Source organism: Opisthorchis viverrini (assembly GCF_000715545.1).
Source record: "Opisthorchis viverrini unplaced genomic scaffold opera_v5_254, whole genome shotgun sequence".
In the NCBI taxonomy this organism is placed as follows: Eukaryota; Metazoa; Platyhelminthes; class Trematoda; order Opisthorchiida; family Opisthorchiidae; genus Opisthorchis; species Opisthorchis viverrini.
The window spans coordinates 335833-407921 of NW_008751906.1; the positions used below are offsets into that span (position 1 = coordinate 335833).

Sequence of the window (72089 nt, forward strand, 5' to 3'; positions counted from 1 at the left end):
CATAGCTTCTCTGGTTCAGAATGGTGTGGCATTTGTGACAGATGTTTGGACCAGTCTAAGCATATGGGTTTTACTTACCACTACAGCAGTCTTGATTCTTTACCCGATTTCCGTTTACCCACCACTCTTTTGCACACGCGCTGCTGACAACTAACTCCTGCTGTACCAAAAAAGACGTCGAAAATTAAAGTTTTTCTTAGTTAGAAGACGGTTACGGACGCCTGTTACAAGTTTGCAATGCGTTGGTTCGTGCTCTGAAGAGTTTATAAGTCACGGTAAGTCAAACAAACCCTACGAAATACGGAACACCCAGTGCGCGGATTGAAACAGGTCTGCACGAGATGTCACACAAAGTTGTTTATTACTAGTAGCGCTGGGTTGGAAGTGAGAGATTTTGGAAAACATAATACATCTCGAAAAACGTATTTCTTTGGTCTCAAAAACAATCTGAGTTGTTTTCTTCCGGTGGCATATGGTTGAAGGCGAAAAACAACAGATTATACTATCTGTTGAGTACATCTTAATGGATTCACACATAATGCCATTTACTGAATTACCGACTTGGCAAAACGAAATGTTCGGGTGGGATGTAAGTGCATTTTACTCCAGTTTAAACTGTGAAACAGAATTTCTTTTGCTGTTAAACGGCTGCTCTGGGTACAGCATGCTCTCTGATGCAGAATTTGGACTGTAAACGACTAGATTCTGTTTTGACGAGAACGAAAAATCGTGATCCTTATGGTGAGCTGGGAACGGTTCATGTTCAAACGAAGATTTGTTCCAAGCCCATTCAGAGCAGTAATCACGCCAGCGATGTCCCTGTAGAGAGGTGGCGATGCTCGGAAAGTGGATAGAATCTCGGTTCTGTGTAAGGTTTTGAAGCTACCCTGAAGTGGACACCATTAATAAGCGAGCTATCTAAGTCCACGCTCAAGATACTGCTGAATGAACATTAACCAAGATAAAAGACCAAATAGAGTTAGTCGTTGTTCCTCTCTCGATGTGTTGCACAAATGACTAGGGAACTACTTCCACAGCTTCATATCTTTGTAGGCATAAGCTCTGGTTATTTTACAAACATGAAAATGGCCTGTGCAAAGTTGCCACAAGAGCTAAATGCATTTGCAATAGGTGGTACTCTGTCTAGCCCGCGCTTTTGAGTCCACGCCTTTCCTACTAAAATGTTATATCTGCTGCGTTCTAACTGCTGCACATATGTCCCGTTCAAGGGCATTTCTAGGACTTCGGGAGCACGTTCAGTAACAGGCCTTTTCGTTAGTGTATGGAACAAAATTGGCGGTGCTAAATGCGAACACGACTGCGTTATTCATGACATAGGGGAAACCTCATCAAGGCAACCACGAGATACTAGAGCAGGACAGAAAAAATATACTCATTTTAAGGGATTTAGAAGACACATATGTCACAGGACAATGATGTTGTAAACTCTATGTTGGTCAAGATCTCTCAGACATCTATTTTATATACGTCTGACTGCTAATAGTGGTGAAGGTTTATTTAAACTCTGGGGTGGGCTTCCAATGGCAGTTAAGTGTACGGAGGAAAAACAGTTTGCTTAAGAATGATGCCCGGCGCGATTTGCATTGTGTTCGTATCGTGAGTACGCTAATTCTTTGAGGTTTAACTACTACGGCTTAGAGGAATGTTGCGGACTCATCCTAGGGATCTAACACTTCTACGTAGTTGAGACACGGGGATATGTTCTATTTATCTTTGGGGTCAACAATGTTCTGCGTCTACTTTTCAAGCTACTTATGAGTAATCGAATTTTCACGGCGTTCCCCATCGGTAGCCATTTGCAACCGACACAATTCAGACTGGTGTCAGGGGAGTGGCCCTCCAAGAGAAGCATGTCCAATAAAGAGAAGGAGTCTTAACCGTTTTCTCCACTGCCAGTTTTTTGCCGCCTTTCTAAACTGAACAATTTCAGTCGTTGCTGTCGCTTGATGCGTTGTCACTACTGTCCAATTTCCATGTTGAGAGGTTGGTTCCCTGAAGAATGAGATCTTTCGCTGAATCGTACTCTGCTGGGGCCTGACCACATCGCAGACCACGCACGCACTTTGAACGTGCACTCTGCGAGTGTACGCATGGTATTTAATCACCCAGCCGGAAGCCAATGAGTTTTCAGATTGGCTGAAGTTAGGAATGGATCAATTAGAATGAAGGGAGAGAACTACATGAAACGAAAGGTTCATAAACAAACAATTAAGGAACTTGAAGCTGGGCCACAACGCAGAGGCGGCTGAAAAAGGACCAGTCAGACTCCCATCGGGGGACTTGTTAGAGCTAATGACGTTGGAGCTTGAAGATCCTCTTTACTGTCTACATAAGTGCACGTGCGAGGAGATGGACTACCCACCGAACCACGCACTGAGAACACCTCTCGAATGATGGGCACGTTAGCTACCACCTAATTTTGCGTACGCATATAACAGAGGGGATATACCATCTATGTTAGGTTGGCTCTAGTTACAGTGATGGAGAAACTTCGGACCCAGTTTGCAGAAGTTCTTAACATCTTTTGTCACCAAATCAATGACAGTTTGTTACCTATTCAAAGCGATTACTACTCCCACCTCGGTGGAAAAATGCAGTCATTTTCTCACAGGAAGGAATTACAACTAACTGTCAACCATGGATTCGGGGATAAATTATACGTTCCACACTGGTTTTATGCATTAAGCGGACGAAGGTGATCAGTTTCATCCTCCCAATCAAGTCTTACGCGCTGGAATAATTTGGCTGATTCTAATCCTGTGTACCTACTAAAGTACTTGACCTGCACGAACCTTTTAAACGTCCTTTAGTCAGTCATTCAGTGATTCACTTACTCTACCACTTCAACCAGCTGTGTGCATGGTAAACCCGACGTCTAAGTGATTCTGATCTATCTAGCATTAGCTTGCAAATGAACAATTTAACGAGGATATTGACCTACCATGGATGATTTTTACTACCACCTTAACTACGGATACTACTGGTGAACCATACGAGTAGTCTACAGCTAGTGTCCGAGTTCCGCTCCCGCATCCGATGGAAGGTAACGTTTACTGAGGGGATTGTGGAGCCACTTTGCAGTATTCATTTAAAATCCTGTAATAGCCCCATGAATACCCAGGAAAGTTTAAGAGGACGTGTGAGTGTTCACTTTTTAAAGAGACGTTTGACTTCCTGTCTAACGACTTGTAATTGCCTAGTGCATGTTTGCTAATAAACGACTTCACAGAAAAGGGTTTTCCTCCATTCATCCGGAACCCATTTCTGTTTGAATCCCGGAAAGATTACTAATTCGTGATCTATGCACGGTTAAGATTATCTAGTTAGTGTTGCCTACTAAAGAAATAATCAGACTGTCATAAGGGGACAGTCAGCGAGGCGTTCAGAAGTGATGAGATAGCGTGTTGTCATGGTAAGCTCTTGATAAAAAGGGTGGATATAGTTGGATCCAAGTTACGCCTTTCGATTGGGAAGCATATTTGAAGTTCGAAATCAGGCTACATGCGACACGGGCGTGTAGCAAGTATCTGCGACAAAGTTTTGCGATGTCTAGATGACTAGGGAAAAATCACCCGTCATTTTTGGCAGAACCCCAAAAAGTTGAGTGCTTATATGTTGATTGAAAAAGAACCTCCGTGGCCTATCCTAGGACCAGCTGCAAGTGTCCGTTAACGAAAGACACCTCCAGCAGACTGAGAGAGTGTTTTGTTTATTCAGTATAGTCAAACTGGGTTCAAAAGAGGTAAAGCTGGCCTTACGAATCAAAGGTTTGTACGGTTTGTGTGCATAGTGCTTGTGACCAAGCTCCCTGAGATGAAAGTAAATTACGACCACAACTGAGAGGATCCAAAAAGTATACCAGGTCTTCGGCGAGGCCACATGGACAAGCAACTCTTTGAAAACACTGCATGGAAGTCACTGGTATGAAATCACAAACGAATGTTATCGCCTTCACGCTGAAGTTATCTGCGAGTTCGGTAGCCATACTACTAAGTCCCGCCACATCGATATCAATGAACATGATGTTCAACCCATCCTTTGCCAGTTCACGAGCATATGCTTGACCGATTCCGGCAGCCGCTCCCGTAACAATGGCCCATTCACCCGCGTTCTTCAGCTGTTTCCGTTTGGAATAGAATTTCTTTGCAATGGTGAACATGAATAGCATCCGCACAGATGGATAAACTACTTTCCACCAGGCAATCGTTGCAGCCGATCAACAGAGTATTTAAGAATAGTACATCGTAACCGAAGAAATATATTACAATTGTGCGAAAGGTTTCGTCCGAAATCAGGTGACATACTCACTTAAATAACTTTATTGAAGTTGACTCCCAGGGTGCGATACGTCGGCTACAACAGGTGCTCAGTGGAGACTGCCATCAAACTCAGTCTCGGCAAGTTTATCAGGATCAAACAACATCCAGCACTTTTCCAGCAGACACCAGCCATCACGGTTCAACAACGACTTCCAAAATTTCATCACAGTATCACCAGTCTATAAGAAGGAAGAGAAGGAAGAGTGACGAGTGAATTCTCCATCTGGGAACTCTTCACTCAACGAGCCGATCAACACGCGATGTGGATTCAGTGAATGAAGAATGAGTAGCGCTGTATCCTGTCCAAATTTGAGTTAACCACACTCCTCGTCAGCCGCTCGAGGCCGAAATTCTACGCGCTCAAGCGACTGGGTGGAAGCTCGAAGGTTACAAACTAACCTAATTTTCGTGAGTTGCGTACTACTGATGATTTCCAACAGGGACGAAGCAACTGCAATTTGCGCCTTGGATTCTTAGCACAGATCTGCTTCCCTCAAAATTCTCTTACGCTACTAACAATCAATACTCCGTCCTTAGCCTTTTATGTAGAGCTTATCCCGGACTTGGGTACACACTTGGGTCACCCAATCGTATAAAAATCTCGTTTGCTTGCATGCTGATGGATGTTAAGGCGCTACGTGTACGATAGCCCCCCACAAGTCGCAACCAAACTTGTACTTCTCTAGAATGTAATGTGTTCTGTGTGACCATTGACAATGTATCCTCAAATACACCAGTGCAAACTTTGAATTTGTTAGTCACTCAATCAAAATGGAACGCCCAGAATGGATCACTCTATAAGTGAGACACTCTGCTTACCTATGCACAAACTTCTCGGGAATTTCGCCCAAGCAATATGGGATGCAGTGCCGAAAGACGGGATGATACCACCTGTCTGAAACTCAGTAAAATGTTCCGAAAGTAGCTTCACATCCCACAACAAAACCGCATTTTGTTGTCAAGGAATATGGTTCAAAGATTCTTGGTCGACATATGAGAGACCTCAACGAAAGGCAAACCTCAAATCCACTGTATTATTACAGGAGATATGAAAGCACCAAACAATAAAGTTACCGACCAAACTCATTGTAAATTTCTTGACTTCAACCTGATTGCTTCGCCTCAGTAACCCCGGTGAATTACTTCACCGGTGGACGAAGTTTTCCTCATTCCACTTGTCAATATAATTAACCTTATACGTGTACACAATAATCTATGAATCACAAATAACCAAAATCTCGCTTGTATTTCACCTGGTGAAAGCCGCTGTGGTTCCCAGGACCACCCAGTCGATACCCCATGGCGTACAATAGTGCCACGAGGACTAAACTGAAGCAAGGGGGTCTGTGGCCCCAGAAAATGAGGTAGCTGCTTTTTCTTACTCGAACCATTTCCTAAACCAATCAAGCTGCCATCCACATGCTCACTAGGACGAAACGACCAGGAACTTTGCGAAAACCACCACTGAAATCTCCCTCAGTAGTAGGGGACTGTTTTTGTACGAACCAATTCAAGCGGTATTCTGATAGATTTTGACACTATCTAGCACCGAAAATTACAATCATGTTGAGTGGAATTAAATCCATGTCTCATAACAGTACTCTTCCTACAACTGTGGAAAAGAAACACATGCTTTCTGTCACACGTCTTCATGTTCTCCACGTGGAGCTTTCCCGTGTAACCTCATGTGATCATACGCCCTAGCTGCATAGAAAAAAGTGTTCAGCCTAATTGGTTATATCGCTTTAATTACGCGATGTTATCGGTAACATGACTTTGGTACCACTGGGCATATACAAGCTGGTTTTGAAACGGCCAATTTTTACTAGATACGTGACGGATTAGCTCAGGTTCGTTGAATCAAAGAAATGAATGAGTATGGACATACAACTGAGGTTTTGGAATATAGTCGAGGTCCACTGGATAACATCGACTGCATATCTCCGAGATCTTGGGGTCGACTGCGGTGATGCATATTTTGGAATGTGGACATATCGAACAAGGTCAAAAATTCAAGCTGCAACTCTGTCGTTGGTTCTTTGGGAAGACACTAGCAAACATGTGGATATCAGGTCAGCAGATTTCTTTTTTAAGATGAGGCTTCACTTCTGTAAATGAAAACAGTCTGTGCCGGAAAACAGTTGTTTCTTCCTTACTGGGTATCATCAATGTTGTGCTTCTAAGGAATTCTCAGCGAGATTGAAACCCACCCGTTGTTGAGGTCCTTTCAACCATTGGCGGCTGTGTGATTAACTCGAACTTAGATCGGATGTAGCAGCACTCATCCTTCAGTCACGAAATCGACCTCAGGTGGTCTCATGTTGACTGATTTTCGAGTGGTGACCTCTTGGAAGACAGCTTCACTAGAAGTGTAAATTATTCTGCCTGCTGAATTATACGTTTGTTGGTAGTGTAAGCAGCTTTGGGAGTTTTTGGGGGAACATTTGGTCTGTAAGGAGCGAAATAAGAGAGATTAAAAGACAAACTGAACAAGTGTCGATTGACTTCCACCAGTGTGAGCTCAATATTACACGGGCTATTTGACTGGTCCAAGTGAGACAGTAGACTGCGGCTGGCGTCAGTGAGTCACACAGCTGACTGACGTTCATAAACTCTGAAGGGATACAGAATAGCCATAATTCCCGGTGATATAAGCAGGTTGTGTAAAGTGAGAAATCTTTCGCAAATCACTTTTCTCAATGCGTTTTCAGGTGCGCAGTAATAGGCAGAATTGGGTTGAGTGAAACACTAGGGGCCTCCATCAAGCTGCGCTGCCTAATGGCTGAGTCCCTCTGAGAAGATAGGTTTTTGAGAAATCTCATCACAGCAGGGATATGCTCCTGCAGAAAAATATATAAGGACACTCAACTAGTCAAAGATAATACGGAAATCAGAAGGCAAACATCTTATTCACCACCGAGATCCCTTAACGTGCTCAATGCCGATCAATGTCTCACGGTCTCGTTACAGCTGAACATGTGTACATTTGATTCTATGACCAGCTGTATACATTCTCCCCGTTAATATACATAATCACGTACTTGGTTTTCTTCCAATCTTATCTTAGTTTTGACGTATTAGTCTAGAGAACAAAACACGCAAGGGATACCTTGTTCGCCACCTTAATCTCTACCACGCCCTTCAGATAAAATTCCATTCATCAGACTTCTAGCAGTAATGAGCATCATTTCTGAAGTTGCGCTGTAGAGGGAGATACATTGCAAGTGCTTTGTGCCGGAAATCGGACCTCTGATCTTCGCATTGCCTACGCGCATAAACCGGAGTGAAAAAGTCAGCAAGGACACGGACAAATAATCTCATTTTTACATCCCTCTTTCAGGAGCTGTTTGATAACAGAAAACGATGGGTATTGTAACCGAATGTTTGAATTATCCGCGGATCTGATAACATTCTGGGGAATGTAAAATCTACCCACTATTAGGCGCCAACTCATGGGACGTCCAGATTATAGTGACCCATAGTGAAGCCGTCCATAGGAGTTCCACTGGTCTATAAACCGTCTACGGAAGCTTTTGTGGCCTTCAAATTAACATCTTGGTGAGTTGCTTTTGATCCTACACAAAGAATTGCTGCTGACTTGGTACTACATAATCCCACGCATGAGGGATTGTTAAAGAACAGTAAGCATTGAATTCATAAACTGGAATTTGCCTATGAGTTTTGGTCACCAGTGTTGGCATCCGCTACACTATTGAGTTGACCTTATCATTAAGAGAGTCCGAGACTCTTTAGAAGTGAATACTACTGACAGCACTATGCGACAGATCACTGGATGGTATTTAAAGCCGATTCAAAAGTGCACTAGTGCTTTCATTGGCTTTTCATTACGACAGCTAGCTTTCCGAACGACAGCCCGTTTGGCGCTAGGTGATAAAAATAAAAGTCGATCATCAATCATAAAACTGCTTTGTAACAGTGAGATTTACTAAGGCATCAATAATGAGTTCACATTTTAGTCTCCGTTGAAACTCAGTGAGAAGTGCTTGCTCAGTTGGAAAATTCATTTGATTCCACAACTTGTCAATAACAAGACGGTAGAACTGCATTTACGCCAATGGTGTTAGTGATATTGGTTGGAACATAGCAGTAAATTTGTACTCAGAGGTAGGATAAGTGCTAACAAAAAAATGCTGCTCAAAGCAGAATAAGAGAGATGCATAACACAAGTAGAAATCAAATAACTGAATCGGGAGTCTTTTAATCTTTGATATGGTTCATTTCCTTGTACACACCTTCGGATCTCCTGACTGCTAACGTGGGAAACAGTAACAAAATAAATCCTGCTAGTGCATGGGGAAGGTAACCATTGGTAACCTCCTCTACACCCAGCATGTCCAGTGCACTACGCACGTATGTATCTGGCGTTGGAACAAACAAACTTGGAGTCGATTTTCGCGAAAGTTTGGTGGTCACAAAGAGAGGACAAACTGCTTGTATCATGATGTTGGAATCTTTGACTTCTGGAATCAGAGATTTCACAAAATGCTGGATAAATGCCTTGGATGCGCTGTAAAGGGACAGATATGGGTAAGGCATGAGTCCGGTAAAAGAACTCAAATTGATGATCGCCGACCCATGTTTGTTCTGCTTCAATAGGCGGGGCAACACGATGCGAGTAAGGCTTGTCATTGAATGCATGTTACAATTTATCAAGTTCCGTATAAATTCAAAATCGATAAAGTCCGCATTGTCAAAACGTGCCAGACGTGGGTAACAGATCCCAACGTTGTTCACCAGACATGCGATGGAGGGTAGCTTGTCGACTTCTTTCTCCAAAATCCCATAAATATCATCCTGCAGTGAAACAAAAGAGATATTTTCACTGGCAGTATTTCTGTGTTGTAGACCTATACGTTTCCAAATTATTCGGTACGTTATGGAAGGATCGCTTTCTAAATTATTTGCCCTTCCTCGTTTCACAGATGAGACAACAAGCATGTAACTTGCAAAGAACGAAACTGCTATTCACTTTCGTGATGATGTTGATGAAACCAAATCCAGATGCTTCAAATACCACCCAAAATGACTAACTCAGGCGTAGTGCAGCGGCATGTTTTATTGAAATTCACTATACAGAAAGTAGAAAATCACAGTGTTGACGAGCTAAGTAATCTGAATGCAGTTTCGCTACCAGTCGCTGTGGACAAACGAACTAGTCTACCACACTGTGTCTGTTTGCTTCAAACGAACTCCACGTGCGATCATTCACTGGGATACGTCGGTAGTGAAGTTTTAGAAGGTGGACCTGAGGGGAACTAATAGAAGGAGCAGGCCCAGATCTCTGATATGTGTGCGATTATTTTCCTGTTCGCTAACGCAGGTGATACTTATAGAAGTCCATACAGATTTTTTTTGTAAAATACCAGCGAGAGAGGAATGTACGGGGGATGAAGTGAGGAGAATGATACGGATGAAGTCACTTTTTTCGCATGTCCGCTGAGTGTGATCTACTCTTTACCACTGTGCATTGCATTTATCCAATGGGCTGAAGTACTCATGCCGTTGGCTGTTTAGTTGTCATTTACGCTTCCCTAGTAGTACAAATATCGGAGACCAGTCACGGAATACGTCTCCCAAATCTGCAATATCTCTTCATTTCGGAAAGAATGGACCAGATTTCTATCTCACATAGAAGTCGAAGCACTTTCGTTCATGCACGGTGAGGAGATTTGGATTCTTTGATGTATATCATCGTCTGAAATTATAACCAACCTATGCTGAAAAGCGGAGAAGCACTGTTCTTGCTGGGGTTAATCAGCGGACCAATGGTTAGGGCGAATCGAAACCGTGTCAGTTAGGGTAGCTGCTGAGATGATGGATTATCGACCAGGCGCAGGAACTTACTGGCTAAAACAATGGTTAGTGGCAAATTTGCTTCAAACTTCAGTAAACTCTGCGCGCGGTCAACTTCGACTCATTTGTCCGAGGAATCTTTCGGAGAAGTCCATCGTTTGTTTCCCTGGAAAAGTGTAAGGTTGCTCCATTATTTAACATTTTCACCAAGCTATGCTTATTCTCGAAATAGGCTAATCTCAAAGTTCAGTTGCTGTTAACAGAGACTTAGCTGAATCCAAGATGAACCTCCTGTTTGTGCTATCCTTTGGCTGGACACACTGCAAAAAGATCGTATCTTGTTTCAGTTTGCACGGGATTTTAGATATCGCAGTGTACTTTGGGGACGTAACATGCTATTTTTAAGGTTGATGGAAACCCTCCTAAAGCCCACTAACGGTTCACTCCTCTCAAGACTCACCTAACAATCTTAGATTCCAAGTTGTCACCAGTCATACGTTTTATTTGAACACCAAATCACGGTGATATGCACATAGTTGCAAACCAAGCTGGTGTTACCAGAAAACAAACTGAATCTATCGTTTATGATATTTCGGAATTCACTTGGATATCCTATCAACATCAACTTAATTTGCAAGTGAATGCCTATGCTTCGCCATTTGACTTCGTGGTATTCAGGTAAATCATACGGACGACTACTACACCCACGAGATGAGCCCAAGAAAGGCGAAGCCGTTAAGGGGCTGTCCTGGAGTCTCCATCAAAAATGTAAGTAGCGTGTTTCGTCAAGAGTCCTCGTTTTCAATCAATTGGAAACCCCTCTTAAACGAGTTCTCGTTTTCATTTGGTTTCGGTTCTAGTAGATAGTAAACATGATTTTGTAGACCGTAAACAATTTTGCTCTGGTCCGTCATCCCTGTTGATGTTTGCGTAAATCTCTCCCCGCTCCAGAACGTTCACGTTTGTGCTTCGCAACTGCTGGTCTGTCACAAGATTATATATTTAGTGATGAAAAGTTCTTTTTTTGTGATTGATGTACAGGAATCGTGAACGTTGTCATTTCAAGGAAGCGATCCAATCGTGGTGTTTTATATTTCTACGAGTTTCGTGATGTGTTGTGATAACAGGACTTTTCTCTCAATGATTTACTCTTTAATGAGATCAGGTGATTGATTGATCTGAGGGGAGGGGTAATCATTCAGACTGTCAGGACATTGAAGTCAAAATACCGTGCATTGTGAAGCCTGGTACCACATAGTGTCAGTTCTGAACGTGCTGAATAAGCCAGTCTTATTACAGACTAAACACACTTGAAGTTTTGATAAACTTTTGACCAAGGTCTACGTGGTAAGCAATATTAAACATTTTCATTGGCTGTGTTAAATTTTCAAAACAGTGTTACTCTCTGTGAATACATGAAAAGTAAAGTAACATTTTGAGTCGGACCTCTCCACCGGAGGTTAATAACTTAAACAAAGGTCAATAAGCAAGTAGATGATTAACAATACGAGGGCTTACTCGTGTGAAATCACAAATGAATGTTATCGTCTTCACGCTGAAATTACCCGCGAGTTCGGTGGCCATACTACTCAATCCTGCCTCATCGATATCAATGAGCATGATGTTCAACCCATCTTTTGCCAGTTCACGAGCATATGCTTGACCGATTCCGGCAGCCGCTCCCGTAACAATGGCCCATTCACCTGCGTTCTTCAGTTGTTTCCGTTTGGAATAGAATTTCTTCGCAATGGTGAACATGAATAGCATTCTCATAAATGGATAAACTACTTTCCACGAGACAATCGTTGCAGCCGACCAGAAGAGAATTTTAGAGGGGGACATCCTGACCAAATAGTTCTGAAAGTGCAATAAACCAAGTACAGTTGTTGAAATAGCATTTTTAAGACTACCAAAGTTACTTAGTTCCCCTCATCGTGACTGACTTCACCTGAATTGCAGTCCCCTCTGCGTAGGCAGTTCGTTGTGTTCACTGTATTAAAGTCAGAATCTGATAGGCATGAAAACCATTCCGACAGTCTCCAGGTGCGGTAGAATAATGAGATGGTCCAAATAACCGTCGTTTGTTTACGTTTCTGCTTTGCGGATGTGTTACAAACGTCAAGATCTGAATTGGGGGGGCTCGGTTCGCACGGAGTGCCTTATTAGGTTTCTTGCTGACAATCTGTGAAGGACTTTCACACCTAATTATCCCCTACAGATCATGTGCAGCTTCTGCTGGGAAAGGGAATGTCTAATTTTTTCATCCTTTATCTCTCGCTTTGCTGGTAACATATTTCAAGTGCATTTTTTGGATTAAATAAAGGGGTATCGTTGGGTGAAGAACCCCAAGAAGAATATTATATCAGACGGAGAATCTATGTACAGACTTGCAACTCGACTGATTACCTGTTAAACTGCATAACTTAACCTGTCAGATGTGAAAGATTTTTCATTTCTAATGTTTAACCAAGATGAGGTTACCTTGAACGGATATGCTCCATTTGCTTTACGCTTTATCATCCTATCTCATTAGTAGATATATTTAATCTATTCTAGACGGTTTTTTAGTTCACAGTGGTTACAGCGACGAAAGGTAGTGATTTAATTGGAGAATTTCGTGACTGCAAACAGGGTCATTCATACAAGTTCATATAGGGATGAGAAACAGCCTGAGCAAATTAGCCCAAGGATTACATATGGAAAGCCTCTAGCTACACCTGGTGCGTTCCTACCCGGACGAACTACCTTGTTCAGCAGAGCTTTTCAGAACGTGACCACATCTTTGCTACCAACAAGTTTATGGGACTTTGTGGGACATTCGCTACTTTACACTCACCAATCCACAAGGAATATAGTTCCACAAAGCCTACTTTAGGCAGTGTGGGTCTACTATGAACTAAATTCTATCAAAGTTTACTCCAACAGCAGTCATTTATCTACAGGACATAATCTGCTCTGCCTTCCTACTGCACAAGAACACGGGTGAAAACACACGCGCATAGGCATTGCAGGACATGTTTGTGAACATACTGCAAATATTCAGCTAGATGAATCATTCAATCATGTTTTTCGAAGAACTTTCAAAAAGCCGTAGCAGCCGACAAGCTCGAAGTTATTCTGACCAATCATGCCTATTTTGGAATGAGTCATACACCAGTATCAAGAAGAAACTTTGGCGCATGTGGATGGTATGATGTAGAATAGGCTAAACTGTTTCATTTTGTCAGTTTCGTGGTATACTTTATCATGGTCAAGTAAGTATTTGCATAATGAGTTTTAGAGCGCAATACACAAAGCACCTTATAGACCAGAGTTTAGCCATGGATAGTATATCGGAGGAACGATAGGCGATGTGAGGTGATGTGTTGTCCTTGATGTTTGTGACCACTCAGAATTAATTTTCCTCTGTAAAGATGTCCATCTGAATCGTCTTGCGCATTTTCCTCAGACATCAGCCAGTGTTATGTTTTCCTTTACTGCACGCGGCCTGTAAATCAACGTTCGTGAGTGCGTCTATAACAAACTAGTCTTACGCCGTCCATTGTCAACCAATGAGCCAGTCTTACAGTCTGGGCTGAAGTTAAGCAAGTCATGCCACCCGTATTCGGTACTAAAACGTTGGGTAGACCAGATGCCAAGAATAGCATGTTTGGGTTGGGCCTAGGTGAAAGCTTCATGACTGCACTGAAAAATATTCAACAACAGCTGATGGAGCGTGTGCATTTGATACGCGGACATCAGATTATCTGCTTTGTCTGATAATGGAAGTTCTTTATGTGGCTACTGAAACGCAAAGTTGACATGTTCCAAAACTAACCGTCACAGCCACTCTATTTCGTGTAATAACCTTTCCAGAATAAAACATACTCAGGTACTTGGCACTCAGTCTCTTCTGGGTAGGTGACCTCTCTTCGGGGATATGATATAATGCTGAACTTCGGACGTCGCATGCTACTTTGAAATGAGAAGTCCACGTCACCTGATATGAATGAAAAGATATTCGAGGCAGACTCGAACCGCCGACTTCCGGCCTAACTAGAGGTACTCCCTCGACCGAGCCTCTATCCGTATCCAGGTCTCTTTCCGTTCGCCGTAAAAGTACTTGAACTTAGTATAGGTTGGCATTTTTCTAATCCCCTCTTTTTTACAGTATGTTATTTTTTGGCCTGTATAATAATGATAAATGCAGTTATTTTCTTCATTGCCACTCTATTTTACAGGATAATTGGCAATGTTTTATTCGCTTTAATTTTAACGTTTGTATGATATCCATATACTGAGAGCGTGAAGATGTTGTGAACAGTACTCAAAAAGTAGTAGAATCGGGGAGTAGTTATCCATCAATTCAATGTCAAAATACATTTTTCTGCTGATAGTACTAATTAAATTTTCATCAGCCGGGTGCCAACTGTGTTAAATTTCTTCGAAATTTTGACTTAGGTTACAAATTTGAATTTACATAAGAACCTGTGAGATACAGGATTTGGGTCCTATTGGAGAAAAAACGCTTTAAAATAGTTTACACTTGTAACCCATCGTTTATCTGTTTAGAGGTATCCATAGAGGTATCCACTAAATAAAATAAGGAACTAATGGGCAAAGTAGCGTCTGTCTCATCCACGTAGAAAACGAATGATAATGGTTGCAAGATGGAGGCATGGATACCGGCTTTTACGGCAGGCAAGTTTGTTGTGTCACCGTGAGCGAAGTTACCTCTACCCAATGAGTGAACACAGTTCAACCAAATAAGAGTTTAACTAGTCGTTACGGTAAGCAGTTCAAAATAATCAAAAACCACATGCACATGAAAATCGCAGTGCTTCCACGGTGGCACTTGTATTCTGGCTCTTGAACTGCATAGCAAACAGCCAGTCTGTATTCCGACACGCGAGTGATGCGTGTGTGTTTGATTGTGTTCTGTCCTTATAAAAGGACAGAGTTGGACATGAAAATGATGTGAAATCACCTGGTGTCGTTCAAAAGGTCATGGAACGGGAGTTGACATAGTGCCGTATTCATGTCACGATTTTGACGCGTGATTGTGAGACAGACAAAATGGAATGGGGGTAGTAGGTGCCGGTGTGAAATTGATTGGAGGAATAATTAACCAGAAGGGTAAGCGTCACAAATACTCCCCCCTTTAGAGAGGGATCATGTAGGCGCCGTCATCAATCCAGACAAGTCACGTCTTGTCTCGTGATGCACGTTGTGGGATGTGGAACAAAGCAAGGCACGAGGAAGACTGGAAGCGGATGCACTAATCGGATTGGGCAACCGCTACAAAGTCATAGTGCCAAAAAGCGTAGCCATCAATGTAAAATGCTATTCTATAAATTTTCCAGAGGTTTCAGACCAACAGTAGCCCTGGGCATCACATCGGCCCAATGAATAACCAGATTGGCGGTCTCAGTTCGGATATATGATTTTTATCCTTGGTTTGTGATCCTAATTTATAACGCAAAACCGAAGTCCATTATCAAATATCCTCCAAATGATGAAATTTTGAATTCTGGCGTTAGTGAAAATGTGTTGGTCTGGAGAATGCTTTTGCAAAGGATGTTTTATACTGTGAAGTTTTCTCGACTGCTTGTTTGAGTGCACATGCTTCGCACGCTGTTGCACCTCTCCTTAGAGAAAAATTAGCGATTAGCACCTAATAATGAACTCAGATGACTTGGTGGTCCGCTGTAAAAACGTACCAATCATTTAAAACCGCAGACCCCTGAAGCAATTTGCTAGTAATACGACCGTACAATGTGAAGATCGTCCAAACGAGAGTGATGGAAACACAGATTTTACGAATCCCACAACTGGATACAGATTTCAGGTGGGAAGTTCTGATAATCAGCACACCTATATCAGATACTGGGTCATCTTTCTAGCTCGTGGGTTATCAAATGTGAGCACACTAGCCTGATTAGGTGTGAGTTCAGTGCATCCAGCATTTGCCAGTGGAATAGTGTTGACCAGCTCGCTTACTATGCCAGATTTTCTGTCTCCAAATCCCGACACGGCTAAACACATGCACTACCGATAAGCTGTACCGAGAGTAAAACTCCAACTTGCTACTCTGATGTAGCCTTAGCCCAATGGTTGTGTCTGGTTCGGGAGACTGTCTAAACGAGAATGAGGTGAGTGCGAAAGATATTTTATTCTGCATGCACATAACTAGGACGAGTAAGCGTCTTGGAAAAAATCAAATGCCTTTCTTTGGGCAGCAATAACTGATAAACAACGTTTACTAGCAACGCACCATGTTACTTAAGAGTTACACTAACTGCTTCAGCCACAGCTTCAAGATAAACCCGAAAGAAAGCTAATGGGCGTGAACTCCATGATTTCAGTCACCAACTATTCATGAGGGTACAAAATATGCCACAAAATAATTCTAAGATAAACTAATTCTGTCAAGCCATTAAGAGAAAGTTATGCGAATGCCACATCAACATTGTAGAACTTCCTAGTCAGTGTGATTCAGAAAACTACGCTTTAAACTTACGAGATATCAACTCAGCCGTTTAAAGGTCCACCAACGTAAAACTGTACTAGTCAGTATTGAAGAGACAAGTATTAACCTGTACGTTCACATTCATATAGAAATATTTTTGACAGGAGCTGAAAGCGCAGACGCATAGCGATCGATACGAGTATACGGTGCTTGATTCGCACGCGGAATGCGTTAAATGTGACATGTGACGATGCGTGTATGTCTGTAAACGTCGATCGAACAACCAAGGTGAAGTGATAATTCAGATCAAAGAATCGGGATCCAAGGATCCCGTGGCTAGAAAATCCCTACCCGTTACACGTGACGGAAAGATCTTTGCTTTGAAAGAAATAAGGCACAATGGACACGACGTCAAAAAGCGTGGGAAAACTTTGTGATTGACCCTGATAGATTAGAACGATTTATCTTTCTGAATAAACGGACATTCTGAAAAGAACGCCGAAGCGATCAACATGGTAACTCACCTGTTTTACGGTATATTTCAGTACACTTCTGATAGCTGATGTCAAGATGTGCAAAGATGGCGAAGTTTCAAGGCAGATGAAGAACTTATCACTGAGACTTTTCCAGATTAGCACACCAGATCAGTGTTGAATGCCATTTAACATTCACACTGATCTAGTGTGAAGAGGAGTTACTGATTGGTTCCCCGTCTGTCTTAAAGCCTGGCCAATTTGGTGACCTGTTCACTTGGCCTGATGAGGCTTTTGTGTCAAAAGCGAAGCGTTGCCCAAATAAAAACTATCGATTGTTTACCAAGCTCTTCTGAAACGATGACTTCTCAATCGGTTCCAAACTTTTTCCAATTGATTGAGAATTCACGGCCTGTGTTTTAGGGGCTGGAAGTTAACCTATCCTCTCCGATTGTGAGTTAATCACACTGCTGTTCAGGCTCCCGTGGCCGAACTGTTAAGGATCCACACTAATGACCAGCATTTCGCCGGATTTGCTCATTAATCCGACTAGGAGTGAAACAGTTGTACAGTGCATCTCGGCTATGCAGTATAGACTGACTTCACGTTAATAAACGAAATTTCAATCAATTATTGAAAAAAACCAGACTGGTTTTTACTGTACAATGCAAGCTAGCACTATCAGGCTAATACTCTATGCATACATCACCTCGCTTAACACGGTGGTTAATCTCGGACCGAAAGGTAACTCCTTAAGGAAATCAGTCTGTTCACATCTCATAACTCTTGTGGAGTGATGTGATTGATATACCCGACTCATCGAACGGCGACCCAGTAACTACCATGGTTGTGACGATCGATTGATCCTTCCACTAAGAAAGCGCCACAGACATTTGAAATCCGCCGGATAATTATTGACTTTTCGTTGTGGGGTTTGCGGGATGCACATTGTTCACATCCACACCACTTGTTCGGACAGTCTATCAGTTAGCCCATACACTTCACTTACAGGTCTTACAGGATGAAACCCCAAGCAAAAAGCAAATTTATTTGGATCGTGCTCTGGGAATTTTCCTTAAGCTTCAAGTCAATTCATCCTTGACCGGTGTTAGCTTTTATAGATCAGCTTTGCTCATAAGGGAAAGGTTGAGCCTTGTACTTTCAACCCCTTCTACTTTTGATATTATTGTGGTTAATACGATAACAAAAGTCAATGCTAATATAATTATCTCAGCTAGAACTATTACAGTCAATTGAAAATTGCAGCTGGGCTGCTAAGTTACCCTTTAAAGTCTCGATATTGCACAATTGCTGTTTTTGTGGTATTCTCGCACTCAGCAAAGAGTTGGTGAGGAAATTGCTACAACACCTCGATAAGAACGGAGATGGGAAAATTGATGTGAACGAACTGAAGATGTTCCTTGATCGAGAGAAGTGGCCGGTGAGTCGCGAAAAAGTTTTGGATTTCATCAAATTATATGACACAAATGAAGACGAGATGTTGGACTTGGATGAATTGTGCACAATGCTTGCGGAATGAACCCGTTTGATTCTTTAATGAATGCAAATATAATTGACCGAACTTGTCTCCTTTTGGAATTCTAAATTTCCCAAAATTACAATCAACCTATGTCTTTCTAGTTTCGTTAAGATTTCGTTATGGCGGCGCCGTTCACTTCTGGAAACCTCTACCGGGAACTGGAGATGATGTCATTCAGCCTACGGCCTGTCTTCTTCCAACTCCTCAACAAACGTTCACTACTTTCGACATTTAATAAGGGAAGTGAAAGGAACAAGTTAGTTATCAATTACTATAGGGTGTTTGATAGAATAATGTCTCAGACGTTTCAATAACCAGAGCATCATCATGCGATGCAAAGTTCGATCGGATTGGGTATCAACTTAGATTGGAGAACGTTCGGAATGTTCCGGAACTTGCGATGTTCGTGGTAGACTAAAGTAGAAGACAAGGCAATGACGATAACGATTCCTCATGTGTCTGTTGACCAATGACGTTTATGAATGGAGACAGTATTAGGCAGGTCTTTGCCTGTCCACCGGCTGTAAGTTGATAGTCAATCATTTCGTATAATTTCATTACGGTCTCTCACTCCCGACCACCATAAAACAACATGTGCACTTCAGGAGAAAAATACTTGGAAACGATTAAGTAGTCATTCTTTCCGAAAAAGTTTGCTGATAATCGGTAGATTTATTGCTGGGCACCGTTTCGCTTCTGACACAAAAGTTTCGTCAGGCCAAGTGACTCGGTTCCGAGGTTGGTCCAGACTTAAGGATTTAAGTTTAAATCCACACATCAAGTTTAACATGGAAATGGAGTCCACCTCGGGCACATTACCCTTTCTGGACTGTGGGAAATTAAAAGTACTATCTACCATAAACCAACAGACACAGGAATCTTCTTAAGCTACTCATCAGCACACCCAAAGTCAATGTACGCCAGTATTGTCTCATAGCTGTTTCTTCGAGTCAGAGAGCTGTGCACAGAACAGATTGACCGAACGGCAGCTCAGATCAGGATTGCCAACAGACTTCGAGAAGTCGGATACCCAGTGTGTTGATTAAGTTTCAACCAAGAAGGATATTTGCTCCAGTATCTAGACCCAGTAAGGAATGGATTGGCATAGCAGTCATTCCATATAAAGTAGGAACATCGGAGAGTATTCGAAGACTGTTGAACTTAGTCAACGTTCGAGTAGATTTGCAGAAAGGAAAAACGCTACGCTCATTTTTGGTGCAATTGAAAGATCCCCTGCTGGAGGGACTAGAGACTATTATATAAAATTAACTGCAATGATTGCACTACGGTTGACATAGGGCAAACTGCCAGGGCATTGCACACCAGAACTGGTTATCACGAAATGAGGATAAACAAATCACCAAGGAATGCGACAGATCACCAAACAATGGTCATGGACTCAGCTGTGGTAGTACATGTCTTGGACACAGGACATAGAATAGACCTGGAGAATGTGGGAGTTGTAAGTTGGAAACCACAGCGGCTGATAGCCGAGGCGGAAATTCAGCATCACAGCGTGAACAGAATCGAGGATGTGGAACTGGCGAGCGTACGGAGAGCTGTCTTAGACAAAGCAAGATGACATGTGACTGTATGGTTGTTAATCCATGTAGAACCATTAGCAAAAACTAGAGAGTGGGGGTGGAAATCCCAACCCGACCAAAGGTCACAGCATCCTCCTTGCGCAACTATCTTAGGGCTAGCTCATGCACACAGATGGACAGAAGGTTCAAACAACGTTCAAGAGGGACCATCAAATGAACCGAACCAGAAGAACTAGATCCTAGGCCAGACCCAAACACATGTAGTCCCCCCATTGACCCAACACTTGTTCACCCACCCTAACACACAAAAATCCTTCGGTCGACACCCAACAGAGACTTAACTCGGCTTAGGTGATTGGTTCTCCTTCCGCCTTAAATCTCGACCAGCCCCGGAACCTAGTCACTTGGCTTGAAGAAGCTTTTGTTTCAAAAGCGAAACGTTACCCAGCAATAAATCAAATCTACATCACCACACTTTTCGAAAACATCTGCACTTGCTTATCTCTTGGCATTCATGGAATAACCGGAAGCGTTTTACTGGCCACTAAACAGTACAGTCAACTTGTACTATTAGTTCAGCCGCTCATTTACATGTTTCTTGTGTCTTCTATCAAGTCTTTTTGCCGTATGTGCTACCGTCACTGTTTCTGATAAAATCCATCAGAGTTGTGTCAAGTTCTCCTTGTACGGTTGCAGGATGCCAAAGAGTACGGGAGTTTTCAGCACGGTCTGCGTAGTCGCGAAAGTCTCGCAAGACGGAAACTATTCATCGAAACAGTGCACTTAAATTTTTAACCACGTTTCCAGAAAGAGGTAAACATTACTTGAATTCAACAGTTCATTGAAGGCCACGTGAGACTTTGTCACGTTAGATAAATTACAGCCCCAAATTAAATGGAGCGGAACGTACCACAATCTGGTCAGACCTGCAGCCTGATTGCGGTGGTGAAAATAGGATAAATCAGGTCCAGATAAAACTGAGTTATGGATGGTGACCATCAATACGGATAGATGCATTGAAAGATTTGAGCCTAGAAAAGGTTCCTAGGGTTGAATGGTACTGGTACGGGCTTCATAAACATCACGTATGTGTACCTACATTCTTTAGGTTTCATTATATCGAAATGATGGCCCATGTAGCGCATAACTTGTCATTAGGTGAGGTGCCTGGAAAAAACACTCCTATCATTTCCTCCTAAACTACGCTACCGATTTTCGTCACTCTCGGAATTTAAGTGAACCAATATTTCTTGAATATATTGAATACCGGCTAAAGATGCAATGTTAACAAAAGAGCATAGTACTTCAACGGAAGTCGAACCCGCAAACGTTGGCCTACCTGACGAAAGTCATACCAACTGGGCTACACCTTGGGCTCATTTGTGCCAACTCCGAAACCTGCTGCATTAATTTGAACTAGTATGCATGAGCATACTACCGAGAATATTTTTCGAACTTTCAGAAATACACTGAGACGGCCTTCTTCTTATCCATTATATACTAGATCCAAATTACTTCCGAAAGAGTGATGTTGAAAGTTGTCCGTTGTCAACAATCAAACTGGAGAGTATGCTTTTTTAGGAGCAATTTTTCCAATTACCTTACCATTAGGGGTTCTAGGAATAACGACCATTCCGTTATTAAATTATTTTTGATGCAGACGAGGTGACAAATATTTCGGTACTATGGATATCACTATGCTCCACACCCAATTCTTTTTTAAAAAACAAAATTTCCATATAGTAATGGAATAAAACGTTCCCTAATAAACATCCAAAGAACTTTCATTATGCTACGGATGACGATTAACTCTTACGAATTTCCCACCAGAAAGCATATTTCTAATTGAAATTTTTGGAAGCACACTGGAAAAAGAGCTAGGAGATTACGTCGACAGTACTTCGTTTCTGAACTTATGAAACTCATTTTTAGTTGTTAGTTCCTCCGAATTTATGTATTCCTCTTTCCGAAGAGCGATGTTCTATAGACGATACCAGAACCACTCCAGGAGAATCAAGCGTCGATGGACTAGATCGTTTGTCATACCTCTCCTTCAAATAGCACTCTTGGAAGCTTTTTTGGAGGAAAATAGGTATGGAAGTGATCACAAGGATCAACATTCAGTCTGAAAGCGTCAATGTCGAAGAAAATACAGGCTGTTCACGGCGGTCATGACAATATTTGGACGGGTGAGGGGTGTTGCTGTTACTTTATTTAGACCCAGCTCAAAGGTCACCGGATTAGTCTTTGTGAAGACAAGCTGATGGAGTTTGATTAACACGGATAATTTCCGCGTTCACAATATTTTTGCTTCGAATATCACTCTGAATTTATCAGTTTAACCCAAAGCCTACCTATCTCATTCTTTCACACAGCTCCCCATATCCGTGGCCCGTTGATAACTGACCGTCAGTATATCTTGGTGTTGGACCTCCGTAGCAGTCCCAGACTCTGAAGTGGGATAAAGCATATGATTTTGAGATGGTGTAACTGACAAACCTTCATTTGGTGACCTGACAGACAATTTAAATCACGTTTGCACTCATTTTCGTGAACTCTAGTGTAGGGGTCACTTACTACGCATACCGAAGTACCCTTCAGTTTGCCATGGCAACTACGGAGTAACGTGACCCGGAGTGCGGTCAGCGTGCTTGACAGAATGGACCAAAGTACTTTAGTTTGAAGGCTTCAAGTGTAAGATACAACCTAGAAATGAGTCCTCCTGTCCTTTTTTGTGCTCATCTAGGGACGCTTCAAGACATAGAAACAACCCTAAGTTTGAATTTTATAACCAGTCTCTGTGTAGGTTGAATGACCAACTATGGGATGCGTAGACACCTTGAATGCTAACAATTAGGCTAAAACGAGGGCCCTTCCATCCCCGTTATTGATCTTTCTTACACACCATCTATTTCTCCAAACAACTGGCATGGTTTTAATTCTATAAATTATCTATGTGATATAGCTCGTGATAATGATAATTGTGATGACGCAGAAAATAGTGAGATTACTAGGAACAGAATTACTATCTAATTATTACATTATTGTCTGAAACAAAACATTCGAAGATGTGAGATAGCGCCGCCTCGAGGTGCTGTTTCCTCAGAGAGAGTCCAATCATTTGACATTTAAGGCTCGAAGCGCTGGTCTGAGGGCCAGAAATTCTTTTCTCGTTGAAGTGATACCTTCTAAAAACCGGTCAAGAACCGTCTCAAGGGGCTGGTCAGAAATCGCTTTTCATGAGGTGAACATCTCTATTTAGCCGGCACGCTGGTCCGTCTTCTCGTTGTGCTGACTGGGTAGTTCTGACGTCGATATGAGTAACTTAAGAATTTGGTAACTCCATATTTGGCTGAACATCCTGTTTTGCTCCAATGTTCTGGCTGCTTTCAACAGTGAGCGACTTGGTCCAGTTGGTGCACCTACAACTCCGTCAACCAGCATAAAGTTGAGAATCATGTGTGAGGTCTGTGGTGAAATGTGGCTTGGTAGCTCATGAAAGTGTTGACATGAATGAGGTAGCCCACCTTGTCTTTCTTAATATTCCTAAATCTTTACGTCGGAGACTGGTCTGGGTCAACACTGCTGACAAGCGCACTCCACTCAGAGCAATGCAGATATGCTCAGGGGGTAAGGACTTCCCGTACTTGATAGTTCCAACAATAGTTAAGGTCACTCTTGCATCTGGTCCAGAAGTTGTGTCTGTCTTGTGACGTGCAAACCGCGCTGTTCGTGAGGCTACAACAATGATTACCTGGCCAATAGGCTGTCAGAAACAAAACCAGGTTGTGTATGCTCAAATGTCAGTCACAACTGAATTAGTCGTCATCTAGTGACGCTGATCAAGCCAAGGGTCAAATATCTCCACATACTCCTGACTTTGAGGCATTTGCCACCTGTTTTAGAAACCGTGAATCGTTCCCTGTTTCTCACGGAATCCAAACCTGATAGATCGTCGCGACAGACTAGCAGTTTCTTAATGAGCACATGTTATTGATCAAGTATTGGACGACATCACACGCCACTGTCACAGATTGAGGGGTCACCGTCACGTGTGTTGGGTCACGTGAGCTAGAAGTCGATGACCACTGGTGGTGAATCAAAACCACAATCTGTGAACAAGTACTTCTTCAACAAACCCCATTTTAATCCATATACTGGACTCTTAAATAAGAAATACGTTTAATAAGAAATTTTGATATGAACGTACAGAAGTCTATTTATAAACGTCTGGAACCGATCTAGATGTCATCGTTTCAGAAGGGCTTAGTAAGCAATCGGTAGTTTTTAATTGGGCAACGTTTCGCTTTGGACATAAAAGCTTCATCAGGCCAAGTGAACAGGTCACCATATTGGCCAGGTTATAAGGCAGACGGGGAACCAATCAGTAAGTCCTCTTCAGATTATCAAACTGTAACAGTGTTGAGTGTCAATTAACGCCTCTTGTCAGTTAGTGTGATTGCCAAAATCTTGAACTGATGGGACGGAGGATTTGCAAATCAGTTCCGATCGGCTCCTGTGCCTTAATCTCCCACGCCGGACGCTCCGATTCATGATACACCGCCGGTACCACTGGTGGATTTTCCTTGGTCTTCGTGGGCTTGTGAGTGTTGCGATTATTCAGTTTCTCGGCGGCCTGTTTACTTTCTACTATGTTCTCCGATTCTGGTGTGAAGTTCCCTGGCCGTTTGTCCTACATGGACCTCAGTGTAATCGTTTCACAAAATTTTGCAGACACCGCCCCTAGTTCTGTCTGCCAATATGGTAACCTATACATTTGGTCTGATGAAGCTTTTGTATCAAAAGCGAAACGTTGCCCATTTAAAAACCATCGATTTTAACAATCTCTTCTGACACGATGACATCTCAATCGGTTCCAAACCTTTTCAAATCTACTGAAAACGAATACGGTCCAAGTGTCCACAAATTGTTCAGTGACTACGTTCGACTTGCAAGACTAGAGGCAAACTGGGAGAACTACCGCATATTCAATAACAGATGCTTAAAGCAGAACATAATTCCTACATCTTGGTTGAGCCACATGACACGTCACTCGTTTCTGCCTGAATAGCATTTTCAGCGACCAAGCCATTCCTCAAACAGCTAATTTACTTGGCTAATCGGCGTTTATCTGATATACATCAGCATGCAAGTCGGCCCAACCAAGATCTTCAGACACTGCTCTCTCCTGCAGAATTCCAGTCACTCCAAACCAAAGCGACAGAAGTGAAAGCCATCCAAGGACAGCACTACAAAGGGAGACAAGTACGTAAGTTCGAAGAATTGCTTTCTAAGACTCAGCTTTCTAGTGAGCCCATGACCAAGCCTTAGCCATCTACTAGCTATTGTAGCGTGGTAAGTTTATCAAATAGACCGCTGAGTGAAAAAGAGTGTTCTCCGTTAGACAAGGGATTGATTTTCGCAGTAAGCCGAGAGATTAAACCGATCGGAACTGATTTGCAACTCCTCCGTCCCATCAATTCAAGATTTTGGCAATCACACTAACTGACAAGAGGCGTTAATTGACACTCAACACTGTTACAGTTTGATAATCTGAAGAGGACTTATTGATTGGTTCCCCGTCTGCCCTATAACCTGGCCAATATGGTGACCTGTTCACTTGGCCTGATGAAGCTTTTATGTCCAAAGCGAAACGTTGCCCAATTAAAAACTACCGATTGCTTACTAAGCCTACAGAAGTCGGCTGCCATACGGATCACATCAGTAAGCTAAAGGCACGTCTCTTACAAGCTCCATCCGCATGAGCCATTTCCTTGGGATGTATCTTTATATGAATACCTGAGTGTTATTCCAAGGCGGGGAGAATTGAGGAGTCCTGAGCTGAACCCGCGTGATATTTCGAGGCTTTGGACCTACAGACACGTTGAAAATGTCCAATTTTTCCACAACTCTTGCACACTGATTCTTTAGCGGGACACTTATAACGAGGGTGCTTGGGGTTGCCACAAAAGTAACATGTTTGTTGTGTAGCGGCCGAAACTGTTGTTTCGGAATTAACAATGGGTAAAGGAGTAGATACCGAACAAGTAACGGGTTGTCTGTATACGTATGATTGTGACTGTTTTTGTGCAAGTTCGAGAGCTCGCGCGGCTTCATGGGCTTTGTCAAGGTCCAATTCATGCCACGTTAGCAGTTTCTCCCGAATGGTATTCGACTGCAATCCGGTTATCAGAGCATCCCGAACTGCTTCGTTTGTATGTTCCACAGCAGATACTGCTTTGAATTCACAGTCTTTAGCAAGCGATTTCAGTTTTTGAACGAATTGGTCGACATCCTGACCAGGTTCTTGTTTGTATGTGGCTAAAAGATGGCGTGCATACACGATATTTTTCGGGCGGATGTAAAGTTTTTCCAGCAAGGTTATCGCAGAATCGTAGTCGCTGCATTCTGCGATGAAGTCATACACTGTATGGTCGATGTGACGAATGAGAGTTTCCAATTTATTTAGACCTTCGGGTTTGACTGAGTTAATGTAAGCTTTGAAAGTACGGAACCAATGAGTCCATCGTTTCATGCCATCTGATGAGTGAGGATCGGCATCAAAAACCGTAGGTCGGAGAATATGATCCATTTCGTTTTTATTAGACGATTAAATTGTTGCGAGAGTCGAGTAGTTCCAGGACGGGATTAGAAAGGAGACAGAATAGGAAGACGTAATGTACGCTTTAATCGTCTAATAACTGTAGTACATGAGCTGAAAATAGAGTGAGAATCACGAGTTAATGGGTTATGCAAATGTATGGGTTATATAGTCATGACACTGAGATACCAATTATCAGAAAGCAGGATGAAAATGGTAAACATTACCGGTTATAAGCTACGTAATTTTCACGCCCACATCACTCCTTTAATGGCGAAGTTATGCTCATCGATTCACACTAAGCGGAGCAAACGCAAATTCCGCCGCTTTTGATGTCAGGAAACTGATCACATCGGTCAACTGTGGAACATGTTCGCCTGCTCTGACGTCAAAATTTAGGTGCATTCAGCGTGCCCCGGTGGATTAGTGGTAACACGCTAGCCTCGCAGTTCGAACTTCGGCAAGACCAAGGATAGGCACTGCTGATGAGATCTGATAAGAGCGGGACTCTAGTCCAGTTCCTCCCCTGTTTTGTGTGGACTCACCGGATTACCTGTTCAAGGACTGCTGGGCGACCGTTCAAAACTTAGTTTTCTACCTTCTCTGGACGTCGCGTAAATGCCCAGCTACTCCCCTTAAAAAATCTTGAGCAAGTGCTCCAATCAACACAAATCCAGAAAAATACCTAAAAGACTTAGACTGAAGTAAGTCACTCGTTGCCATTCTTTGATTATCGGCTGATATTATTCCAGCCACACTTATTCAACATTCCAGAGATATACGACTATGTCATAATGCTGCTCGGAATGCAGCTGACACATATTTGCGTAAAGAAAAGTGCTAGTCGATACTGAAGCTAAGTAGAGAAGAGAGAGAATGATTTCAGTAACCGTCAAATTGTTTGCTATGCAGTTTGTCGTTTTACGGACTTCTGTATCATTCTGGACACGCTTTCGCACTCTCCCACCTATTCATTGGCCGCCTGCACTTTTATGATCAGTCATGTGACTACTTTTTCCCATTCTTGTCCATCTTCAAATTCTTAACGCACTATCAACCGTAGCAGCCTAAAGCATCCCTGACAAATCCCACGGATTTCCTTACACAAGCAGCTAGATCGAGGTCTCCCAGTCCGGCCCCCATACGGGTTGGTGGACAGGTTCCGCAGTGCGAAACTATCCAGTTCGGTTTGAATTTCATTCACCATTACTTGACAGTCCATGCGGCAGCAATGACCGCAACCAATCAGCATTTCTTATTTGCTTGGGCTCGGCAACGTGAAAGACACGGATAATTCTACGTCATCTTAGTGACACTGTGCGCGTGGAAGGTACCAACTGTTCTATAGTTTGCAACAGAAGGCTGACCATCGCTGGACGGCACAAATAGTCTGTGAGCCAGCATGTTTATTCAGGCGACGTTCATACCATTTCTCTTCCAACATTGCATTATTTAGTGATTCCAATATGTGTTGGTCGAGACTTACTAGAAAATGGTAAAGCTTTTAACAGCTTGCGACTGGTCATTTCCATGTGGCTTTGTTGCAATTTTCAAGGAAACCATACCATGCACCCTAAATATTCTTTCAAAGATGCGTTTCTTTACAGAGTGGCGAATGAACCTGTTGGTTTGGGTTGTACAAGAATCATTCTAAGCTAACTGTTGTATAATGGGCACTTCAAACACGACTTCTTCCATTTTCCCGTCATATTGATATTCAATAATTAGACACTGTTGCCTAACGGGTTCCAGGGGATGTCTCTCCGACGCACTCCTGTCATCATGGCTGACACTGGCGGACATAACTGATTATCATATCTAATTTTAACAGTCTTCTTTCATTGTTCCAATCGGCCCATTCTCACTGTTCTCTGGGTTGGTCTTCTCCATTGTAATGGACGCTTTTCTCGCGTTTGACATTTAGTTAGATTCCATCAATTTAGCCTCTTAATGTATTGACTGGACGTTTACTCTAATCGATTTGACTTGTCTGGTTGAATAGGGCTTTCCTGCTTTCTTCTATGAGTTTCTGATGTGGTTTAGGGCTCTCTAGTTCTGGCGTTTCATCGTTCTTAGTGATTGATAATTTTATATATAAGTTTACACATAAGCTTAAATTGGTTCCAAGTATGAACTTGTTTTGGAAACGCATCATACCTGTTTAAGTACACAAATAATATATTTCGAACACACCAATACCGAGTCAGAGGAGGTATTGGGGGGATTCACTCCCTTTAAAGAGAACAACCCAGGCTAGTCAGCCATCCATTGCATGATTGAGATTTCGTTCCATAAGGAGAGTGGTTCCATTTGGACGTCATGAAGACAGAATGCTGTCAATCCCAAAAGAACCAGTCTGGTTGAGCGTGTAGCAGCCAAAGTGACAATTTCCGCTGACAAACTTATCAGTCTGTCGATTCGGACAGAGTGCGGAACGCCTACTAAATGCTACGTGAAACAACGGTAATGTCAGTTTACTTTATAGACGAATTGCAACACTGCAGCTTCCGAGAAACTCCGAAGAATGTGCGCTGAGGTACTGCTTGTTTTAAGCAACATAGAAACAATTTATTATAACCAAATAATGCGGTAACAGTGTGAGAACAAGTTGGCTGAGCAATAACGCTGTCATTTAATGTTGTAAATAAATTCAGCTATCTCGTTTGCATCAAGCAAACCGTCACCGTTTTTGTCCAAACGCACAATAAGTTCAGCTATTTTCTCTTCGCTCAGTTTGTAGTTGGATTTGTGAAGATACTCCCTGAGTTCATGCGCGTCAACGAATCCATCATGGTTAGTATCAATCTCGTTCATCAACTTCTGAACGGCGTCGGTTTTCCTGAAAATCAATATTGTTATTAGCATATTTCAAACTCAGCATGGTATTGCTAATATTTGATGTCATTTAACCGAACTGTATTGTTAGCGAATATACACTCATTTGCAAACTAATTTGGTTTTTCGAGAGACTCACCTGGAACCCAGCTGAACCTCTCGTTTGTGATGTTTCCAGGCAACTGAACGTGCTGCACCAGGCCGCCTCATGTTTCAGTTGCTACCATATTCGAGATATCGCGATACATGTATATATTTGTGATGTACTACTGATAGGTTTGCTGGACTGTCGAGGGATTTTTCAGCAACGCTTTTAGTAGTAGTACATCACAAACCATATTGTTGTTATTTATCATTCTGATGACTGGGAATGAATCCGATTCATTGAAGTGTTTCGGTTAAAAGAACTGCTACAAAACAAGACTTTTTCAAGTGGAAAGTTTTGATCTGGAATTTCGGATTATAATTCAACATTGCCAATTAGCCAGTTGGTGAAAAGTACCATTGCATGTCAGAGCAAACAATAATACAGTGTCCTCACAATTCAGTGGTCTCGCAAAATCAGCGGTATAACTTGCAGGGTGAACGACAGACTAGTGGAGGACGAGCAGTTCAAACGATTAAAACAATAGTAGTTGGAAGTCTACACAACAGTCTTAAATCGTCCTCGACGTTTGGTGGAGTGAAATCTCATTTGAACTGGTTTTTTCTCTCTAGGTGATCCCTGAATCATCAGGACTTATGTATTTCCACTAATCAGTCGTCGTAGGCTGAGTTTGTGACCTCAGGGAAACTTGAGCTCAATTTTGAGTCTGTTTTGCTTTTATGAATATCAAGTAAGGTGATAGTTGTTTAAGCGATTGCGACTATAGATTCTAACTTACTCAGACATAATCCCTTATGCTTCACAACCAGCTGAGCGTCTCTGGCCCTTTTATATGCATTCAAATATAAACTTCCTACTGGTCAGTGCTAAAATTTACCGTATATGAATCTCTCAGCAGTGACCTCATTTACTAACCAGGTCAGAGACTGAAAATAGCACACGCTGTGCAAACCAGGCGTTTCAGTTGATTATAGGTTATATTTGGCACCGACATTAAGTACGTGGTTTAGTGAGCGCATGTATACACCACAGTTTCAATGAATAGTTTAGTATAATTTTATACTAAACGGTACCTTAAAGCGATTGTACGACAAACCTGAACCGCATAACTTTGCAACACACCAATATTTACCCCCTGAAGGAACTTGTCTAATGGGCAACTGTGGAAAATGGCTTCCTTTACCCCCGGTTTGTTCTAACCTAGAAAGAAAACTCAACACATAGGTAGACCGACAATGTATGAATAGTGCTCACTAAGAAGTGCACAAATGACGCGCGCGAAACCAGCCACATTACACTGGTCGGTTAACACCTGAAGACGTAACGTGTGGAGTCGATAAGATCTGATAGCTTAGCAATGAGCACTTTGATGGACCTAGCTGTTTGGATAGGAACAATTCTGATTGAGAATACTCGAAGAGCTCGTCATTACTCGCTTTCACTCAGAAGTCCGGAACGGAAAAGGGAACAGTCGCACGTGACCTGGTTTCATCGGACTCTGCTAACAGCGAGTTGCACTCGGAGGTGAGCTGCTTTCATCGATCTTTGAAGCGAATCCACTAGAATCGTCAAACCCTCCGGTTTCACTTCAGTTGTATGCTGGTACTGAGTAAACAAATGCAATGAGCACCATCTAACCAAAGAAATCGTCATAGACAGGGAACTGGTAAGCATGATTTACTGTGAACTCTAAACACATACTACCATGCAAAGGTAGAGGAGTTGAAATGTCGCCTTTGTAAGTAAGAAGTGTGATGATCACGTCTGTCACATGCTGTTTGATGTTCTGGGGCAAAAGACACATAACCACTCCTCAGCCTATCCAAGTCTATAGAAATTTGAAGTCAGTTGCTTTTACTTCTGCGGCTAGGAAATCTTTTGTTTCTATTATGGCGTTTCGCGGCCTTTGAAGTGAATCTAATTCAGGTACTTTCACTGCGTTTGAGGCCCAAATCATTCAGCATGCCACCGTTCAGCAAATCCGTACGACTAACTCTGGACCGACGGTTCACTGGACGACTATCACATCGTCTACTAAGGAAGACTTTTGTGAATATTACTCTTCATCTTATTTCATGTGCAAAATGTTGGATTACACTTCTTTTTAATATCGCGAAAGTGAACAAACGATAACAGTTTTTAGTGTGACAAAGTGCACACCTTAAAAACGCCGGGTCACGATACGCGCACATCTGGCCACTGCCTGCTGCATTCTGTTGGCACCAATAGACTGTATTTCCGAGGGCCAATCACCTTAACATAGAAGAGAGTAAAGTATCGCCCACGTCTTAATCGCAATGGAAAACATTCCTGTCAATTTTGAGATAGAAGCAGTCTTCCAAGTCCAGGCACATCCTCGAATCTCCATATTGTGAAAGGCAACTGACGCTCGTGCACAGTAAACCGCATGGAACCACGGGAAATGTAGTACACGGTTTTACTTCAGCGTTTTTATCACTTCTGTAATTGTATTTTAGAAAGCTAGTAATGATAGGTGTCGCTTCGAAAATTTAGTCAAGCAACAAGAAAATCAGTACACTGGATCTCAGTTAAGTAAGGCCATCAAAGCAAACAGGCACTAGCCAAGAACTGGTGATTGCAAACACCAAAACATGCAAAGAAGTGCATTCTGTGGCAACTTACTAATCATACAATCCCACGGTTTTTTTGGCCAAAATCCAGGACTGTCTACTCTGGTACTGCCTACCATATTTTATGATTCTCCAAATAGATAGCCTCTGGGCCTCGACAAAGGCTCGCATGTTTCCTATAAACAAGCCATTCAGTGGTCTACTACAAAGCCAGCCTGCCCACATCGGTGTGAAATTGAATGTGGAGAATTTGTGATGTGGGACTTATACCGAGAATTGAGTGAATCCCCTCGAACACCTTGTTCATTTTGGTTGTCATTACCAACTAACCCTTGTTTGATCCAATGAAAGTGAACTGTTTCTCGCCGCTTTCTAAAACGTGGCCTTTGATGGAGGATCTGGTTATGGCAAAATAGAACTTGGGTCGATTGATCACTGTTGGACAGAATGTCCGAAAGACAGCCAATTTATTTCGATAACATACTGTGAAGTCATCAAAGCACCCGGCTCAAATGTGTTGTCTGGCCTGATTTGTTGTTGAGACAACAGCTAGCTATGCATAGGTCCACGTCACACTGCAAAGTGAGTCAGGTTTGATCAAATGTAACACGCTAAACCAAGTGATTTGAAGTCAGTGACCGGAACCCAACCCCGGCGTCTTAGCTGTTCCAGTAAAGGCTGTCGGTATCTCAGCCCTCGTGGTTCTTTCAGGTGGCATGACAGCTAAGCATTGAAAGTGCTAAAGCTGAACGACTACGAATGTGACTAGTAAAACAAAACAAACGGATCATCCTATATGGGTGGAAAGCGTATGAAATTTGAGGAAGCTGTATCATGCTGCACTTCTAGCCGGCAATCCAGAGGGATGGATGAACCCTTTTCTCCAAAAGGGATACATGTCCTCCGTTGATTCTGTTTCTTACAAGCACAATGGTGCCGCGAAATGCCTTTTTGCAAGTGTTGGAGCACCTTTAGTGATCTAAAGGTAAATCTCTGTGACTAGTGTTCAAATCGGAATAGTCGACTTCATTTTCATCAAGTTCATCCGGCGGCGTAAGTTTCAAGTGCATGAATGTTTCCAGGATTCGGGTCGGCATTTGTTACACATACATATAATAATTTTAACACATTGTTTTACCCCCTGCGTTCTGCTGAGTAACTGATTTAATTGGCTATTACAGTGCCTTACCAAGGCAAAGTAGACTTATTGCACACATGTTCTGTGAAGGAAGGTGGAAATTACTTTTTATGACAAAATTCGACAAGTCCTTACGAGACATCTTTGTGGACAGCTGTCAGACGCTGGCAGGTCATATCAATTGGTAAAACTATTCATTCAAACAGGGTGTTCGACTGCACGTATTCAGTAATTTGAAGGTCAAGGCATCACCTTGCTTATCAGTTGCGTGGTGCTAAATTCAAAATCGGCTTTTTCGTGCAGCTTTTGTCTGAGTATTAGCGTATCATGAATGGCTCCTTATAGACTGCTATTCTCCTCGACAAAGAGCCTAGATACGACCAATCTGGACATTCTTCTCAGGACAAACCGATCTAGCAGTTCTCTAGATACATTCGGACGAGAATGACTAATCCTTTCATACACTTTTGAATTTACAGAAACACAGCTTCAAAGGTTCAGGTTTATCAGAACTGTGTCCGCACAATTTCGGTTGGCGCGTGACACTGGACATTACATCCTACCAACAGTTGGGTTGTCCTTATTAGTGCCATGGTCAGCAATGCACCAATGGTTAAAAACTGATGCTCAGCTGTCAAGGTAACACGAACGGAGAAGACCTTGAAAAACGTGGAAAACGGAGGTGTAGTTACTGCAAAATGCTGCTTGTATTTAGAGATGTTAATGAGCAAGGAGCACGCACCTACATAAATCCGCTTGAGCATCACATTTGGGCAAAGCACTATCAGCTGGATCGTCCAACGCAAGCCCACTACATGACAAGAAAAAAAAGCGGTAACTAGACAGTCTTAGACAGGCCAAGAATTGACAACAAGGCCATCACGCGCAAGGAGAATCGTAACCACTGCCCACAAAGGCACGAAGGTCTGGCAGTAGCCAATTTCAGTTCAATATCAATAATAAAGAATGAAAGTTCAGCTCCAACACCCTTTTGGTGCATAGCTGTCATGCCAACCAAAGGACTCATGATGGCCAAGCCTGAACAGAAACAGTCGAGATTCTGAGGTTAGGCTAGAACCACGAGTTCTAATGTCAGGATATCTTGAGGATATCTTGAGCTCGTTTTTTTTGCGTCTCCACATCCGGGTCCGTATTCCGCGAACCTTTCAGGAACTTTGATTTGGATCCAACTGGTTGTAACCCGACTCATTACCCAGTGTTCGCTTACGCACCGCTTCAGCGCGTGATTGCTACAGTTAGTTAACGACTGTTATGCTACAGTGATATGATTGGTTAAATATCCGGTGTTTTAGATTTTCATTTTGAACAAACAAATGTTCACCGGCATAGATTTCGTTGATATTTGTCTCTGAATTCAAACGTGAGGCAGTTTGGCAAATACTACCAGTGCCTTTATGATGCGTGCAATGGCTTCACTTGTCACAGTATTATACGCCCTAAACAAATGGTAAGATAGATATACCCATCATCAACTTCCAGCTACATTGATAGGTACCGTGAATCAGTATAGCGACAGTTTTCATTCAATAGAAGAAATAGCCAACTACCGATGTTCACTCAGGTCTCCCGTTTTGAGTTTATTCCCCTACATATCACGACCATGAGGAAGGAACACGCTTACTGTACAAGTGTGATTTAATTCGGTGACTCATGAGTTCACACATCATCACATTCCGTTTGTTTAATATAATTAGTAATAATTTTCTCTAAGCCTATTATGCAACACATGGTTATAATCACTTGAAGCTGAGATGTTGGTGTATGAAGTGAAACGAGAAATTTATAGGAGATTCGTTAGTAATCCTGGGTTCCATCTGATAATCCATGCCATCTGTGACAACTCTGCGTCACTTTGTGGAAAAGCTATGATTCTTCATGAGAATGCAGACAAAATCGAAGCTTTTCGGACTGTGCCATGATACCGAATCGCTGGTTATACTTCAACTCAGATAACTTAGTATGTTGGTTTGATTGAAGAATTTGGCAAAAGAATGGTGGTAAATACTGCAGTTATATGCAGCTGATAGACTTTTTGGTGTTAAATTTGTTCTTTGTACATCATTCTAGGCTGAAGACAATCGACGCTGCACTCCAGGGATTTACGGAGTCAGCTATTTCCTGAAGAACATCTCTCTTGGTTGTAGATTTCACTGACTTGACTTACAATCATGTATCATTGAAATAAAGCCGACGTTTCAGTCTAGTAGGCGTTTAAGTCTGTTAAAACATCTTTGATGAGGCATTCCCAACATATAAGTGGTTGGACAATGGGATCAAAGGAATGTCCCACTACCCCATAAAGTCACTTTGTGGAAGCATTTCACTCATACCCGGTGTGTGATACTTCTGAGATCCTGTGAAAAAGGCATGTCAAAGAGAACCTAAATGTAACACTGTAGCTCGTGTCGATTGGTTTGTAACCGTAAGTTTTGATAGCACTCTTTCCCTTTGTTTCTTCAGGGCCTAAAGCACATATCCTGCTGTCACATAGGATGTATTTACATGATATCAGTCTGGGCTGGTAGTGCAAGGTTTCTGATCATAGCATATGGCGATTGTACAATAATGATTCAGTTGCAACTCCCATGGTTCCAGACAGTCATAATGATTTACAACTGAGAAACTAAACGAAAAAATCTATGCGATGAACTTTCCAGGATATGCCAATGCATGGATATACTCCGCTTGGATAACCAGAGAATTTCGAGGGCCATGAGAAATGGGTTTGCAGAGAATAATTTCAAAGGATACTGCACACAGCAGCATCATGTGACCACTAGGATCACTTGCGTGCACCTGTATGTGGATTGAAGTGATTTCTTGCTTCAGCACATGTAATGGAGTTTTGTCGAGAAACGTGACAAGATAAATTGATGTGGATGAGCTGAGGAAATAAACTAGTGAGAAGAGGGCGCCACTGGCCAGGAGTTATCGGCTGTTGACCACTTACGTATCAGTTTCGTCTGTGTGTGTGTGTGTACGCGCGCATGACAACCAAGTGATTCATCGAAGCTTATCTTCCAAGTGCGTGTGTGTGTGTGCCTTGTGCATACGTTAGCTTGAAGCAGAAGTTGCTACTTGATGGCACCAGCTTCGCACCGGCTTTCCAGCCATCAGTTTGTGAAGTTAAGTACCCCAGTACAAAAGATCTAGGAAAACCCAGGAGCCCTCTCTGTTAAGCTACTCACTCCTAAAGCATGAATGCGCATCATTTTAAGCAACAGATGGCGGACCGTTGCCCGCAAGTCAGTCAGGTTCTTACAGGTTCACTGATTCTAAAGTCAGCCATCACGCGGTACTACAGCCGTTTTCTGGTGGCCTACTATGATTGTGCAACGCACATCTAATATGCGGGCCTTCTAAAGATTTTGTCACCTGAGAAACATAACGTTGTTCAGCGAACACGTCACGTTTACCGCATCAGTTTCATTGACACTATTTATACAATCACCCCAGATGCTCTCATAAAATCAGCAACAAATAATCAGTGGATTTATTCCTCGTGGCACCTTGCACGTTTCCCAAAATGTCCAGGTAGGTGGGTGGCAAGTTTTAGAAATAATTTAACGAGAATGAAAAAAATCACACACGTTGGAATTTCATTCTATCCTAATTTTCAACAATGACCTTAAGGTCTTTGTAAGTATTCTTGTGGCTCCCGGTAAATTCAGTCTATTCCGAGCCATATCACTATACTGTGAATAGACGTTTGCCTCATATGACCTTAGAAGGAGCATATTACCTTGCTAAATGAGCGTTTGTTTCGCGTGACGGTTTCCTCCTTTATTATGCACGAACAGTTAAACCATTGCTAAATGGCGTTTGTTTCGCGTGACGGTTTCCTCCTTTATTATGCACGAACAGTTAAACCATGATTGCTCATGGCAGCGTAAGCTTCATTCGTCTGTTACGGAGTATTGGAGGCGCAGTCTGCAACCGCATACTTTTCCCTTAAGAATTGCGAATGGACGGGAGTTATACTGTTTAAAACCCAAGATTTAAAAAATAAGATCTGTTCTATTTATAGCCTTGATCATGTGGACCGAGACGAGTAGAACCTGATGGTAAGGGTCTTCCAGGTATACTGACTGAACACTGAGATGAATCAGTTGGATAATTTGTTACACCAAACTTCTAACGTAGGATTTATGTTAATCTCAAAGAGAATAATGGTGAGCTTGTTTTCAGCTTTTGTTAAAGTCTCCTAACTTCTTTTACATCCTGAAGCCATTCTTCCATCATCCTGATTAATCCTGAACTTTGATTGACAGTAATGCCATGCAACTGTGCTTCTTGAATGATTCGACTAGAATATCGGAGTAACGGGTTTAGAGTACTCAGAGACTAGCACTTAATACGCTGGCGTGAGCGATGTTTCTGTTTGACGGAGAAGATAGATCATGTCTTGTTCCTGTGAATCCAACCTTGCAGCTTCACATTTATGGAAGTGGAATCGAGCGGTTCCCGTCTGTGCACCTGCCAGATTTCCTCTGGCGATAGTGACTTCTGTCTGAGTAGACCCCAAGCAGTGTGAATGTCCCTTATCTAGGCTGAATTGTCACGCAGCTGCGCAACTGTGCTTTGAACAGCGTCCGTGACCGAGCGTGAGTCATACAGCTGCGGTATCAGTCTGCTTGGGATGCCAAGGTGGTACTCGCCTGGACTGAGGCATGTGGCCTGACGAGACTGCCGTTGTCAAGATCAGTCCATTTTCGACTCGCTTACAGTCTGATGCGTGAAATCCTTGAAAATGCCTGAAAAAACGCTCAAAGGAATCTCAAATCTTCGTGATATTTAAAATCTATTTTGGTTAGAATCAAAAAACTCAAACACGCCCATCCTGACATTTTTTTCAAGGAAAACTTCCATGATGGAGAATAATGGCTCATTGACTCACTGCTTTAGAAGGGAAGTTGATCGCGATAGGATCAGCTTGACCCGCACGAAAAAGAACTCGCCACAGTTGATGTAACAAGTATTCTATTCTAATTTGAATGAAAATAACGAGGTTCCGTACAGTGAAAGTTAGGTGGTAAGATAGTCAAGCCATGGATCTTAGTATACACAACTTTTCGGTAAGTTTACGACGAGTAGATGAAACCACCCACAGTACTCTTATAGAACAAAATAAATACAATGAAGTGGGTGAAAACTACATGCCGTATACTGTTAAAACTGAGATCAGCTTCAGTGGATCCCTTGCGTGAAGTCGGTATGCGGCTTTTGTAGTAAACCACTTGAGTGATGACACCATTTAATACCACGCTTCGACCAAGGGGTATCGGTTTTGTGGTACTAAACACAACGCTTTGGAAAGGTACTCGCGGGTCACTCCCACTGTTAGGGCCCAGCATCAGGATATCCTCTGATTGTTTGTGCGGGCGATAGCTCCAGCGTTCGAGATGGAGTGGTCCGAAGATGACATGAATCAACACATTGGTTCTATGTGCATACTGAGGCCTCTCGTGACACTTGGGTTAGCCGATATGCTCGATACGGTACATTATCGTCAAGTTAACCTCAAGCTAATTGCAGTCTCACCTTATCGGAAAAGCCAGTATGATGACCAGGTGGAGGAATGCGTCGAGTCATACGCACGTCGTTTCGAGTGATGAAGTGAGTTACGCCCGCATTCCCCGCAACCTTCCGGTCAACGACTGAACACTTAAACGTTCAGCTGCGAGTGTCCGAAGAGCAGTTTGACTGACTTTCACTTGGGCAGGATATTGTGCTTTCATTCTCCTGACAACACCGATTACACCCCAACTATTCATTGTGTTTTTATGATGTACGTCAATCCTAATATATTCGTATGCTTAGGGAATATCAGAGGTTGGTGTTTTTGGATTATAGCTCTAAAAAGGCAGAAATAGTGCTATCACAACGGTTATCAATAGAAGGTATTTCAGCAACTTGTCAGGGCATCGCAGAACTAGATCAGATAAGCTGATAAGAATAATCAAATGCCCGTAATAAGACAGCTAATGGAGCGAACGTTTCCTTTATCAGAACGTGCCAGGTATACCAGATGGACCGATAAGAACGCGCTAAATAAGGGGTGAAACGATAAATTAAAAGAGGCTGTTTCCGAAAATAAACCAACCATAACCATCAAAAGAAATACCAAGAACAAACAGCGAAAGCCACTGCGAACGACAACTTCCGACAAACCAATCATCTAAACACTACTCGGTCGACAATATTGAGGTGGTAAGAACCAATAAACAACCAGAGAATAGGAATCACTCTTAGCCAATCGCGCTAGAGATACGGACTGTTATTAGTTAAGCTGCAACACCCTAGCATTGGAGGAGGAAACACCCATTCAAGAGCTCTCGAATGGTATCTGTTGGAGAGAAGACGAATGGGATACCGAGATTTGCGAATAAGCCAAGAACTAGAAAGTGCACTGCAACAACCACTATTCCAAGAATTATATAAGAATTTGCAATAAGCTGAAATTCAGAGTTCGCCAGAAAAGGTTATTATTAGCAATAATGAGACTAACAAGCACCATATTTTCAGCGTCGCTAGGTAAGGGAAAACTACACCGATAGTCACAGATTTGCACTGAAAAATTCCCTACTAGGCATGTATTTGTTTATCTGGTTTCAGGTCACTTGGAATCAGGGAACTATTGAGGGAACTGGATACAGACAGGGATGGAAAGGTCAGTGTGGATGAGTTGAAGCGCCTTCTTGATAGCGAGAAATTCGTGTGCGACAAGAAAGTCATCCTGGAATTTATTAAACACTGCGACCGTGATGGAGACGGGAAGCTTGATTACAATGAATTAGTTAGGGCAATTAACTCATGAACCTTTGGTGATTGTGCACAATTACAAATGTATATCACTGTAATCTTCTTTATAAAATACATTTTACGTGTATTTTATGGTAATTTCTCTTTTGAAAGTTCGTTTGGGTTGGCTGAATGGGTAGGCGGATAATTTATATTTTTTCGGACTGTGTAAGCTGTGTATGTTTTCTGCTTTTTTTGCTGGACTTACAACGTGGAAAGAGCAAAAATCGCTGTGTGGGGCAGGCAGTCCTCTGGTGTGTGGAGTACATGTCCTAGCCATCGTAACCCATGAAACGTGAGCAATTCGTCCATCGTGAGAGAGTTCCTTCTTACTAAAACCATATCCCACCCACGGAGCTGGACAGCCTTGCTAAATTGGAAACAAGGAGGTAGCATGAGATGTATGGTAAAAAACTGGTCCAATACAAGCCTAGCATGGTAATTTCGCCGATCACTAGGTGGTATCTAGATTTTAGCCACTCCTCCACCCCAACATGAAACTTGTCTTTTTTCAGTAGGCTATCATTAGGAAAATTTAGGCACGCAACTGGTAAGGCCCAAAATAATGGCACGTATCTATACGCCCATTCTGCGAAGCACACAATATAGATAGGCAGAATCTTAGATGGAGATGTACTCTGAACAATCATTTGTGAGTGTCCTTATACGAGAATTAGGTGTATAAACTCCAGAGTTCCAAGTTTGTAATAAAGTTAATGCAAAGGTTGGAGGTAATCATGAGGAAGTTTTCGATAAAATCTAAAACGACTGTTCAATCAGCGGACAGATGTCGGCGTAAAAAATCGATGTGTGCACGGTAGGTTGCATGACTGTCGATCGGAAGAAGNATGCGAATAAGATTGTAGGTAGGTTTCGAGAAAGTTTAGAAAATTCAGTCATCCCCTAGCGTTCACACGAAAGTTACCCACCCAGAGAAGTGAAGAAATCTTGTGAACGCGCAAACGTGGACAAGACTCGCTTCACGATTTAGGGAAGGATTTCCGTCGCTATAAAAGCTTACCGTTCATGAATAAAGCAACAAATTTAAGTTCAGCTGTTTACTACAAGACATCATTTCTTTGTCATTTTGTTGTTCATCCAGTCACAACATTTCGGGTACCGGAAATGAATACGGTGTAGGGTGTGCTAGATGTGTACTCCAATCCTAGGCTTTGAATCGTGTAGTTAAGGTCACGTTGGGATGTTAAGAATCAGGTTTTCCCGTAATTTATCTTGGAGGCATGGGAAACGTATGAGTCACTTTCAATCAGATCAACTCTCGTTGTGCGATAAGAACATGGAACTAAATCTTGGAACCTTACGAAAATTTGCACTATTCTGCTGGTAAGCTGAGTGGCTGTATGTTTGTTGTGGACATATGTAATGATTATTCTGTAGATGACAAGTAGTCATTTTATTGCTTCTTGTTTCATCAAAAACAGTAGGGAGATTAACATACAGCTGCGAAGTATTCTTCATCTACGGCGGTTGCTATTGTAAACACGCCAGGTAGAGAAACAGTTTCAACGTAGCTCATTCCGTATGAAGTCGCTGAAAGTCTTCTCAGAGCCCCGGGAGAGGGCTGTGGAAGTCCACTGCACCTTTTTAAACTTACTAGGTAGACGTGGTCACTCAGCTTCCATCAAATTCCATCGATTTAACCGAATATCTCATTCGGGCAGTTCTTCAACAAAATGTGTTTGCTGCTCAAAGTTGGGTTCAGATTTTGGTTGACAAGATGTTTGCGATATCGAAGTGCGTTTTCTTGCCTCAACTCATTACTTCTATGTTTAACGAAAAAACTTGGATAACTCATTACCAGTTTCACTACTTCGGATCTCATCAGGCTTGTCAAGTAAATAATAAGGTAAGCGGTAGGTAGTGTATGAATTATATCTTTCCCACTGCACTGATTTACAATGGCAACCACCCCAGGTAGAAGTTATTTCGTGGTTTCATTGCGATGTTTCTGCTGTTTTTACGAAATCTAAAAAAAACCCGACTAATCACTGGTCATCTTACATCACCGTCATCATCACCTCCAGCTGTGAAATCCCGGTAATTACCTTACATTTTCTTGGCTGGAGCAGGTTTGTTCTTCAATATTTTGTGAAGTTAGGGGTAGATAGCTACGCATTGGAGGCATTAGCTGACACAATTAATGCGTCAGTACACGGGTGTCAGTGGTTCTTTCATTGGTAAGAACGAGAGGAAATGACATGCACTGAAGACAACAATCTGGATGCATGGGCCCCGTTGAGCGCATACCTGGGTCATTTCTAACAATTTCCGTAACCATTGATGTGTCTCGTCTTGAAGCCACCGGTCCAGGAGAGAGCAAAGGCTAACTTTGCCGCTAATGGCTCGTTGTTACCCTTCCCATGCGAAAAGGGCTCGTCAAGAAAGTCGGTCGACGAAGTACTCGACCAGGCCAGCGCAGCCTATGAAGTGCAATCACTTCATTTGGCATGGGCAAGTTATGTCTTCCGAAAACCATTCAACATACTTCAAAATTACTGATCAGCTGTTGCCAAGGCAACCCACCAGACATTCACTGAGTAGCCATGTTCATGACCTGTTAACAATATGGATGGTGCGCAGCATTCTAAACTCGATCCTTAATGGATAACCTGATGTCACGCCCATGCCACAAGTGATGCAGTTTCGCAAAAGTTGCTTTAGCCTTCCCAATGCGAATGGAAATATTAGCTTCGCTTAGACCACCGGGGACGGCACAGCTGCCCAAGTAAAAGACTTTGTTTGCTACCTAAATCGACTCACCTACAAGCATAGCGCTAGGGCTCGAGCCCAGCTACCCTTGCAGAAACACTTTGCAAGTTGCAGGTGTGTGGTATATGGCAAACCGTGAGGCGGATTTGTTCAGATTGTGTGTAGTTATCTGGATAACAATGGCGTCTGATACAATAAGACGTAATTGTTCTGCGTACATCATAACCGTGCGCGAACTTTCCGAGATCATTTCGACCCCACAGTTATTAGAGACTGAGAATGGGTCTTCCATGCTCATCCACTTGGTGTAGTGAACTCACTCGTCCGCAAGACTTGCCACACACAGCTTTGGGCAGGGTCGAAAATTTAACTGGGACATCATTGTTCCATAGACTTAAACATGATGCCTGATGGTCCATAGAGTCAGAGACAGCCTTTAAGTCAAGGAATACAACCATTTCTGGTTGGTGAAAGCAGTTTCGCTGTTCTGAAATCTGTCAGAGGGTGAAAGTAACATGGCTATATCTTCTTGCAGGGAGAAACCAAGCCTCGTTTTCCCAGATGTATCTCTCGATGTGTCCAGTGAACCTTCGAAGGGTAAGGCCAGACAGCACCATCGATACTACGGCTACCAGGCTGATCCGCTGTGATTTTCAAACATTATCCGCCTGCCGTTTTTGAAGATAGGAATATTTGTCCACATACATCAGCAAAGGTTGTGGTCTTCGTTAGGTGATGCGAGCGGACACTAGGGGGAGCTGATGGGCTTAAGGGACATGGACCAGTAATGCAAAATGAGTCGGCTGTACCAATCTTGTCACCTTTATTCACATTTTCTCTGACGCTTTGTCCACTACATCCGAAAACTCAAGTGTGAGTTAGTTGTGGACAGGATAAGTGGTCAAGCTGGTTAAGCTGGTTGAGCTTTTTATGGTCGGTCTGTCACGTTGTCAGACTGCCCAGCATAAATGCTTCCTGGTTCGTGGTTGTGGTTGCGGTGGAAAGCCGTAACAGCTCGGATCGACTGCAATTTCAATGTTGAAATCCAGTGAATCATTACGATAAACTAGGATGACGATCTCCTCCAAAGTTGCTTACACCAAGTTCAAAGCGAACTTCCACATCTGTGCTCAAATACTTCTTTATCCGGGCCAAACAATAGTAAGGCTCTTTCGAGTTAGCTGATCCTGAACCTTAACTTGACTCCAACGTTGATTATTCCGCTTCATGTTGCCGGTGAATTGCTCAGCCCGATGAACATGTTGTGAAACACAGGTTGCTGAAAACTCTTCGACAGCCCACGACGAGTTTCGCCCTTCTTGGAGCTCATCAGGTAGGCACAGTGCCCGAGTATTCCTTCCGTCAACCCTACATTTTACTTGAACTCCAACTGCACGAAATTAGCGATATACACTCATTTGTATATCATTTTGTTTTTTTTCATGGGAGACGCACCTGAAACGTCTACGCAATATATCGCGATATATCGAAAACTGTTCCAACTGAAATATGCGGTGGTCTGGTGCAGCACATTCAGTTGGTTAGAATCACCATAAACGAGAGATTCAGCTGAATTCTAGGCGAGTTTCCCGTCAAAACCTAATTGGTATGCAAATGAGTGCATTTCAGAAACGAGCACCGCTTGTTTGTGCTTGCCAATATGTCAGACATGACTATGGGATTTCCGCTGCAGATACCACTCATAAAATACGGCCAACTTTAAAACCCTTTCCGAAATCTCTTTTAAACATCAACAAGTTTTCCGAGCAGGACACTTGAACAGAACATCGTTTATCAATTTAGTGGTAGCTGGCCTACAGAAAGTTTAGAGCTTCTTTTTTAGAGCAGATCTGTTAGGCGCAGTTTCACAGTATCCGGTGAACACATTTTATACTTAAACACCAATTAATTTATAAACGAGATTGTGCACTAAATTTACACCGAACAGACGTTAACCGGGGACCGCTTAACCATGACTGAAACTCCAGTTCATGATGTTCTTCGTCTTATTTTGCTACCTATTAACCCTACGAGCACTTCAAAGTCCTGTGCAACATATTCATCTCTAGAACACTATAAACACGACCGCCTGACGCAGGAATAGCGTCCAGATCATCAGAGTCAAGGCAAGTACCATCCCCATCAACCCATCTGTGATTTGACCGGGCAGCCTACTGAGGCGAAAGACCGACCGTCAGATGTGCTGCTGAATAAAACAGCCTACTGGTACATGGATTCTCCAACCCAAAGCTTCGCTTGAGCTTGACCTGCTAGCACAGTTACTAGTGTAACGTAGTGACTCCCTATAAGCCATCTAAAAAGCAGCGAGAAGACAGCAGTATCGCTTTGTTGAACATGGTGTAAGATTAATCCTAACTCAACAAACTGACCGGGCTGTTACGCCCGAGTTACTGAGCTATCTGAGCTACTGAGCTGCCTGTGAGTCAGGCCGTAGGATGTCGGCGGGCAGGAACCGATGACTTCTTCCAAGAAAATCAATTACCTACGTTTCATGTGTACGAGTGAAGATTTTCGTCCCTCCTTTGCTGAACCCAGTTCTACGGTCCTTTCGGAGTAAGACTCAAAGTGCGCACACTCTAGTCCGTTGAAGTGGACAACACATAGTGGCGTATTGCTTATGCTGTCAGGGTTGCTATTTCTTGAACACCCAGTTCAAAATGAGACTGGAATAAACCGAGAGAAACTCTTTTCCCAAGCAGATTCGAAAATCCACTTTAGGCAGCGTGAAAGTGCGTTGTTTGAGTCTACGGATAGGGAATAAGTAGAAGACTGCCGAAGATGAGGTCGATGACAGGCTTAACTGTCTTATTCGAAGTAAATGTAAGGAATAGAATTTATCGCAGAAAATACGCAAAGGTTTGTTAGAAACTTTTCTTCTTGTCATATTACTCTGCTCCTCATCTGGAGCGCCTTCTTTAACAGTCGTAGAATTCAAGCAAAATGGAGTGTCCCTAACTAAACTCGGTATCCTAATACTTGGATATTCTTCTGTTTTTCGGCTTCTAAAATGAAAGCAACCAGGATGCTGGACGGTAGAGAAGTCGGGTAACTTTTAGTCTATACGGTCTGATGTTCATTTAGGGCGTAAGCTTCAATTTTCCATTTATTCGCCCCAAATCTTGGACTCACAAGCAGGAAGCGCTCCCAAGTATACTGCGATTCCGGCAGTCACTTGATTTACCTCAAAACAGAGGTGGATTTCTTCACCAACATAATGCCTTATTGCACACAACAAAAATCCTGTGACAGAAGGTGATTGGCTCAGCTGGCCTACCCATTTTTCTGTCCTGAACACTCTACTGCTACTCTCCACAGATGTCTAACTGAACCACTGTGAAATACTTCACCTTCGTCACGTGATTTTCATTCAGCTTTGGTATCCTGTTTGGTTCAGTGTCCCAGTCAAGTTTAATCTTGATCTACGGAAAAGCCTGACGCATCGATGCAACTAATCTCAGCTGATGTCCAGAAAAGCGCGCGCACAATACGTCGTTTAACTAGATTCACTATGCTAGTGTGATTGTCATGCTTGCTATCTCGTGATTGAAAATAGACTCTGACATTACCCTTTTTATGAGATCTCACTGCAATCAGATTGACTACCGTTTACTCAAGACTTTGGTTCTGTCGAATCATAAGGCGCCCGTGAACATTAAGAATAGATTTGTTGCGAAATTTGGAAATAGACAAAAATCTTAGGTTTGGTATATTTTATTTACAAACATTGGAGCTGCGAGTGGAACGGACAAAGACACAGTCGGTTAGCTGATAACAACTACTCAGATGACCCTGTACACATGATACAAGAACTTGGCACATTCGAAGTTAGCAGAGCAATACAAGGTGCCATGTACGTGCAAGCCATGCAGACCCAACTGAGCGTGGACAGATAACGTTTCATATCGCGTTGGTGTGGATTGGCGAAACTGCTCTTTTGAGAGTTCTGTGGAACTAAGTGTCCTTTCAAGGGTCGGATTATTGGACAAGAGGACGAATTACAACTGGATTGGAGGAAAGGATGCACAGGTTTCAAAGATCCATTTCTGGTCATTGTACAAAACACCGGGCAATTAACATCCAATGTAGGAACCGCGGTTCCTTCTTTTTGGCTAATATCTTATTCGAAGCTTTGACTTTTCGTAGGTGATGTGCTTCCAAACCTCATTAGTCCTTTTTTCCCCTGACTGATCCAATAGTTACGACCTTTGGGTTTAAAATGTCCCAGCATATGGTAGTCCTGATGAAACGTTAAGTTTATTCAAGAGACAATCAACAATTATAAGAGAATGAGCTCTGTAGAACACCCTTGAGAAATGGGAATGAATGCTTCGGATTAGCGGTCATTGTTTGAATAACCAATGTAATAACCAGCCAGGCAGTTTACCAATGAGGGGCCGATATTCAGTTAGAGGGACGTTCAACCGTGGTAAGGTCAGTTATAAGTCTCAATGTATGAGAGTCATATTGCTGGTGAAAAAGACTACGCAAGAAGTTTATTTCTGACAAGGCGAAGTGATGAATATTTTCCAAGCTATCTCCAATAAATGTGGGCAAATATTTTCCGGTACCTTCTTCAGGAAATAAGGACTCCATTATGATGATTGTAGAATAGGCATACCAAGCGTAAGTCTTGATTCAGGACAGTCTGGTTCAAGTGCTAACATACTCCATAAGTATACTCCATAGCGGACAAGTCGCTTGGTTCTGTCTAACTGTCCACGTGATTTCGGAGAGCGCGTGGCTGAACATCAAGCCACGTATCATGTTTCTTCTGACGGATAAACACTGCACTGGAAATGATTGTTCGGTTCTGTGGACTGAGGGAGTACTCATTTCAAATCTTGATGTGCCGTTGAAACTATGCGGATGACTGGATGTAAAACGAAAAGAGGTGTTCCTTTGGCTTTCCAGTTTGGTTTCATGCTACACGACTATGTCACACAAATTATTAGTGATCTTCTTGACAGTACAGTCATAATACAGCATCACAAGTTCATTTAAATGAAAATTGAAGAAAGTGGAACAGTTCGGTCAAATGGCGGGGAACTCAAGGAATTCAACAAACACCATTCCATTTGACCTCGGTGAAATCCAGTCACATCTGGTGATAAAGTTTCAGCTGATAGTCGAAAGTATTTTTCGTCGTGTTTACCGACTTTGGGAGTATACCCTAGTTCTGAGTAGAGTGAGACACTGATTTACCATCATATTTGCCACAGAAACAGAAATGTAGTGGTGATGGGGAAATAACAGAACCATGACAATGAGGCGGCGGAATATGTTCGCAATTAGCAACCAACCGTCAGTTAAGAAGAGGCGAAGACAGAGACAGTTACTCTTGCTGCTGCACTGTTAAGACTAACAAAAAAGAGTGAGAGGATCGTGACAATTGCACGGGAACCAGCTATGTGGAAATGCAAGCAAGAGTGAAAAAACGGACACTTGAAAAACATACCTAACAGGCAGTGTAAACCTTTGGCATGATTCCAACTTGGTGCGATAAAAGCATGGGAACATCAGCCTTCTGAATATGCTTTTGGTTGATTATTCTCCCCCTTGAGCGCTCATCATCATTGCCATTATCATCAAGTACAGCGACACTACTGTTGGCACCACCATATGGAACCATAAAGTTTATCCAATTAAATATGAAACCTTGAATTTCACGAATGGAATAAAACCATGTATGAGGGAGGGACCTGGCATGGGCCTACCACCAACATTCCGAAGTACCTAGAATGCCGAACATCCAGTTCGACGACTTGGAAATAAACTGACTGCACAAATGCCAGTAGTATCGATTGGTCGCCATTTCTTGCAAGTATTACATCTAGAATCCCATCTAGAATGGCGGAATACACAACAATGCCCATTCTCTTCATGATCTCCTTCAAGTCCTTCAGATAAATCACACATTGTCCACATTACAGTTTTCCAAAAGAGGCATGGAAAACACCAGTCGTCTCGATAGACGGCGCTTCGGCATGCGTAGCACGTGGCCGAACCGCCACGGTTGATGATGGTGGATGGTGACTGAAGTACCTACGTCTATGGAAATTTCAAAAGGTGGAAATCACTAGCATATCAAAAGGAGCTACATTACTAACAATGCCAGTGGGAAAGAGCAACACCGATTTCACTACGACTGTTCTTCATGGAGCAATCTGAATTATGTCCTATTAGCGTGCACGTTGTCGCTCACTCTCTCAATATGCGATGAACTGTGACCACCTCTACTTTCCACCTCTTGTTCACACAATCATGTTTGAGAACTCGAGTTATTTGTTTTCCCGATCCAAACTTTTCAAGTATTTATCTAATAATCTATGTTCTGTATTTTTCGTACAACTTAAATAATGCGTGTTACGAGGACATTACAAGAGACATTTTTCTTGTTGGTTTACTTGACAGTTTAATCGAATGAGTTTCCGGTTGTCATACGATCCAGGATCATTTGTGGAACTCTTTGGTTCCTTTGGATTTCAGACCAGCCATTGTGCAAATGTTTGCCGATATCGCCGGCCCGGATGGGAGAATATCCATTGAGGAACTGCAAATTTATCTGCGGCAGAACGACGTCACACTAAACAGAGACTTACTGGAAGCCTATATTGAAGCTCATGACTACGATTCGGATGGGAAGCTCAGTCTCGAAGAGTTACTCTAAGCGCTCAGCGACGAATGATTCATTGCGATTGAATCGGAAGCTCTCTCCCTTTTATCATAAATTTATGCTACTTCCGAATGTCTTTAAAGGGTTGTTTAACCGGCTGTCTCATTCAAATCAATAAAACTCAAAAATATGCAGAGTTCTTGTGCTACCAGGTGGTGTAGTCTTGTTCTGGTACAGTATAAAAGGGGGAACATGTACTGTCTACCAAAGGTAGCTGAAAATCTAAAAAAGTCCAACTGCACTACAGTACCTGTTGTACCCAGAAGATTAATGAGCTTCCAGTGAGATCGCGGTCTCCCAATGTTTTTTGTTTCCATCAATCACTAATACTTTCGTTTTTCTGGCCTTGGTCGTCATGCCATCTCTTTCCAACACAATCCCGGCAAATTCAAAACAAAACCCAGTCCTCGATGAAGGAAAACCATCCTATAAGGTGTCAGCGAATCGGCAAACCAAATGAGGCATCGGCCATGCAAGAACCTCATTTCTGGGCACGATGAACAACGATGAAGAAAGTGGATCTCCTTGACTTACCTTCTGAAGCACTGAATATTTGAAATGGTGGAAACTACTAATTCATTCTGATGGGGTCGGGTGATAACCATTCTGTGAGTGACGATGTTGGCAGCCCTGATAACTGTGACATGGCCTGGCCCAGCAACCTGGCAGTATCCCAGCCCTCGTGCTTCCTTTGGGGTGGCATGGCAGCTAGGCACCGAAAGGATGCTACAGCTGAACGCTAACTAAGCTAAGCAGATATGTCAATAAAAACCAAACCGCGGCTAGAATCGGTCATGATGAGCGACGAAGTAAAAATGTAACACCAAGTTAGCTTCCAAACAACTATCTCGACGCAGGAGTGCAAAGTGAAGCGGAATCGGCTGAAATCTCCTGTTTCATTCATCTGTACGCACTCTATGGAAGCACCGAACAAAAGTGGTTGGCACAAATTTTGGTCTCAGTCGATCCGGTGAAGTTAGAGTCGGGACCAATGGAGCTAGGCATGAAACAAATGCGGTGGGTAACTCCAGACAATAATAGCATGCAGAGATACCCGGTAAGAGAATTCGAGTAGAACCGGAGAAGTTTTCTGTACGTTTCTTCGACGACCTTGGTGATATAAAGTCAAAATGGCGGTGTATGTGGCTCGGCAAATCTGCTTTCGATTGGCCGGCACACCATGGACTTACTGGCGAAGGCGTCCGCGTCGGGAGATAGGTTAGCAAGTCTTGAAATGTCTACGATGTGTGGAGTCTCCCGTGTCTTGTTGTCAGACTGCGACCCTCGGTCACAGGTCACAAGGCCAACACTAGCAATTCTTGGATTCCAGTAGGGTGCAATCCACTGCTTTTTTGAACTCAAAGATATGGACTTATGAGTTAGACGAATGCGGAGTTTTCGAAAGGCTACTGGATGAGTATTGTTCCGGCTGTGATTGGCGGTCTATATTATGCGACCTGGTTTTGATACTGACAGCCTACCGCCCGGTAAAGTATGGTTCCAGTCACACAAATGTCGTGGTTTGCTTATAATTTGTCAGGCGAGTGCGAGAATGACTGTGACTCTTGTTGGGACCGGCAATAACCAGAAATCTTCACTGACCTTACCTTACCTACCTTGTTTTGAATGGGCTCGAAGTAGAACACGTGATTACAAGCCAGCTGTCGATTTGCAGTACTTGTCTCAGTCCTCGCACAAAAGCTCCCCGAGTCCATTCTGTGTGCTGCTTGGAACAGTTGCTAAGGCTAAACCTAGATAGTGTGGTTCATTGCATAAAGTAACCAGTATGCTGAAACGAAAAAGGATATTTGACCCCGTCTACATTCGCTAAACTTGTACCACACCCAGAATGGCGTCTGGGCCACCCAGTTCAGGCTGCTGTTACCTCTACTAAGATATTTCTTCCTCAGAGTAAATACACTTTGTGTTCTTTGTGAAATGGTAGAATGATTTCCCCCGTGGCCACAAGTGGTTATCAGGAGGCTTACTAATGGTTTAGAATGCGGATTTCGGGTGGATCCGAAGAAATTTTGTTTCAGTTATTTATTTTAAAGACGGAACGATTTACGTTCTATTGCAGCCCTTAAGAGATGATATTTTAGCAGTTGGGAATCACATAACTAACATGTCATCTTCGTCATGGTAGGTGATCTTCCGGAGAAAATATAACGGAGATTGTTTCCTCTTTAGATTTGTTTAAATATATAGCGTTTGGTTTTTGGTAGCAGCTTATGAGTTGTGAATTACAGACATACGAAACACGAAAATGACGAAGAAAGCTCATCGATCTTTGCGTTGCGCGAACTGAAGATGTCCTTTTAATCGGCAGAGAAAAGTTTGCAAGCTACCTGCCTTGCTGGGCGAACACAGCAACGATCAGCAACCGAGTTCCAAAGGAGCTGCTTGTATTAGGATATAAATCCAATCTTAAATCTAAGTGAAGTCATCCTCTGTCAAACCCGAAATATTGTTACGGTTAATCATTACTATTGAGTGAACTGAGTCAATGCTATTCAGGTGCGGCTCATGTCTCAGCAACCACGTCGTTCAGCTAGTGACGTGCACTTTGACGTAAGCCGTTGAAATGAAGCCGTTCATGGTACTTTTTCTCAGTTATATACTACGGTACAGGCCACAGCTTGTACATGAATTTGAATGCCTACATTGGTCTCATCTCGGCATTAATTACTAATCGACTACAAGGGGAGATTCTTCTGTGTATCCAAATGTATCATCTTCGATAATTCAACGCTGTGCATCCGCGAAGATTCTGCCTACACAACTGATTTGCGTAGCTCACTTAATCTTGACACCACACTACGCTGATAGTTTTTGTGGACGGCGCTTTATATCTGCTGAACTTTTACTGATAAAAGTGTTTGTAGTTTTACAGCTACCGTCCATCCTTCTCCTCAAGCTGGGTTGGTGGCATTCACAGCCAGGCATTCCTCCCAGGGCCCAGTTAGGAAATGTGACATGTAACGACCAAGCCATCGCACGTGAAACACGAACCTAAACTGTTCCTGTGGGCCGACATTTCTGCATGAGCCTCGGGAATCCTATTTTCATGAGCTCAAAAAATCTAGCTTCACCAATTCCGTGGCCTTGTTGCAACATTAAGCTGATCCTGAGGGACGGTTGGTGAAGGCCACAACACCAGAGTAATGGGGATTGGTTGATTTGTCATTTCGTGGATTTGACCTGTTCAGCCTGGCCCAGCACTTGTATGACCAGCAACGTCCTGTGTTCCTCTTGCAGACCTGATCGTATCGATCGGTAGTTGAGGCGATTCGCACACGTACCTCCGTGGCCTACCGTGGTTAGTCATCGACAATGGGCTCGTGAGAACATGTATGTCCAGAATGCTTGGCCCGACGGAACTTGCAGTTTCATACAAAGAGTGAAATCTCTCGCCGGTTGACCATCGGTTTGGAAAAGGCCGACGATTGATACGCGTGCTGACGTAGCACTGGTAAACAAGTAAGCCTAAAATAAACAGCAATTGTCAAAATACACTTATCTGCAAATTAAGTCAGTGTGAGCGGGAATATTAAATCCCAGCTGAATCCCACAGTGTTCATCTTGACAATGCAGTTGTATTTGCGGTTGCCTTATCGAGGGAAGTTCAAGCCCATCAGTCGGGCAGACAGTCGAGGAAAACGTCCTGGACTACATCCTGCGTTGAAGAAGCAAGACACTTCAGTGCGCACTCCACTGCCCATCAGTAGCATCACTTGAGGCACCCTGTTGTGGTGGGGTATCGGTGATGTTACACGACTGTTAGTATTCACCGGACAGTGACGTGGGGGTGGGCCCTAGCAAAACTTCAGTCCGTCCATTTTGTGTGGGTTGACGATTTTGGTGCACATATGTTTCACAGAGTGGTTCAAAAGGGCCGATTTCCTCATCAGAAAAGATTATTCTTCGATTATACATACGCACATTTAATCCACAAACCAATCGATCCATGTGCTGCCGTTTATGTGGCTTTCGAATTTCCCATTTCGAACTGCAGTTTGTTTGTCCTATCTCAGTTTGACTAGTAACAAACAACTCGTCTTTCCAGTCGCGCTCTCGGTTCATCACCTTTATGCCGAATAAAGCGGATGAATGTGGCATTTACGTCTCACTCTTAACCTTGAAGTCATTTTCATTATTTTTGACGTTTCGACGGCTGCTATCACTTTTGCGTTGAACTAGCTGATCTTATTAATTAGTGGTATTTCTTCAACATAGTTTCCTCCAAAAAAATACGTGTTAGTAAGCTCCACTATTTGAAAGCTCAGATAGATGTGGTCGACTGTGAAGACTGACCTGTCTCGAGGGTGTCCCTCCTAAGTAAAACACCGTATCAGAAGGATGCAAGAAGAACTTCGGTAGCTGTATATCACTCTGAATTGATACGAATCTGATCTAGCTCCACATTCATGTCATCTTCTTTTGAGCAGTTCTGCTTCTGTCCTGGCGCAATTATTTTGGTGAGTCTCCACATCCTTTGGTGTGGAACTCTCTGTTGTTCGGGGTGATTATGCTGCCATATAGAAGTTAGCCTCAACGATAAATCGGGTACTCGGTGTGTATTTCATCAGTGTATGCGCGTGATTTACATGGGTGGCCGCATCATTACCACGCTCACAGTAAGATTAACTATACCAATGTTTCTTTTACCCGACAAAGGCTAGAAGCGATGTTCAGCTTGTTTGGACGTTTACTGGTTCCAAACCTGCAATAGGAAATTCACTGGGACCAAGTTAACGAGAATTCGCGGGGTAAATCTTGAAAAGTGAGATAAAATTGATCCATCCAGTGATTTCTTTCATTGGTCTAATTCTCTTCCCCACGAGGTAACGTGAGGAAACACAAAAGAGTCTTTAGCGTCGCTGAACTTAATGCGTATGAACACTGAACTTAGTTAGGAAGAGGAAATAAATGGAAGCCCTCCGTGCATTGGTTCAGCTGCAATGTAGAACCGACAGAACCATCCAGGTCAGCACTGTATTGGCATTTCAGTAGCTTTTGCCAATGCAATGTAAATGCGACATGATAAAACATTTGCATAATCAAATCCGTCAGATTTACACTGATACACCTTTAGGTGTAAATCACTGGGCTTGGACGTTCCATAGTGCATAACGGGTGTTCCCGTTTGTCTGTTGATAAACACTGATATATGAGCTGGACTGCGTCAACACTACCCCGAAATTTGGCGTGACCAATAATCTACTCTCCAAAGGGGACGATATCAGCGAGAACGTATGCCATCAACTGACGTTTATGGCGCAAAGATTTTACCGAACAATTTTTCGTGGATATACATTCTTTGATAACTTAGCAAGCTCTTTGCAAAAGGGTCACTTTGTTCACAATACAAAATGCGTTGTGGTGGCACCTGTCAGAGTTTAATTCCACCGTCTGTAAAATCTACGGTCGTTTACCCGTTTACGTGTGGGGGCATGTCCACTTATGTAGGCTGAACTAAACGGTAAGAGACTGAGGACGGACACGACGACAAAATTAAACAGGAGAAAATCATATTATACGGCCGCATCCGCAGGGTGCTTGACGTCCTAGGACTGCAAGCTTTGCATTGCATCATCCAATGAACTGACGTTTTTTAAGCACAGTAAACGACAGACCTTTCGAAGTTATTGGAGTCACTGTTATTTGCGAATTGAAGCCGGAGTTCCTCCTTTTTTTGGCACAATCAGGATAACTTGCAGAGCGGAAATTTGAAGTAATAACGTTTCCACTTTCACTCATGATTCCGTCCCGCAACGAAAACAAATCTACGTCTTAAATTGTTGTACAGCCATTTCATACTTGTTGTGAATCGTCAGTAGTGTGTCTCATAAATTTCCACATAGGTTCGAACCCACGACCTGCTGGCTAATAGCTGAATACCAGCAGAATATGATCAACATGGTGATTAACTTACACACTGATGGGATAGAACGCCACTCACCCTCAGTCACGGAAATCACACCAGATTGTCACTAGCTGACTAGATCCTCGTGTGACGACTTCTCAGATGAAGGATTAATGCAGTTTACGGGCTAATTTTAATTCTGCGTTACTGACAGTTGGCTTATTGACAGAATAATTCTCGGTAGAGTTTTACCTGAATCATTGGACGAAACATCCACTAAAATTTCTGAATCTCCTACCAGCAATGTTTTTTCGCAGTTAATTCATTAATTAGTGGAATCTAAAATACGGTATTGACGAGGCACAATTAGTTACATCCGGAATACCTTAAGTAACTGCAAGGGTTTGCTTAACATTTCAGAAGTTATTTCACGATTTAACTTTTGCAAATCAGACTGGTATTCTATTGCTCCAACCCGCCCAGAGAGAAAGCTCTGGATCACTGCTACATGGCTGTACGCGCTTACGCTGCCAAGTCGTTAACTCGTACCTGACCTTTTGTCGTACTCGTGTAGCCCTGAAAGAGGTGCGAACTTTTGTACTCTAACGAGGAAGAATCAGCGAGATTCATCTTAGATGCATTATATGACATTTTGTTCGTTCACTATTCCAACGGTGATTTCAGGAGATCGAACGCCGAGGTATAGTGACGGGATCGATTTCCGCTACCAACCAACGAAAATAAGATTGTCAAATACCCAATTATACGCAAGGTACCAGTATTTGTTCCCTTATATTCAAATGTTGAAGGATGATCAACGTGAACAAAGGCACAAGCAAGCAACGTTTATTTATCACAGGTTCATTTCACAAAGCCGACAAATTTTTTCGTCAAATGTGCTTGTTTTATGACACCAAAGCATTGATAAACTCCTCACGGTCTATTGTTCCATTTTTATCTTTGTCAAACACAGTTATAAAAGCCTTTGCCTCATCGGTTGTAACAGGATCATTGTTCTTGTTCAGATACCGGAACAGTTCATCCGCCGTAAGCTTACCGTCACCGTTATCGATTTCATCGAAGACGGTGAGAATTGCTTGTTTTCTATCAGGCGGATAAAAAAGCGAAAATGTTTCTCGGTTAGTGGGAGTAACGTGCAAAATATTACAAGCGCGCTACGTAACGGAATGAAATACTCATAAAGATGTTGGAAACTCTTTGATAGACCACGATCAGTTTCCCCATCCTTGGGGCTCATCAGGTAGGGGCAATCTCCGAGTTGCCATCAATCTTGCGTTCTACTTGGACCGGAGAATTGGACGGATTACACCAAATACCTACATTTGCATACGAATTCGGTTTTGACGGGGGACTCGGCTGAATGCAGCTGAAGAAGATCAGCACAAACAAGTAATTGAACTGGATTCACTTAAGCACTCTGTCGAGACCAAAGCTGTATGCAAGTTGTATGCAGTTATCAAATTACAAGTACGTCTTTATCGACGAATATAGATCGTATGAAAGTGATGCTCGAAGTATAGAACGTACGCTTTCTCTGACAGTTTGGGCATCCTGTGTTTGACTTCTGCAAAAGGGAAGAATGAACAACATTTGAGATATGGAGATCGGTATGCATCACATAAAAAACAGGATAGTATATAACTACATTAACGCTACTCACTATACAGAATGAGACGAACTTTGTAAACGCGTCCCCGTATTTTATAGTACCAATTAGTGCCACGTGATTTACAAAGAAGCGGTAAACGGTACTGAGTATTTCCGCAGTTTTACCGAGATTGGAGGCACTGCAACATGCGTTGAAACGTTGATAATCACATGGAACTAGTGAAAAACACCACCTGTGCTAATCATCACTTCAGCTGTACCTTGTTAAACTATTTTAGCACGTGGGCTGCACGTTATACCATTGACTGTCTGGAAGCTGGGTTAGTTTTGCAACAGTTCAGTTTCTCACATGGTTCCAGAATGAAGGTCCTTAACTCGATAGAAGAGTCAATTATTTGGAATTCTTTCAGTACAGTACACTCGTTCAACAACAGAGAATTTTACGCTACTCCCGGCTACATGAACGAGTCACATCTGTACGGTACAGGGGTCGACTCCGAACAACGGGAGACGGATCTGCTCCCGACTGAGCTGAGCGCGCATTCCACCGAATATATGCACAACAGGACTTCGACAAAGCAGAATACCAGCTCAGATGTCTCATGAGCTGTTTTTAAACATTCAGAGCAAAGTAGCGGTTTCAGAGAGACAGTGCATCGAAATCCAACTGTTTTCAGGCTAGAACACAGTAATAGGGTCTTAATTAGGTTCCACGGTTCGGTAAGCGTTAAGCTGAGATTCCTTTTTATGTGTGCTGTTGCTAAATGTAGACGTACGTGATGAGAAGGAATTTCAAGGTTCCCCATATTATGACGAAACGAAAGGAAATCATCTTTTAAGATGTATGGACTTCTCATCTGTGTAAGTCGTTGATCGATAAGCCGGTTAACACGTGACCACATGATACGAACTGCGTGATTGAAGGATGCTTAGTATCGCTTCATGATCTAATCGCATTGTTGGTTGCGCCTGTCACCTACTAGTTGGGAAATTGCAGGTTCGAAACACACGGGAATTTCGAGATTCAGGCTGGTAGAAATAACAAAAGTGGATGGTATGCTGCTCCTAGATTTTTCAATATAAGTTGACCTGAATTGCGGGATGAAATTCGTATAAGTAATGGAATGATAAGCATTTTTATTGACCTGATGATGGTGTTAATACCTTACTGAAAATTAGCCAAAAAATATACACGTCTCTTAAGGAAGAACCATCCTATCGTCGACAAGGGGGAAATTTGGATGGCATCAAACATGTGTATCGAAGATACCACGACTAGAATCCAAGGACAGACCCATGCTAGCTCTCTGAACTGGTGACTCTTCTTTGATGGAAACCCCGTGTTGAAACCGTCGCAAACTGGATCGTTGAATCTGACTAGATAATACCCCATTCATTTGCTTACTCCGCCAATGTACTTTTGATCTCCGGTTGTTTTGCTTATCCGTACCCGCCACTCACCTTGCCGCAGAGGCCGTCCTGTCCGACACTATGGACAGACATTTGTGTCTGTGTCAGTGTGCGCTGCTGACCTACTTACCCAAGCGCGTTCATGTCCCGTTTGCTGAGCCTGCCCTGACTTGTTTTCTCATGAGGTCCGAGTGATCGCACGTCCAATGAGAATCACGAGGCTGTCATAGGGATGGCGGCCGCAACCCACGCTACTGATCCATCATTCCGCTCGCCGTTGTTTGGTGTGCGGACGTTGACACTACACCGTACCGGTCAGTGAGCTTGTTGACGCTACGAACGTGAACAATTGATTTTCGAGAAATACACTCATTTTCAAATCAATTTCGTTTTCACGAGAGACTGAACTGAATTTCTCGTTTATGATATTCTACAACTGAATGTGCTGCACACAGGCCGCGTCATGATTTGCTAAAGGGGTGTATTTCTCGAAAACAGTCCAATTTAAGTTCAAGTAGAACATAAGGTTGATGGAAACTCGGGGACTGCGCCTACCTGATGAGCCCCAAGAAGGGCGAAACTGGTCGTGGGCTGTCGAGGTTTTTTCAACAACCTTATGAGTAGTTTCCTTTGCGAACAATTGATGTTTGTTGTACATATTTGCTTACCTAAATGACGAACGCAATTCTTCCTTTTGATATTCAGAATTGTCAAACCTACGCGTCACTCAAAGTTCCGTATCGGGAACCTCAATACGGATAAACTGCGCTTTCGCATCAGGCTGAGCCCAACCAGGAGGCTTCTTGAACCTGATAGGTATACTCTGGAATCTGGCACAGATGAAATACAAACAGGATAGATAGGTTGGAACATACTTCAAAGCACTCCGCGAAAGCTGAGTATTCATGGAGATCCCAACAATTGTGCAATAGTAGCCTGAATTTTTGGTCGTTTGATTTTTACCGTCTTTATCTTTATCCTGTAGATGGCACACTAGACATCTGTTGACTCCGACGAGGGTTTACGGCATCGGTGTCCTTACACAGGTTCAGCACGCTTTTCTAGAGTGCGAATAAGCAAAATATCACAACGCTGGAGTAAAAGCAATTGGAAGCGATCCAGTTGTATCTCCGGTCATTACTTATATCATTTCTCCTTATATATCTGCAGTTAACGTGTATGAAGAGACTGTGGACAGCAGCTAATTTTGTTTAGCCTCTTTCGGGTTCTCCCAACCGCTAAAAAGTTTTAAAAAGCCTCGCAGAATTCAAATGAAGGAAGTGAAGCTGATTACAACATTTGCCAGAGAGATTTCATCATTTACTCGAACCTAAAACTTCTCGAACAGCCCAAAAGCTGCTCTGGAAAGCATTGGCAGTGGCCATCTCGCCAATCTCTAGGGGAATTCAAATAAAAATAGCACTATTTAATCCTTATGCCGTTATTACTAACCTCCTGAGAGAAGGCTCCTCAGATTGAGGAGTCACTCGGTTTGGGGGAGTTTTTCCTTCCTGAGTAGATCACTCGATGATGGAACGCGGAATTTGATTCAATGAAGAGTAACCACCAGGTTGTAGGTGGGTCAAACATCACAAAGCACCAAGCGATGCGCAATTAAAAGTCATCTCATCTCACTTTAACGTGTTCTAGATAATGCGATACCTGTAAATTGGTGGTGCAATATAAAATTGTGGATTCCGATATTGCAACTTCAGCTTAATGGGTGCTACCACCAAGCGAGTACTGATCGGGCTAAACGCACTTGCTTAGCCCGTCTGGTGCACAAAATTCACAGTAGTCTGACCGGTCATCATCCTCTTGTAAGTTAATGGGGACAGCTTTTGCATCCTCCTACCAAGACCTGAGAAGCATAAGGGACTTCCATTTAGCCTCAGATGTCTGTCTTGTCAACGGCTGTCCCCGATGTAATTCCCAAGCTTCTGGTCCAGTTCAGCAATTCCATCCCGTATTTCGGTCAGTATATGCAATCATCTGTTCATAGTGGTGAGGAAAACGAGGGGAAAATGCCTCGTCCAGTTGAACCAGGAGCGGATCGGGCCGGACCGGGCTATCGTAAGACTGGAACTGTGACGAAGTGTCGGATGGGTCGGATTGTCAATCAAACCTCACGAGCACAACTGAGCACAGCTGAGGTTCTCGATACGGAACTGCGAGTCACGCGTAGGTCTAACCATCCCAAATATCGAATAGATGAGTTCGAAAGTCTGCTATCCCATTTACACAAAGGAAAACTGAGCAACAAACCTCGACTGTCTATGTTCGTGGCGTCAGCATTTGCCCAAGACTCCTATTGACTCAGCGTCAAACATCCGCACACGAAGAAACAGCGAGAGGAACTTTGGCTGGATAAAATGGATTGTGGTTGCCTCTTCGAAGGCCTGTCTCGTGTTTTTGATTGACTGTGCGATCACTCGGATATCACGACGGAACAAGTCTGAGCAGGTATAACGTACGGGGAGCGGGCACTTAAGGGTCGGTAAATCGGTGACACACATGCCAGTATACAGGTGTAGGATGGGGCGGCATTTAAGGTCATTTGAATGCATATATTCCGTGTGGTTTGGCTGTTTAAAAAGATAAGGGGCTGGGAGCTAACCTGTAGGAAGCAAGGTTTACAGCCCACGGTCGTTGCAACTTTCAATGTTAGCTAAATTTCAGCAGCAAAAGTTGAGTGCCTTTCTGGAAACCCCGTATCAAGTAGCATATTGTCGGACCACTATGTGTGTGCTCCTTTGGAGACAGGTGTACAAGCAGAACAGATGCCTGGAAACCAACAAAGGGAGAAAAATGTGATTAGGAGTTCAATTTTCGCACACCAGATTGACAGAGTACATCAAATCGAAGTTGTTCGGGGCTCGAAACCTGTTTCCGAAGCTCAGTCAGAGTTGTCATATGCAACTAAATTTAGGATTTTAGACAATCGTTATGAATATTTTCAATTTTCAACAAGCAGTCTGTAGAAATGCTGACACTCACCTCTTAACGACATGTTTCTCAAACACCTTGTCAACTCCGATAAAGAGTGTAACTCTTTCCTGTCGACTTTTAACTCGCTTGATCCCGGTTCACACTCTCGACTGATTTAACCTGTTGTTAACTGCGTATCTGTCTCAGCGGGACGAAGAGATATCGAAACAGTTACCGTCACATTTGCCGTATCAATCTTGAGTACGTATAGAGGAAAATGTCGGTAGCTCAGGTAGCGTAGATGGCCGTTGGCTTGTTCGCTGAGCTGGGCAATTTGATTGCAAACGTTTCATCACCAGTCGAGGTGACATCATTAGTGCATTACTGGGGAGCGTAGTTGTGCTTAGCGGTGGGCTAGTAGTTGTGACAACCACTTGAGTACATAGTTTTCCTCGGAATAAAACTCTAGGGTTGAGGCTATTGGACGGTTTCATCGTGCTCCATTTTGTAGACACTTCGTAGGAATCATATGTTCACTCATCTTTGAGTTCGTTGTACGGTGCATCCTCTGTCATTGAAAGATGAGTTTTACCTAGTCCTTGTAAGTTCACTCACTTAAAGACATTTTCCACGTTTCCCCATTACAGTTAGATATGGTAACAAAAACTATCTGGGAAACGGGTATCGAGAGAATTCAGCCGTCAATATCTGACAGTGTAGCGAAGTAGTATGCGTTTAAGCCCGTTTGAAACAAAATCCAAAAATGGAACCATCAGATAAGACATTCTACTGACGAGTAGTCAGACGAATAGACAAAATAACTGCTGATTTGCGTTGATCAACTGATCAACCTGGCCCACTAATCACTTTTAATTGCCAGCCAAAACCGTTTCACTCAGTCATTTGATGAATGAATTACAGATTTTGGTGAATTTCATATAACTTCGGATTAAAAAATAATGGTCTATCGGGCACTACTTTAATCGGTAATTTCGGAGGTAGTTTTTCCTATGCGAGGATCATAAATGTGACAGTCAGTCTACCGAAGATATTGATGATGCGCTACGTAAGTAGTTCACATTCATATAAATACGCCAGGCTAATAACCAACCTCATCGACGCTTCGAAAACACAGGTACAGGAAATTCTATTCGTTTAAAGTTACGCGACTTGCCAACGTTTGGAGACTAGAATGCGATAAAACGAAGGACCAGCAAAACTAAATGCGTCAGCTTCTTCGCATTCAGACCTATCAACATCTAGGGCAAGAGGCTAAAAGCCAGAATAACTTCTGGAATGTATTTTTTCTAGTTAAAAGCTGACAACCCCGGATGACTCTGAAAGACAGCTCTCCATGTCTGTTTTTTTAAGTAGGACTGCTCCATGTTCTGTCCCTCTGAATAGGTTTTTCTTGTGGGCAACTGTCTCTTTGTTCGCGTTTTCCTTATCGTGAAAATTTAGCCTTGAGTTCCTACCTTTCTTATTGCTGGAGTAAGCCTTGAGCTTGACCAGCGATAGCTCAGCCAGCAGCAGCGAACTCGTGGATATCTGAGCGTTATGCAGTAGTGGACAGCTTCTGTTACAGACTGCCCGTGACTACTTGTAGACCAAATCTGATATGTCCTGCTCAATGAACGCTTATTCGTCATTTGCTCCGCATTGATTGTATATCACCTCGTAAATTTTGAGTTGCAAAAGTGAACTCCAGAAATTCAGAAAGCTGTACTGGAATATTTGTCGGTGAATTTAAGGATTCATACTAAGTAAACTACTGAAACTGCCAAGCGCCCACTAGTAAACCACAGTAAGGAGGCAGAATGTTGATGGCTGAATGTACACATGGCACCAGTTCGAAGTCAGATGTAAGTTACTTTCATAGAGGAAATGTTATAACCGCTGATTCGCTAATCTATTTTACCTGGCTGCTGACCCGCTCCAGTTCCTAGTGCCATAAAAAAAGACTCACCGAAGGAATCACAACATCTATATTCCGAACGAGCGAGTGCGAGAGTACAACGGTCTCAAGCTAAGTATTGGAGGGACACTGTCTAACTTGGTCCAATGCTGAAGCACGCGGTATGGCTTTGGTGCGAGGCCGAGACGCGCTGCATCTTACGGGAGCATTGTCTGACCTTGATCAACGCTGACTAACGCTGTCTGGGTTTGCTACAAGGCTGTGACGCGCTGCATATTGAGGGGGCGTTGTCTGTTTGGACAACATCTAGCGGAGCTGAGAGTCTCAATAGATTTCGGGTATTCAGTGGTTGCTTTCACGAATCTGGCTTTCCTGATAGGAAACTACTCACAAGACTTCTAAAAACTCTTCAGCAAATTCAATTAAAGAATATCATGAGAGATTCAGCTGACTGTCCCGTGTAAACCGAATTGATATGCGAATGAGATTGTTTGTCGAGACAACTGTTCGTTGATTCGGATTCTTTGTGTTGACTTCTGGAAATCAGCAAGTATATTTCCATCAACTCTTAACGTAGATCGTTAAATCGATGTTACTATGGGTACAAGAATATTGATCAACTACGCCGATGAAATTACTGGAAATGTCTGCTGTTCCATCGGTAATTTCAGCGAACTCGCTTTACTCGAAGGCATCCTTCGGACGGTGCTGTGCAGCTGACTTGTATGGTGGCCCCATTTAAACACTGCTCACTTTCACCGACGCTCCAGAATGTACATCCATCGGACGTAACCATCCATCGGTACGTAACCTTAAGATTCATATCGTACTTGTAGTAAAGGCTGTTGTAACAGGCGTGAAGATCAGAATGATTCTGAAACGTTTGTTGTGTGTCATGGAAAAATATCGAAGAGGAAGAGCTTAGTAAGATTAGAATTTTGACCAATTCTAATAGAGAAATGCGTTTATCGAAAGCTGGTAACCTTCCAGTCGTATGACCAACTGAGACTCTACTTGGTCATGCGTTCAGCAGGCAGTTTACAAGATGGCTTCTAAAATCAAACTGATTCGGAAACATGGTACGATGATTTTCGTTTACACGATGACTGCATTCATCTAATTACAGTGATCACGGGATGAAGTTAAAGCGGTGTAGTTACGCGTGATCGATCCATCCACGTGCTTCTCATGCCTCAGACACTGCAAAAGTCACCGTAGTTTTTTTTACTTTCGGGATGATCTAAAACGAGACTTGTACTGATTCACACAAAACGATGTCTATATGTCAACAATGCTGGAGAACTCGCGAAGTATTTTGCCTAAAGACTGCAGAGACTGTGTTTTAATGCAAACCAGTTTACTGAGGTGGAAGAACATATTTTCATACTGTTACCAAACGCTGTAATGTGGACTTTGACCACCCAAATTACCCTACACCCAAGTATTCCTCCAAACAAAGCCTATGTTCTCCGTGCGAGGGAGAAACAACCATTGAGAAACAGATGCCTACGGTCGTTTCTTTATCTAGTTTACCGAAACGACACATTAGCCCCGTGGCATTGCACAATTACTACGTAACGAAATGCGACGTAGTGCCGTCCGTTGTTGTGCTTTGCTTATTCCACTCACATGATGCTACATATGAGGCCAACGAAAACTCTGTTTTGCCTTATTTTATTGTCAGGAGGCAGGCAGTCCTCTTATTTCCATCAGTCTTGCGTCATAGCTAAAAACAAGATTCTACGTATATTGAAACACACTTGTCTGCAAAGTATGTTGGTAATAACGAGAGAACCGACCACAATCCCACTGAATCTTTCGTCTCCAATGCTCCTTAGCTGGATGCAGTGCACAAAGCCCGCCTCATGCTTCAGTTGTACTATATTTGAGGAGCCGATTGTTCATAATAAAGATGAAACCAAGGTACAATGATCGTTGGATTTTTGACACGAGTTGCTTTCACTTACATGATGTAGTTTTGAATGGGAATCTACCAACGAGTGGAGTTTTCAGAAGCCTTATAAGTAGTATTCCTACAAAAAACTGACTGCATTACTTCTAATGTCGTGTGAACAGATACATGCAGTGACATTGTGCAACACCTTCATTAGCAGAATGTCAGAAATGATAGCTTCAGCTGATAATCAACCGAGTATACCTTTGGAACCAAATTAGTGTGCAACTGAGTATACTTCGTAACCTTCACGATGTGGGGAAAAGTAAAACACAAGACTAACCGAAAGTCTGTTCCCAAAAAGGGAAAGTGGTCATTTATACCCTTTTGTGTCGTGTTCCTTCAGGAAAGCAACAAGTGCCCGAAATGGAAGAACAACACAAATGGCAAGAGTGGGTTCCATCTAAGTGGCAGTCCTTTGAGATGCCACTCAGCAGGTGACCGCGTGATGTGATTTTCGAGAGTGAAAGATGGAGGACGTTCTGTTCTGTCTGAATGCGGACTGCTCCTGTCACAGTTGGAACTGTTTAACCTTTACTTACTTGCAACGAGGTTGGGGGTTCTTAACCACCTGGGTTTTGCTAGATTCGCGCTGCTGATGATTTCGAATAGGAGTGAAACGGTTGCACCGTTTGCCTCGACTTCTCGGCACTGGTTAACTTTACTTACAGGACGAAATATCGACTTGACGTGCTACTAGTCGTAAACAAAATAATGGATTGGAGTGTCCGTTGGAGTGGCTTAATTTGCAAACACGTGTCTGCCTAGACAGGTATGTTTTATCAGGCATAATAAAAGTCGCTGGAATTGAGCCATCTCGGTTATCTAGGGATGTAGGCCAATGATTGATTATGTATTCCTTATAGTACGATACCATTCATGTAGAATACGGACGGCTGAGCAGCTGAGCAAATGTCTCCATAATAAAGTCAGTCATAACCAACTCTCTCGGGGGAGACAGATTCCAAAGAGTAGCTTACTGTGACAGAAATCGTGCCGATCTCGAAACTTTTTTCGACTTCTACAGTGAAAAATTTAGATTCACTAAAGTGGCACAAATTATTAACCGACTGATCTGTATCCTAAGGTTTGTCTGACAGGCAGAATGATTGGACAAGAAATATGGATAATTTAGAAAATTTAAAAAATATTCTTCCAGTGCTCAAGTGTCCTGCTTCATTGGTGCTTGCCGCTCGCTTAGATGAATTTCACCGTTTACTACATTAGTTTACCAAGCATTCTGGAGGTCTTGAGTAAATTCCTCGGAGTTGCCCCAAACCTTAAATAACCATATATACCCCGCGGAACATTCGCATACAAGATCTAGGTGCTAGGTGCCCATCTAAAATTCTTCCCTTGCACAAACAGCTAGTTCGGAGACTTTGCATCCAGGTAACACATTTATTTCAATGAGATTCACGTGTTCTGACCGGTTCTTTTCAGTTTTGTGCTCTTAAAATACAGAATGAGCTATACACTTATCTTAAAAATACAGGAAAGGAATTTGAATGAAAACTTTCAGCTCATTACTTCTCCAGGATTTTGGCATTGTGAACCCAAAAAGAACGCCTACAATGCAGGCAGAGATAATCGTTGGTTTTTCACATTAATTAGGCAGAAAAATTTACTTGGTTGTCAGTTGAGAAGTTATCGAAACAAAAGCTCTAATTGGTTCATGTATGCAAACAACTGTGCCCGTTCATTTCAACTGTTATACCCAGAACATTCACCAGGCTAAAAATCGTTCAACAACCATGAATTCTACATAACTGGTAGTTAAATGGTCTGAGTTCTAAAAGGTCGATATTTTTCGGATTTATGTAATATATTCATTAGAAATCTAGTCGAGATTCTGGTACGGTGTATGTGTGACGTGTGTTAAAGTTGACTATTAGTTAATTTGAATTTTCACCTAAAGCGACCGACACTGGTGAAAAGTATTCTACCTAACGTTGGTTTTCCACTGATAAGCATAGCTGGTCAATATTTCTTTGAATGACACTGTGGTGATTTTCCACTATAAGCATAGCTGGTCAATATTTCTTTGAAGTCGATATCCTTAACTTTGGTGAACTCTTACCGTCAACGTGATTCGGAAGCTACTTATTCTTTTATTTGTCATAGGTTCTGCTTTAGAAGACACCCTTAAGAGTCTGATGTTTCGTCCCACTTTCAGTTACGCATTTTGGGACTTTGAAAAAACTAATGACTGACCTAAACGTCTGCTTTGCATGCGCACTAGGAGAAATATGCAAAAAAGGTCATCATATAATTTAAATCGCCCATTTGAGCAACATCCGCTTTCCGAATCATGCTTGTAGACTTTAGACTAGCTTATCCTTCGGTAAATTCAACATGTCTTCCAATAGTTTATCTAACTTGAAACACACTATCATAACAATGGGGCGTTGGAGAAAGGCTGTAGTTTGGTCTCTAACTGATAATTTACCTAAGCAACAGAAGTACAGCAGCAGACAGTGAATATTGCCTGAGCGAACCATCAGCTGACCGATGTATGGTCACGTGACCAACATCCAATACGAAGTTTTGTGAACTGCCTTTGCTAAACCCGGGTTTGAAACAATAAGTATCTGGTGTGGGCATGCATAAGTGAACAAAGCAATGAATTACGTTTTAACAGAGAGGGAGCTACGTGGCATCTTAGGCAGGGATCAGCCGGATCTTCTGAGACGTGGTGGGATTGATGTTGTGGTTGAAGTTTTGGATGAGAACTACGCCGTAAGTTTAATTCAGTTTGACAGCTACTCAAATGGCTACGTTTTACTGTTAGGAATCCTCTTTCATCTCAGAGTTTAGAGCTTTGTTTTGCAAAGGAACAAGTAGAATGTATCGGACCGATGAATGTTTAATGCGTAGGTTTCTAAGATGTTGAGTTCGGATATGAGGTTTATAAGGATCGTTTTTATATCAAGATATTATTAAGAGAGTGGTTAGAATACAAGTACTGGACTACCTTCAGTATGAACTGATTTCAATAAGAGAGGAGGGTGAGCATTTAGATTGAAAAGCTTATCTTATAAATACGCCACTTTGTACTGGAAACGACTGCTGTGAGTACGCAGCTACCATGACAGTAGCGAGTATGGATTTGACGACGGTTGGTTTGGACGTCAATAATCCCATCAGTGCCAATAAATAAATTCATTTGAGATTGCGACTTCCACCGTCCAACTGTTGTTTCGGAGATGGGTGCTTGGGTGCATTAACTGGTAGTTGATCTGTTCGCCGAAGTCAACAACTGACTTGCAAACTTTTCATCACCATTCGAGAAGGCATCTTCAATGCGCTGTTCAGCGCAATGTTCTGGTTTTATTTTCCGTTACTTCTTTCACTTAGCGCCATGAAGATGAGAAATTACGGAAAATCATGGCTGTGGAACAAGACCGTCAAAAAAACAAAGAGCAGGAGCTCGATTCGGATATCATTAATCGAAAATCACAAAAGCTGTTGACAAAGGCGAAGCACACTCAACCTGTAAGGGAGTCAAAGCCGCCAAGCAGCATTCCTTGGATGGAAACACAGAAACCGGGCTTCCTTCCTTCCCCCGCTCTGAGAACTACGGGAGCCACCCAGGTAAGGCTGCTAAAATACAATCCCGCCGGATACGTAGTTGCGGATTTTAGGAAGGATAATAAATGTTTTACAAATGTGCGTCAGCTAAATACTGTCCCAGCCTGCCGCGAAATGTAGAAAAATGGCCACTGAAAACATCATTAATTTTATGATCTGAAAAGATCACCTAAAATGGCCGCGCATAACGAGTTTCATATTTAAGGAGCAAATTAAGTTGAAGAATGTCATGAACGAATGGTCTTATCGGGTCTCTAGTTAGCCGCAATCAAGTTCGCAAATGAGTGTTCCTGACCACACACCTTTTTTCGTTAGGCCTTTTGATTTGTCAATATTTATGAAGTGATTCGAAGAGCACACTGAATGCGAGTTCTAATGGAACGGCCACCAGGAAGATTAGCACTTTAGGCAGCCACTCTCTTGACCGGTAGAAAGCAATCCTGCAAATGAGTGTTCTTGACCACACACCATTTTTCGTTAGGGCTTTTGATTTGTCAATACTTATGAAGTGATTCGAAGAGCACACTGCATGCGAGTTCTAATGGAACGACCACCAGGAAGATTGGCACTTTAGGCGGCCACTCTCTTGACCGGTAGAAAGCAATCCAATTTTTTTCGGACGTCGACATAGAATACATTGAACGGCCGAGGTGCCTGATTGTTTTCGGAGGTCACATTGGGGACTGTGGTCCGGTTCACTCTGAGTCACGTGACATTTAACAGATCTGATGCATTCTGCGTTTTCCATGTGGCATGATTGCCACACAACAGATGAGTAATGCGCTATAAACGAAGGCCACCATCATGCGGTTCATATTCCCTTACGAGCATTATTTACATTGATGATTAGTTTCAACAGGAGCGCGACAACTTTGACTTTGATGTAGAACGACAACATCACTTGAGCTGTGACACGGGATAAATTTCCGAAACGTGTTGATAGCTTACCTCCTCTATACCGCCGAGCAAATAAGAATCAAATATATTTCGTCTAGCTGCAATAACACTAGACTTTTTCCTTTTCAGGGAACAACTGCGATTGCTTTTTCTACAGGTCCAACATTTGCCAAGATTTAGTTGAGTGTCAAACGATGAGAAGATTTCGTTTGTCATTTGCTGTAAATCTTCTAGAAGCGGGGTCTAGGTAGAAATTAAATCCCGTAGCTGAGTAATTCGGCATCCTTTTTAATGAATACACATCGCTGCCAGTTCATCCATCCGTGCTTGCTGGACTGCACAATTTGGAATTACAGATCTGGAAGTGTGGGAATTTTACAGATCTGCAATTTCGCGTTCATAGTAAGACACAATTAATCAGCCGACAGGGGTGACAAAATACTAAGTTTTACAGAATTGTTGAGCTACGACATCTACCTACTTATCATTACTTCTTATCACTGCCAACACCCATCTATTAAACTATTTTAACTCTCATCCAGTGCAGCGTACCATTGGGCTGTTGTCTTTCTGAATAAAAGGCTAAAGAAAACCGTACAGCAGAGTAAAACAGTAGGGAAAAAGACGGCGATCCAGATAAAGTGTTTCAATCAGATATCTGGTTGATAGTTGATAACCGTTTTCTGGGATAATTTGGCAATTTAAAGGTCAATATTTTGGTGATTTTGCGTTGCCCAGTTCAATACACTAGCTCATCCCATGATAAAAAAGTTTGTCTGCGTGCTGTTATCCGGAAGTTAAGGTTCACATAGATAGCTAACATATTACAGATAATTTAGTGAGGAGTAGAATTTATCTCGGCAGTTGAAAAATATTACCTATCGTATATTGTGTGTTGGTATAGGAGTATTGGTCTACTATGCCTTACTTATCCCACGTACATGTTCATACGAATCCTCAGGACAAAGAAGTCGTGGAAGATGCACGTCCCGAACACGGTGAAGAACAAGCAGGGTCTATTGCTGAAGCTTTAGAAAATGAAATTGTTGCAGTTCAGCAACAAGTGGATCCAGATGCTTGTTTGCATTTACAACTATGGATGGTCCGCAATCCTACGGAACTCATGCGGGAGTTTTTGCAAACAGAGGTTCGTCTATTAATTTTAGAATTTTCCTTCTTTTTTGATAGAGCAACGAGAGCAGGTGTTATGCTGTACCGACCCAAGGCGCATGCATTGAAATATAAGTTTGGGACGCAGCTACCTATATAATCCTACGAATGCACTTCGCTTCTCACGAAATGTCTCTTTTTGAGTTGAGCTGATTAAGTGTTTATATGACGGAGGTAGTTTGTACACCGAAGATATTCTGGAGCCCTAAACACCTGGACGTGAACTGAAGGTTTACGAGGACTGGATAAAAACCTGGGGGAGTATCTCGTCTGACTGATTTACTGAAGAGTTCTACTAGCTTACCGCTCCTGACGACATGCAGATGAATATCAGTCAGCTGCGTATAAGATGTCTTCCAGTCCTCTGAGACATTGGGGGTTATGGTGATGTCTGCGTTTGTGCTACCCAGCCTGGCTTACTTTTCAGACTGCAAGATGTTGGGTTGCATGGAAACACGGTTTCAAACAATCAAATAAAGGAAATCATGAACTTAATGTTTTGTGTACCAAAGGCTCTAATTTATTTGTGCACGTTTCCTGGTTGGAATGATAACGGAGAAGCTTTCGCGACGGTTGCATAATCTTTGAAGCGTGCGTTCAAATCATGTACATATGTATAACGCATGTAGAATCTCTTGCATCCGTGTCTTCTCCAATGGAGCACCCCTTCTATTCCAGCTTAGTCATTCTGGTTAGTTCAAACCAAAGGGAGTTGGTAGTGAGCTCAAGTTTTTTTCTTTATCAAGCACTGGGGATTTCACTGTTGCTCTTGAGAGGCAAGGGAAGCGTGCCCTCAATAATCCATTAGTGCCTCCCAAGACAATAAATCTGTTACGATTGTATGATTCAGCCTGTTCAGAGGGCAGCTGTTCAAACGAGGGGACGAAACTTCAAGATAATGTAACGGGACCATCTCAGACAGTAGCCGGGAATGTTTACTGATATTCTCATATTTGGGCGATAAATCGATTTTTTGGTTGGTGCTTGTTAGAGTCAGTGTATTGTGTTAGAGAACTGAGAACTGGAAAATTGATAATCTAATTGCTGAAGCCC

At 42.6% G+C, this 72089-nt stretch overlaps 5 protein-coding genes across 5 annotated transcripts in view; 3 read left to right on the forward strand and 2 right to left on the reverse strand.

The window, feature by feature from the left end:
- T265_09004 (hypothetical protein) overlaps positions 1-4189 on the reverse strand; it is a gene marked incomplete at both ends in the record, with an annotated part of 5498 nt that extends 1309 nt beyond the window's left edge. Inside the window, one exon of the mRNA XM_009174961.1 lies at positions 3780-4189. Coding sequence (XP_009173225.1) covers positions 3780-4189 — 410 coding nt within the window. The remainder of the gene's footprint in view (positions 1-3779) is intronic.
- A 4165-nt stretch (positions 4190-8354) lies between these two features.
- On the reverse strand, positions 8355-16810 carry T265_09005 (hypothetical protein; the record flags this gene model as incomplete). The annotated part of the gene is made up of 3 exons (XM_009174962.1): positions 8355-9155; positions 11673-12011; positions 16654-16810. The coding sequence occupies 2 exons, from the start codon at positions 11994-11996 to the stop codon at positions 8559-8561; spliced, it is 921 nt and encodes a 306-aa protein (XP_009173226.1).
- T265_14725 (hypothetical protein) lies at positions 13368-29841 on the forward strand (the record flags this gene model as incomplete). Its single annotated transcript, XM_009174963.1, has 4 exons — positions 13368-13408; positions 18414-18516; positions 29494-29553; positions 29774-29841. Coding segments are annotated over 4 exons (237 nt in total), but the record flags the coding sequence as incomplete, so codon positions are not given.
- A 7098-nt stretch (positions 29842-36939) lies between these two features.
- T265_09006 (hypothetical protein) lies at positions 36940-40353 on the forward strand (the record flags this gene model as incomplete). The annotated part of the gene is made up of 2 exons (XM_009174964.1): positions 36940-36985; positions 40067-40353. 2 exons carry the CDS (start codon positions 36978-36980, stop codon positions 40266-40268), a joined length of 210 nt encoding a protein of 69 aa, XP_009173228.1.
- Positions 40354-67987: 27634 nt separating this feature from the next.
- Positions 67988-72089, forward strand: part of T265_14726 (hypothetical protein) — a gene marked incomplete at both ends in the record, with an annotated part of 5587 nt that continues 1485 nt past the window's right edge. The window contains 3 exons of the mRNA XM_009174965.1: positions 67988-68117; positions 68736-68972; positions 70828-71013. Of these exons, the coding sequence (XP_009173229.1) occupies positions 68001-68117; positions 68736-68972; positions 70828-71013 (540 nt within the window). The remainder of the gene's footprint in view (positions 68118-68735; positions 68973-70827; positions 71014-72089) is intronic.